The following is a 72,089-nucleotide window of genomic DNA, read 5'->3' on the forward strand; positions in this document are numbered from 1 at the left end:
ATTGGACCCTTTTCTTGCCCCCCCCCCCCCCCCCCCCCAATGCAGTTTTGCTCTCCACCTGCTCTGGGACATACAATAAATAGCAGCTGGACTCAAAATCAGTTTACTGAATCAGATCAGGCAGTGATTGCAATTGGTTGCCAGAGGTTACAGTGTATCATTACCGCTCACTGACTGGTTGCTAGAGGTTACAGCACACACTACGGCTCACTGATTAGTTGCTAGAGGTTACAGCACATCATCTCTGCTTGTTGATTGGGTGCTAGAGATTACTGTGGATATGTCCTCAGGGGGGCATGATATACATATCAATGCCGCCGGCCACTATTTACATATGAATGCCAGAAATTTACATGTAAACACAGAGTCTGCAGGTGAGTCATCTGTACACAACAATAGGGCAGAGCTGGGCAGCATTACTGGCAGCACTTCACACTGAGATATTGGGACACAGCACGGGACTAAAACCTCAAGGGACGGGGGAATTTAAACCAGGATAGTTGGCAAGTATGAGGCAGCTGCTTTGGGCCCCATGACAATGACAGGGCCCTGGGCAGCTGCCCCTTTTGCCCTGCCTTAAAAACGGCCCTGGGTTGTGTAGATGGCTTTGTTACTAGAATGAAATGCAAACTAGATTGTGTGTAAGGAGAGGACACTGAGCAGCTGTTTTCACATCTGAACACTGGAGCACTAGTGTGGGACACAAGAACACCATTTTTATTAGGGGGCCACACAGGTGCTCCAGTGTATACTATAGGGGGGGCTACATCTGTGAAGCTTTTACCAAACAGGTAAAGTATTGCATGTTGACAAAGGACACTAAAAAAGCTACATCTTGGAACTCTGCTAAAATAGACAATTGTACCCCACTTCCAAGCAATGTTTCATCTTTAGAGTTCTGCCATCAAATATCTGTGTGCTAAGTATACCATTTTTGTTTTACATAGGGGAGAAAAGACTCAGAGGACACCCCTCATCCGAGGAGACCAGAGCCCCCCCCTGGAAGAAGGGGAAATCCCCCCAACACAAGCTGAGCAGGAGGAAGAAGACGTGGTGGAACTAGTCACCACAACAGGTGAGTGTCTGCGACCACAGGCTCAGATAAGAGATGGATGGCGGCATTTTTTTAAGACCTAATTTTTTTGGGTTTCCTCTCTTTTTAGGTGATCGTGAGGTTGTGGATGAAGATCCTTTCACATCCAAAAGTGCCCAGATCCTGATCGGGGAGATCATGGGGTGTAATTTACAATTGGAAAACATCAAGCAAAACATCAATGATGTTATTCCAAAATATAAAAACATCATTGATGTTTTGGGGCGAGTTTAAAGCCCTACAAATCATTTTCTTCTTTTGTCTGCTACAATGTGCGAAATGTTTTTGTGATTTTTCCCAAAGCCAAATTTGGAAGATGCACACCAATTTACGAATATCAACATGTGCTATCTGCCATCACGGGAGATCAATGGACGCGTTTTGGGGTGCAACCCCTTCCTCAATAATAAAGTAGCGGTGAGGAAGGGCTTTCTCCCCCAAAACACGTCCCTTGATCCCCCGTGATGGCAGATAGCACATGTTGACATTCGTAAATTGGTGTGCATCTTCCAAATTTGGCTTTTCCAGTAGTGATTTCCCCCCATCTGAACGCTACTGTATATCAAACACAGTTCCTAAATACTCATGTCTGATATTGCCTTCAAGTTCTACCAAATGTGAACTTTGTAAGATCAAGATTTGTGTCTTTCTTGTGGGTTTTACACAGGCCTGTTTTCGATAAAATGCACATTTTGATTTTGGATAATGACACCACAAAAATTGTTATACAACAAACATGTTGGTTTGTCAGAAAAACCTTTGGTAAATGCACATGTGATTGTGCAGGTATTAAAAAGATTGTTCATCAAGAATGTGTGGATTATTGTCTCAACGCTACAACACTTTTGGGGTGATGTAATTGTTGTTTTATGAGAAAATGGGGGTAATTTCCTAAGGGAAAATCCACTTTGCACTACAAGTGCAGTTTCAGTGCAGTTGCAAGTGCACTTGTAGTGAAAAGTGTCTTTGCATTTAGTAAATAACAGCCAACAGTGCTTTGTATAAGGTTACACAATCACGACATTTTCTGCACTCCACACATTTCTGTCAGGGTCAGCTCAAACAAACACAAGCAGTAAATGTCCACAAAGAAGAGCCTGGGAAGAGATGCCTGTCGAGAACTTCAAGTCCTGCAGGCTTCTCCCTGTGGCCAAATACCGCAAGGTAGCGACCAACCTCTGCTCCGGAGTGATGGCTTGCCTCATGCAGGTATCCTGCCTGCTGATATAGGGGGTCAGCGAAGCCAACAAACGGTGAAACACGGGGTCCGTCATTCGGAGAAAGTTCCTGAAATCATCAGGATTATTCTCACGGATCTCACGGAGCAAAGGCATATGACAGAACTGGTCACGCTGAAGCAACCAATTCTTGGTCCATGAACTCCTCCCCACCCTGTTCATGGACTGGACTTGTGTCAAGGTCAGGACCCCAACACCAAGCCCCCACACAGCACGAACTCTACGAGGAGTACGCATACGAAACATGGCTAGAAAACGGTCGGCTGCTTAGAACGAAGTAACAGAACGCACTGAAGAACAGCAAGGCCTGTGAAGAGCGACCTGAAAAACAGCAACGAGCGGGCAAGATCACACAGAAAACTCTGATACGAACTGACTGCACGCACTGAAGAGCAGATACAAACCCACAAGCACAAACTGAACGGCAGAAAATGATCTGAAAGCCACGAGTCTGAAAAAGCGCGAATCGTCTCTCACCAAACTTTTACTAACACGAGATTAGCAAAAGGAGCCCAAAGGGTGCCGCGCTTGGTTCTGAACCGGCCTTTTCTAGTCTCGTCGTACGTGGTGTACGTCACCGCGTTGTTGGCGATCGGAAATTCCGACAACTTTGTGCGACTGTGTGTAGGCAAAACAAGTTTGAGCCAACATCCGTCGGAAAAAATCCATGGATTTTGTTGTCGGAATGTCCGAACAAAGTTCGACCGTGTGTATGGGGCATTACAGGTTTTCTTCTAAAATTTCCCTGTCTTTGTCTCCATCTATCTTCCCATCAACTCTTACCAGTTTCCCTGTCCCTGCTGAAGAAAAGCATCCCCACAACATAATGCTGCCACCACCATGTTTCACGGTGGGAATGGTGTGTTCAGGGTGATGTGCAGTGTTAGTTTTTCCCCCACACATAGCTTTTTGTTTTTAGGCAAAAAAGTTACATGTCAGTCTCATCTGACCGGAGCACCTTCTTCCACATGTTTGCTGTGTCCTCCACATGGCTTCTCACAAACTACAAACAGGACTTCTTATGGCTTTTTTTCACCAATGGCTTTCTTCTTGTCACTCTTCCATAAAGACCAGATTTGTGGAGAGCACAACTAAGGCCCCTTTTGCACGGGCGGACCGTATGTCCGTTTTTCATCTATCCGTTTTCGGATGAAAAACGGACATACGTGTATCCCTATGGGATAGCGGATGTCAGCGGATGAACATGACATCAGTCTCCACTATGCTCTGTTTCTGATGACGGAGGAAAACTCTATTTTTTTCATCCGTCTGCGGATCGGATGAAAACGGACAGACGGTCTGTTTCCATCCGATCCTCCCCATAGAGGAAAGTGGAGATCTGACCAGTCCATTTCTGCACAGTGTGCAGAGACGGACTAGTCATCCACCGGATCAGCGGAGATCAACAGAGTGATCCATGCTGAGCAAGCAGATGTCCAAAAATGGATCCTCCCGGGATCCGCACATGTGAAAGGGGCCTAATAGTTGTCCTGTGGACAGATTCTCCCACCTGAGCTGTGGATCTCTGCAGCTCCTCCAGAGTTACCATGGACCTCTTGGCTCTTCTCTGATGAATGCTCTCCTTGCCCGGCCGGTCAGTTTAGGTGGACGGCCATGTCTTGGTAGGTTTGCAGTTGTGCCATACTCTTTTCATTTTCCGATGATGGATTGAACAGAGCTCCGTGAGATGTTCAAAGCTTGGGAGATTTTTTTATAATCTAACCCTGCTTTAAACTTCTCCACAACTTTATCCCTGACCTGTCTGATGTGTTCCTTGGCCTTCATGATGCTGTTTGTTCACTAAGGTTCTCTAACAAACCTCTGAGGGCTTCACAGAACAGCTATATTTATACTGAGATTAAATTACTCTCAGGTGGACCTTTCTTACAAAATAGGTGACTTCTGAAGGCAATTGGTTCCACTAGATTTTAGTTAGGGGTATCAGAGTAAAGGGGGCTTAATACAAATGCCCCCTGCCACACCTTTTAGATATTTATTTGTAAAAAAATGTTGAAAAACATTTATAATTTTCCTTCCACTTCACAATTATGTGACAAAATGACAAAATGTGGAAAACTTCAAGGGGTATGAATACGTTTTCAAGGCACTGTATATAGAATTATTGGTTTTTAGCATAGTTCTGGTTTTATTAAGAAATATTATATTATTTGGTCATTTAGCACTATTGAAATGATTATACCGAAAATACAGAGAGAAGGGCATTCATGGCAGGATCACCAGGAATCCTTTCAATGTGAGTGGCACATTTTAAAGTTTTTGGAAATTATATTTGGAATAAAATGAACATGTTAGAGCATATATGAAAGTTTATCACCTGGGTTAATAGCCACATTAACCACTTCCCGCCCGGCCTATAGCAGAATGACGGCCGGGGCGGTGGTTCCGTTACCCTGAGTGGATGTCATATGATGTCTTTCAGGATACCAGCCGGGGGGGGGGGGGTGCGCAGCACAGAGATCGGTGGTGTGGCATGTCAGTCTGACACACCGCAACACCGATCTCAGAAAAGAGCCTCTGACGGATCAGCTGTGATCCAATCGTGATCAGCCGTGTCCAATCACAGCTGATCACGATGTAAACAGAAAAAGCCGTGTATCAGCTTTTCCTCACTCGTGTCTGACAGACGCGACTAGAGAAGAGCCGATCAGTGGCTCTCCTGACATGGGGGTCTGCGCTGATTGATTATCAGTGCAGCCCCCCCCCCCATGCAGATGCCTACACTGGACCACCAGGGATGCCAGTCAGTGCCCAGACAGATGCCAATCAGTGCCCAGACAGATGTCAGTCAGTGCCCAGACAGATGTCAGTCAGTGCCCAGACAGATTTCAATCAGTGCCCATCAGCAATGCCTGCTGGTGACATCTGTCAGTGTCCATTAGTACCACCGTTTAGTGTCCATCAGTGCCACCTATCAGTGCCCATCAGTGCCACCCATCAGTGCAGCCTTTTAGTGCCCATCAGTGTTGCCTATCAGTGCCCATCTTTGCCACCTATGAGTGCCCATCTGTGCCGCCTATCAATGCCCATCAGCGCTGCCCATCAGTGCCCTTCGGTGCTGCCTATCAGTGCCCATCAGTGCCACCTCATTGATGCCACCTCATTGGTGCCGCCTAATCAGTGCCCATCAGCAATGCCTGCCAGTGCCACCTATCAGTGTCCATCAGTACAGCCTTTTAGTGCCTATCAGTGTTGCCTATCAGTGCCCATCTGTGCCACCTCATTGGTGCCACCACATCGGTGCCGCCTTATCAGTGCCCGTCAGTGTAACCTCATCAGCAACGGTCAGTGAAGGAGAAAACTTACTTATTTAGAAAATTTGATAACAGAAACAAAGAAAAACTTTTTTTTTTTTTTTTTAAATCAGTCTTTTTTTATTTGTTTAGCAAAAAACAAAAAAAACCTGCAGAGGTGATCAAATACCACCAAAAGAAAGTTGTGTTTGTGGGAACAAAATTATAAAAATTCAGTTTGGGTACAGTGTAGCACGACCGCGCAATTGTCATTTTAAAGAGTGAAAGCTGAAAATTGTCGTGGGCAGGAAGGGGGGGGGGGTGATTGCCCAGTACTGAAGTGGTTAAAATATATCAATTGATCACAAGCATGTCTGTATTTCTATATTGCACGCTTGTCACAGTTGGGTATAAAGTGATCTGCATCCTTTTGGACAATATCATGTAATCCAGTAGATCTAATCTAGAAATAGTTTTGTTTTTCTGAGAAAATGTTGGAGGACTGAAGAGAGAAAATATGGGTTGTGCCCTACAGCAGCTACAGAAGATCTCAGGCTGGGGACCGGTTTTTCCACTTATCACTTCACAAGTCAGGGTTGCTATTTTTGCAGGTCAGAAGAAAATCTAGAGAAGAAAAAAAGACCTTTATGAACCTTATCGGGGGGATTCGGAGAGGTGCACACAGGTAAGCTGAAGCGGGAGGGTATTGTGGTCGGGATCTCATAATGGATTGTAGGTACAAACTGATGATATTCATGTCATTGTTGATGAAGATCCAGAAGACTGGAGAGCCCAGATCAGAGAAGCAGAGAAGCAGCGTATTCTTATTCTGATGAGATAATAGCTGGAATATGTAGAGGGGAAGGCAAACCAACAGTAATGCCGCGTACACACAAGCGGAATGTCCGACAGAAAAAGTGAGACGGAAGCTTTTCTATTCCGATCGTGTGTAGGCCTCATCTGACTTTTTTTTCGAAAATTCTGACGGACCTAGAAATGGAACATGTTCTAAATATTTCCGACGGAACCAATTCCTATCGAGAAAACCGCTGGTCTGTATGCTGTTCCGACAGACCAAAAACGACGCTCTGAAGCAAGTACGAGACGGAAGCTTTTTGCTACTGGCTATTGAATATCCTTTTTCTAGTCCTGACGTACGTGTTGTATGTCACCGTCAGACTTTGGTGTGGCCGTGTGTATGCAAGACCGCTTGACTGGAATTCCGTCTTCGAAACCTTCAGAGTTTATTCCGACGGCAAAACTGGTCATGTGTACGCGGCATAAGACTACACTTTCTATAAAACAAGAACCTACCATCCCCCTCCCCTCTTACCCGTATAGCTGGGTTATTCCCTAAAAGCACACTCACAATCCTGGAGATCCAGACACCATAGGGATCTGCCTCTTCGCCGCAGCACACCGGTCTTATGCCGCCATCTTCCTCTGACGTTACCAGGGGTGGCAGCTGTCATTTCCGAGTCATGTGCCGTAGAGTACTCGGAGCTACCTGGGATTTAAACAATTGGGCCTAGACCCCCAAAACAGTATTTCTACCCCCCCCCCCAGAAAAAAAGTACAATTCTGTTAGAGGAGGGGGGTTGCTAGTAAGGGTAAGGGTGCCCTTTAACGTAGATTTAAACCATATCCGAAGGGCATTTCATTTGCTCTGTGTATCATCAAAAAATACATGTAGACACTCCCCATCTTCATGTACATTGGCGATGGCTTCATGGCATTTCTCTGGGTGGGCTTCATTATGACAATAGGGGACTTTGCAATGTGTACCATTTGCAAATAGGGACAGAGGCAGCTGGTGCTCAATATTTTGGGAGAAAGGGGGTGGCAAATCAATGCCACCCCCCACAGGAGACGTATGGGAAGGCACGACCCCCCCCACAGGAGACGGGCAGGAAGACGCGCCCCCCCCCCTTGGGAGAGGGACGGGAAGGTGCCCCCCTCGGGAGACAGATGGGAAGGTGCGACCCCCCCCCCCACAGGAGACGGACAGCAAGACGCACCCTTCCCCTTGGGAGATGGACGGGAAGACGCGACCCCCCCCTTGGGAGACGGACGGAAAGGCACGACCCCCTCCGGGAGACAGACGGGAAGGCGCGACCCCCTCCGGGAGACAGACAGGAATGCGCGACCCCCCAAGGGAGACGGATGGGAAGGCCCGACCCCCCGTGGGAGAAGGACAGGAAGGCGCGCTCCCCGAGAGATGAAAAGGAAGGCACGACCCCCCCGAGAGGCAGACAGGAAGGCGCAACCACCCCCCCTAGGAGATGGACAGGAAGGCGCACCCCCCGGGAGATGGACGGGAAGGCACAACCTCCCCAGGAGATGGACAGGAAGGCGCGCCCCCCCAGGAGACGGACGGGAAGGCCCGACCTCCGCTGGAGAAGGACAGGAAGGCGCGTTCCCCGAGAGATGAAAAGGAAGGCGCGACCCCCCCGGGAGACGGACAGGAAGGCGCACTCCCCCGGGAGATGGCCGGGAAGGCACGACCCCCCCCAGGAGATGGACAGGAAGGAGCGCCCCCCGGGAGACGGACAGGAAGGCACGACCCCCCCACGGGAGATGGACGGGAAGGCACAATCCCGCATTCGGGAGACGGACTGGAAGGTGGCGGACGATCAGTGGCCTCCTTACCTTAGGAGGCAGGTGGCAAGGGTCCGAGGCAGGGCTGCCGTTCATCACTCCGGGGGCCGTTGCGTCTCTTCCTGGCTGAACAGGAAATGGGTCCTAAGACTCCCTAACCAATCAGGTCTCAGGACCCGCATCCTGATTGGCCAGGAGGAGAATCAGGAAGACAATTGTGTATATTAATTTGCTATTGTCACACAACTGGGTGGGCTCACGGCGCAGTTCTCTGCACCCCAAGCCCACCCTTTTTTCAAGCCAATTGGAGCCTCAGGCTCTAATCATGTGCTTCAAAAAAAAAAAAAAAAATTTAATGCGCCCAAAACCGAGATTAGGGACCGGTGTCATGGATTGCGGGGGGGGGGGGGGCGCTCCGTATCGATGGGCCACCACTGCAGAGATGCATGTGCTTGTATAATCATTTGCAACCTTAAAGTAGATGTAAACCCAATCACTACGCTCTCAAGATGCTGTATATTATTAAAGTGGTTGTAAACCCCGGTACACCACTTGTACCCGCAGGCTTGCCTGTAGGTACTGTAAATGTCTCCTAAACCTGCACAGTTTAGGAGATATTTTACCATATACCCTTGCACCAACGTCATTGGCACATGCACACTAAAGAACCGTTCCGCTTGTGCTGTTTCTTTAGCAGCTGTGCCGTGACCAGCGGCTCCCGCGTGCATGCTTGTGAAGTGACATCATCGTGGCTCCGGCCATAAGCCTCCGATCCCGCGAACCTGGAAATAACTGCGGGAAACATGTCGCCGGTCACAGCGCTGTGCGGGGGGCCGCTGCAACAGCTTTGATCTAAGGTATTTCAAAATGAGCTAGTATGCGATGCACACTAGCTCATTATGCCTTTTGTCTTACAGGATTTGTTTTCTTAGTTTTTTTTTGGGTTTGTAGAACCATTTTAACCACTTCAGCCCCGGACCATTTGGCTGGCCAAAGAGCACTTTTTGCGATTCGGCACTGCGTGGCTTTAACTGACTATTGCGCAGTCGTGCGACGTGGCTCCCAAACAAAATTGGCTTCTTTTTTTCCCCACAAATAGAGCTTTCTTTTGGTGGTATTTGATCACCTCTGCGGTTTTATTTTTTGCGCTATAAACAAAAAAATAGCAACAATTTTGAAAAAAAAAAGCATTATTTTTTACTTTTTGCTATAATAAATATCCCCCCAAAAATATATAATTTTTTTTTTATTTCCTCAGTTTAGGCCAATACGTATTCTTCTACATATTTTTGGTAAAAAAAATCGCAATAAGCCTTTATTGATTGGTTTGCGCAAAAGATATAGCGCCTACAAAATAGGGGATAGATTTATGGCATTTTTATTAATAATTATTTTTACTAGTAATGGCGGCAATCTGCGATTTTTATCGCTGATCATTTGGACACATTTGGCGCTATTTTGGGACCATTCACATTCCTGCAGTGATCAGTGCGATTAAAAATGCATTGATTACTGTGTAAATGTGACTGGCAGTGAAGAGGTTAACCAGGAGGGGGCGCTGCAGGGGTTAAGTGTGTCCTAGGGAGTGATTCTAACTGTGGGGGAGGAGGGGCTGTGTGTGACACGTCACTGATCACCGCTCCTGATTACAGGGATCTGAGATCAGTGTCCTGTCACTAGGCAGAAGGGGGAAATGCTTGTTTATATCAGCATTTCCCCGTTCTTCCTCTCCGTGAGACGATCGCGGGTATCCCCGCAGACATCAAGTCCCCGGGACCCGTGATCACACTCTCGGAGCTCGCAGAAGGGTTGTGCGCACGCCACCGTCGGCGCGCACGCGACCACATGCCGTAAAATTTAAGGGGACGTACCTGTACACCCATTTGCCTGTCCGTGCCATTGTGCCGATGTATATGTACATGCGGCGGCCGACAAGTGGTTAAAAAGTAATTTTCAAGCTTTTAAAATCTACAGCTTTCATTACAATAATTTAAATAAACTGCGCTCGGCGTCTAACAGAAAATGAGTCTGCAGCTCCCACCATATCCGAATACAAGATAAATACAAATACAAAAAACATAAAATGGTGCGCTGTCCCTTTAAATCTTCAGAGTGCTACACCTACCACAATTCTCACTCAACCGGCTCAAACATGTGCAGAAACAACGAGCTATTGTGCCAATATATCATCATTTTTTAAAAAAATCATAACTTTCTATGTGGTAAGCAGTAATGTTAGTGCTTTATTCACCACTACATGTAAACTAAAAAAAAAAAAAAAACACTCATAAATTTCATAAATCACCTAAAGTGCTGTAGTGCATAAAATAAGGTGAAAACATTCCACACTTATACTGATCTCCAAAAATAGTGCAAACGTATATAAAAGTCCATAAACGATAAAAGTTTAACCACTTCAGCTCCGGAAGGTTTTATCCCCTTCCTGCCTGGGCCATTTTTTTGCGATTCGGCACTGCGTCACTTTAATTGACAATTGGGCGGACGTGCGACGCTGTACCCAAGCAAAATTGACGTCCTTTTTTTCACACAACTACAGATTTATTTTGATGATATTTGATCACCTCTGCGGTTTTTATTTTTTGCACTATAAACAAAAAAAGAGCGACATTTCTGAAAAAAAAAAAAAAAAAAATATATATATATATATATATATATATATATATATATATATATATATATATTTTTTTTTTTTTTTTTTTACTTTCTGCTATAAAATGCATCCAATAAAAAAAATGTAAAACGTTTCTTCATCAATTTAGCTCAATGTGCATTCTACTACATATCTTTTGGTAAAAAAAAATCCCAATAAGCGTATACTGATTGGTTTGCGCAAAACTTATATCTACAAACTATGGGATAAATTTATTATTTTTGTCATTGTTTTTTCTGGTAATGGCGGTGATCAGCGATTTTTAGCGGGACTGCGACATTGCGGCGGACAGATCGGACACTAAGTGACACTTTTTGGGGACCAGCTACACCAATACAGTGATCAGTGCTAAAAAAAAAAATGCACTGTCACTGTATAAATGACACTGGTAGGGAAGGGATTAACACCAGGGGCAATCAAAGGGTTAAATGTGCTCTTCAAGGGGTGCTTTCTAACTGTAGGGGGGAGGTGCTGTGACTGGAGGAAAACAGAGATCCGTGTTCCCGCTTAGCAGAAACACAAGATCTCCATCTTCCTCCCTCACCGAACAACGGTCTGCCTTGTTCAACGGTCTGCTTCTCCTATGAACGATCGGCGGGTCCCGGCAGTCATCACGGCCACCAGACACGCTGATTGGCTCCAGCTGTGTCCAAACATAGTGGGAGTAGGTTAATAAATGATATTATTCCTGCGCTACCATGTACAAAACTGTGATGTTAGTAACGGAAAAGCAGCTTGCACCGAATAGGGTCCAGCCTGACCCCACAAAGAGAGATGAAATAGGTAGGGGTGGTGCTGCGCTAATCCTAATGCTCTCCACACTTACTAAGTATGGGTAAATAATGGTAATCAGTGGCTTAGGTATAAACACTCATGTCAGTGGAAAAAGGAGCCTACTGATCACACGGTGGCTGTAGGGCCTAGCGTGCTGTGTGGGATTGAACGTGAATATGTGAGAATAAACAGAAGTGTCTAATCACTCTAAAATCATAAGTATATAAATAATAACCCAAAAATTAGTGGAATCAAAAGAGGTCTCCAACGCATAAAGCAAACAAGAAAAATGGTGTATACAAAGTTACGCTGAGTGTCCGTGGAGATCTACAGTTGCTGCAAAAAGATATCTTATACCTACAGTGGGTACTTAAAAACATTACATCAAAATATTCAAATACATCAAACAGTGACTTATATGACAGCACCAACTGTATTACAATTAAAGAAAGTGACTTGTGCAATCTAAACACCTCTAATATTGTTTCAAACGTGCCATAAAATAAAAAAGGATGAAAATACAATGATGATAGGAACAAAAATTAATTCGAAGTGAACGTGCAATGTTATAATGAATGTCCATAGGGATCCATATAGGATATATTGTAGTATTCAATGCCAACATAAAGTGCAAAAACACAGGTTTGAAGGCTTCTCAAAGAAAGTGACTTGTGCAACAATAAAGTGTTCAAAAAATCCAAACAGTGATCTGTGCAATCTCAAGCAGCTTCAGATGCTTTAAAACATGCCAAACGGTGAGGAGATACAGACTGGATTGTATCACATAATAATAAGCTGAGGAAGAGATGTGAAGTGTATACAGGTGCTTTCCATGCAGATGCTCCTACACTGTAAGGTAATGGCCCCTTACCTCATTATCCTGAGGTTACAGCATATAATAAATCAGGCACCGCTGGTGTCTCCTGTGGGGGTGGCTCCTGCGCACAGCGCTGTCTCTCACTTAGCCTCAGATCATCCACATATATAGTAACCGAAGGGAAACAAGGATGCCGTATAGTGTAGTAATTTTATCCACAAAGCTTTATTATTAATAAAAGAATCGGTACTCACACAGAAAAAAAACGGGATTATGCAGTGTATCCACTATCGCACATTGCTGACAGTGGATGGTGTGCCTATCCCTACGCGTGGCGTCACGGCTCACATGGCTTCATCAGGGGATGCCACGCGTAGGGATAGGCACACCTTCCACTGTCAGCAGTGTACCGTCATTTTACTATACGATGGTCGGGAAGTGGTTAAAGTGACGGCATCTCATTTCTGCACTCTGGTTCTGGGGCGCCGTCACATGACGGCGCCCCAGAACTGCCGCTCTCGCTCGCCCAGGGCATTGATCCCGGTTGCGTCGTGTTCCTCAGACACAACGGGACCCCGATCTCGGTAGAGAGATGATGATGCAGCCTTTTACCCATGTGATCGGCTGTGTCACATGTAAACAAGGAAGTGCCCTTTGTCCACTCTCCTTGGCTCACATTGACAGAGTGTGAGGAGAGGAGAATTGATCAGCGGCATCTCCTCACAGGGGAGACCTGTGCAAGTAATCAGGGCACTAATCATCAGAGCTCTGATTACAGTACAACACCAGCAGTGCCCAATAGTGACACCAACCAGTGCCCATTAGTGATGCCAGTCAGTGCTGCCTATGAGTGCCACCCATCAGTATTCATCAGTGCCGCCTATCAGTGCTCATCAGTGCTGCATATCAGTGCTCATCAGTGTGGCATATTAGTTTCTCCTCATCAGTGCCACCTAATCAGTGCCGCCTCATCAGTGCCCATAAGTGCCACCGCGTCATTGGCTGACAGCTGATCACGTGGTAAGGGGTCGGGATCGGCCCCTTTCTCCGATCTGTGATCATTCGAGTGTCACAGAGCACGGCACGTACCCCACAGGGGGCACGCAGGCAGCTCATGCACGGGAGGACGTCTATTGACACCCTCCAGGCAACTAAGGCCTGCAGTAAAGCTGGCATTTGGCTATAGCGCAGGCAGGAGGAGGTTAACCACTTGCCAAATAGCCGCCGTCATTATACTGCGGCCGGTCTGCGCAATCCCGCAAGCCGTCGTAGCTATACATGGGCTCGCGGGATCTGATAGCAGGCGTGCATGTGTTGCTGGAGGTGCGTGCATGCTCCGCTGCACTGCGGGGGTGCCAATGCTCGTGGCCGGAGGCAGAACAGGGATGTGTGTGTGTAAACACACACACACATCCCTGTTCTGTTCTGAGAGGAGAGACAGATTGTGAGTCCCTAATAGCTAGGAACCACGATCTGTCACGTCCTCTAGGTCAGTCCCCTCCCCCTACAGTTAGAAACACACAGAGAGGGAACACAGTTAACCCCTTGATCGCCCCCCTAGTGTTAACCCCTTCACTGCCAGTGACATTTTTACAGTAATCAAAACATTTTTATAGCACTGATCGCTGTATTGATGCCAATGGTCCCAAAAATGTGTCAAAAGTGTCCGATGTGTCCGCCATAATGTCACAGTCCCGATAAAAATCGCAGATCGCCGCCATCACTAGTAAAAAAGAAAAATAATAAAAACGCCATAAAACTATCCCCTATTTTGTAGATGCTGTAACTTTTGCGCAAACCAATCAATAACTGCTTATTGCAATTTTTATTACCAAAAATATGTAGAAGAATACGTATCAGCCTAAAATGAGAAAAAAAATGTGCTTTTTTTTTTTTTTTTTAATGGGGATATTTATTATAGCAAAAACTACAAAATATGGTGTTTTTTTCAAAATTGGCGCTCCTTTTTTGTTTATAGCGCAGAAAATAAAAACCGCAGAGGCGATCAAATACCAACAAAAGAAAGCTCTATTTGTGGGAAAAAAAAAGGACGTCAATTTTGTTTAGGTACAGCGTCGCACGACCGCGCAATTGTCAGTTAAAGTGACGCAGTGCTGAATCGCAAAAAAATGGCCTGGTCAGGAAGGGGGTAAAACCTTTCGGAGCTGAAGTGGTTAAACCTTTATTGTTTATGGACTTTTATATACGTTTGCACTATTTTTGGAGATCAGTATAAGTGTGGAATATTTGCACCTTATTTTATGCACTACAGCTCTTTAGGTGATTTATGAAATTTATGAGTGTTTTTTTTTTTTTTTTTTTTTTAGTTTACATGTAGTGGTGAATAAAGCACTAACATTACCGCTTAGAAAGTTATAATTTTTTTTTTTTTTTTTAATTAAAATTATTGGCACAATAGCTCGTTGTTTCTGCACATGTTTGAGCCGGTTGAGTGAGAATTGTGGTAGGTGTAGCACTCTGAAGATTTAAAGGGACAGCGCACCATTTTATGTTTTTTGTGTTTGTATTTATCTTGTATTTGGATATGGTGGGAGCTGCAGACTCATTTTCTGTTAGACACCAAGCACAGGTTTTTTGTTAGTTTATTTAAATTATTGTAATGAAAGCTGCAGATTTTAAAAGCTTGAAAATTACTTTTTAAAATGGTTCTATAAACCCTAAAATAAAAAAAATAAAAAAAAAATAAGAAAACAAATCCTGTAAGACAAAGGCATAATGAGCTGGTGTGCTTACCTTAGATCAAAGCTGTTGCAGCGGTCCCCGCACACCGCTGTTTTAAAAATAAAAAATGGGGATATTTAGTATAGCAAAAAGTACAAAATATTGTGTTTTTTTCAAAATTGTCGCACTTTTTTTTGTTTATAGCGCAAAAAATAAAAACCGCAGAGGCGATCAAATACCACCAAAAGAAAGCTCTATTTGTGGGAAAAAAAGGATGTCAATTTTGTTTGGGTGCAACATCGCACGACCGCGCAATTGTCAGTTAAAGCGACGCAGTGCCGAATCGCAAAAAAATGGCCGGTCATTCAGCAGCCAAATCTTCCGGGGCTGAAGTGGTTAACTATACAAAATAACAAAAAAAAAAAAAAAATGACATCTACTGGAGACAGTGAGAAATCACAAACCAACTTTAAATGACACTAGAGCTAAAAATGTTTTTTTACCTTAATGCATTCCCTGCAATAAGGTAAAAAAAAAAATGTATGTACTATTAATAATCCTTTCTTATATAAAGATTATTTGCATTATTCCCATACTGGTGTGCATCTATATATATGGTTAATATTATATGCTGGTTGCAGTATTTCTTCTACCAAGAAATAGTTTGATTTGATTACTGAATAATTTCCCAGGAAGGGAATCCCTTCTGTGTCCTCCCCCTTTCACTGCCCCTGCTGTACATGGCTGATTCTTCTCCCCTCTCCTCCTCCCTACATCATCAAATGCAGGAGAAAGTAGGGGGCGGGGCTAGGCTCCATAGACACAGAGCTCAGGAGCGAGCAAGCACCATGTGCCTCTCTAGCAATCGGCTTGCTATGGGGACACACGAAGAAGAGCAGGAGCCAATGTCACTAGTGGGGGACCCGAGAAGAGGAGGATCGGGGTCGCTCTGTGCAATACCAATTACACAGAGCAGCCTGAAGACCGAGAGCTGAGCAACCAGTGGTCTTTGATCACTCAGTTCTTGGTCTTAGAGCGGGCACGGGACAGATGCAGATGACACACCAGCAACCAGCCAATGGAACTCCATAGCAGATATAACTCACCCTGGAGCTCAGTATATATAGTCTGGTGACGGGCACAGTACCCAGGTCCAATCAAAGTGATGGCGCTCTAGAGCACTGTGATGTGGACAGTTCTAGAGTAAAGGAGACTCCATCACTTACCATGTGATACACCTCCCAATCAGCCACTCCTCTTTATGTTAGTCTACCACATTGTACAGACTTTATCTTGTTTTCCAAGGCTCTGATGAAGAGGGAACCCTTCCAAATGCGTCAGCCTACCCTTCAGCACTTGCCCTTGCATGGGCATGTCTAAGTTTTAATGCATATTTTGTAACCTAGTTTTTATGAACATGTAGTAACTTTTTTGTATTTATCTACTTTGTATAAGAATAAATTGTATCATCTTGATTCAAGCGTTAGATCACGCACCTTCCGCCCCTTTCTTTCACTCGACAGATGCAGCATCCTCTAGGTGAGTATAATTTTTTTTTAAACCCCATACTTCCCATACTTCAAAAATCCACCAGTGGAATTTAAACTCTTTATAGATAACTTTGTCCTCTTTGTGGCCATCGTAGGAAGCACCATAAATATTATATGATGGAGGAACATACAGCTAATATCAGAAGCAGGAAAGTACATTGGTATTTTCTATTCTCTTTACAGAAAGTGTTGAGAACTGTCTTTATTATCTGTCGATGCTGAGGTCCAGGACTTCTGAGGTCTCCTTGGGTTGGACGGGAGATGTGTCAGAAGAAGGCATCGGTAGGGATCTTCTCCAGAGAGCATGCCAGCTGCTATAAATGGTTGATTGATTTCCTTCTGGACTCATCCCTGGTGAGAGATGTCAACTTTTTCTGCATATCAAATAAATCCTTGAATCTCACAAAGGAAATACACCAATGTACATTTGCTATTCTCTACCACACCAAGAACAGAGGAAGAATTAATGTCACTGATGTAACAGATTCTCTGTACGATGAAGAGCTCCAAGCTTTATCAGAGATCTTGGGTGAGAGAACTAAACTTTCTTTAAACTTTTTGTGGTGATTGCTGTACTGAGATTTAAACTAGTCAAAACTTCCTTCTGTAATGTGGTAACCACAGGGAAGCCCAAAGCCATTACTTGACCAGAGCCACCTAAATTTCCTTCTCCACCATACATATTCATGATGTAGCACCCTCCTAGTGTAGAGTAGGCTGCTATGTAAATTGGGTTGATTAATTGGGGCTGCTGAGTGCCTCACAGGCTACTTCTCTGTTGCTTCCCCCTTTCTTCAAGAGAATTCTGAAATTGTAGTGAATATTTGTGGTACTCCACTCAATCCCTGGGGGATGGGAGGGGGTGTACTGTTGGTGGCAAGAGAACCCATACGTAGTCTTAGGCCTGAGCAGCAGGATGCAGAGATCCTGGGTCCAGTCCTGCTGGAAGAGACATCTGTGCATGTGGGTTCAACCCATGGGGCAGAATTCTACAAGAAGCTATTGGAAAGCCGCAGAAGACCCAGCTAGTCTTAGCTTGGGGGGCCTATTCACAAACTTGAGTCCAAGGATCAAGTTGGTTGTGGAGAAGCTCACTGAAGAGAGGCCAGGAGGAAATTGGTGGAAAGGAGTCCAGCTGTCCTATGGTGGTGTGAGTCAACATCTCCCTCACTTGGAAGATCCTGATGGATATTGGCAGGAGGATGATCCTGTGGCTAAGTGCGTAAATGACCCCAGTGCTGGAGGAAAAGTGTGTAGCTTTTAACTCTGGAATGAGTACAGGTCATCGACAGCATAGATATCCTGCGGGACATTGAATTTTGTATTGTGCAGCTAGAAAGTTGAGGAGTCCCCAAGTTATTCAGTTCTACAATTTATTGAGGTTTATCATGCTCCCTCTCCCTATCCAAGTTTATTATCCCAATAAAAACCCCAAAAGAAAGACCCTAGACTGTTCTTTGGAGCCAGTAGAAGAAAATGCTGTGTGCCTGGCTGTGGGTGCTCTAAGTAGGGAAAGAGGACCAAATTCACCAGCGGCTTCTACGGGGATGCTCTACAATTAGATCTGCATTAGGTCATTTGTATGTTTAGCAAAACACATTTCCGTCTTTAATTGAGCTAAGAACAGTGTGGCACAGTTACCCAGACATTATTGAGTTGGGGAGTGACATACAGTAGAGTATATAGTACATAGAGAACAAACATCTTCTGTACAGGTCTGTGAAATGGTATACCGTAATACTAAATGAATGTTCAATAAGGAATTCATCTTCCTACAGGAAGAAAGAATGTGGTTGTGGTGATTGATGATTTGGAGGACACCAGTGAAGTGCAGAAGAATGCGATCCTGAAAGATCAGCCCAGTATCGGTAAATTGGCCCAGGATCTTCTCCTTTTTGGAAATGATGATAAGAGAATGGCAAAAGTATCCGAAACTGGGAAAAGCCATCAACAGCTCAGAGGCATCATCAAAGGTAACCAATTCATCTATGGAATGTTGTTTTCAGAAAAATGTACACTCTAATGTCCCCACCACACACACACAGACAAGCTACGGCCACATGTGTGTGTCATTTATTAAACCTACCAGAATGAACCTGTTTTGTGGTCAGATACAGGCCCCACATACAAGGAAATCCACACAGAATATTAAAGTCGATGTAAACCCTAACTGGATGACATTGAGTTTTCTTTATGCTCTGTGTGGCTTAACAATTGATATTCCTTTTAAATTGCAATACAGTGGAACCTTTGATTATGAGCATAATCCGTTCCAGGAGAATACTTGTAATCGAAAGCACTCCTATATCAAAGTGACTTTCCCCATAGAAGTCAATGGAAACAAAGATATTTTGTTCCGGATTGACTTCTATTGCATGCAATACCGCATGTGGCCAGAGATGGGGGAGGGCGCCGGAGAGCCTCGGAAATACTCGGGGATATACTTTGGGAAATACTCGGAGTATTTCCAAGTGATTCTGAGAATTTCCGAACGGCTCTGAATGGCTCCGAACCGGCGCCCCCGCACCTCTGGCCAAATGCAGTACTGCACAACCCATTAGCTTAAATTCTGCTTGTTTTGCGAGACAACACTCGCAAACTGAGTCATAATTTAAAAAAAAAAGTTGCTCGTCTTTCAAAATGCTCGTTAACCAAGGTTCCACTGTACTTGTTGCATGGTATTGCTCAGGGAGGGTTTCCTGATGGTGACAACCAGTGGCGGGCGCTCCATTAGGGGTACAGAGGCGCTGCTACCCTAATCCATGCACCCGGCCCCTAATCTACATGCAGGGCGCCGGACGCATGGATTTCAATGGGGTTTTTTTTTCTTTAAGCACATGATTAAAGCCTGAGGCTCTAATTGGCTTCAAAAAAAGGTGGGCTCGGGGCACAGAGCACTGCATTCACCCAGTTGTGGGACAATAGGGAATTAATATTCGAATAATTTTGTTTTTCGTATTTTCTATTATAAGTATATTATTAACCATTATTATAGTTTTTATTATTATTTATTAATAATAAATAATAATAAAAACTATAATAATAGTTATAAACTATTGGTATTGGAATTTCCTTTCAAATTTGGCTAACTGTAATGCCGCATACACACGAGCGGAATTTTCGTTGGAAAAAATCTTGGATGTTTTTTCCGACGGAATTCCGCTCAAGCTTGCCTTGCATACACACCGTCACACAAAAGTTCTCTGAACTTTCGACTGTCAAGAATGCAGTGACGTACAACACTACGACAAGCTGAGAAAATGAAGTTCAATACTTCCGAATTGTATCCGAGCATGCGTTGGTTTTTTTGCACGTCGAAATTGCATACAGACGTACGGAATTTGCGTCATGAACTTTGTCCGTTGGAAAAATAGAGAACCTGCTTTCAATCTTTTGCTGGCAGAAATGCTGCCAGCAAAAGTCCGATGGAGCATACACACGGTCGCATTTTCCGACCAAAAGCTCTCATCGGTCTTTTGCTTGCGGCATTTCCGATCGTGTGTACGCGCCATTAGTCAACTAATTTATCTGAAGTTACGAATCATCCAAAATAAAGAATGGCGCATCTAAACAAATGGAACGTAATGAATACGAATGCATCCGAAGTTATGAATTATCGAAATAACGAAAGACGATCATAACGAATGATCCAATAAACAAAAAAAAAATGTTTTCGCAGTGCACATGTCTAACCAGGGCCTTACTATCATAACTGGAACTCAGTGTAGCACTACAGACTCAAAAAAAAAAAAAAAGGGAGATTGATTCACCAGTTCCCTCACCATGGATGGGAAAATGTAGAGAATAATGAAAGACAAAGAGATTAAAGGTTTCTGAATTCTCTGTATTGAATTCCTTTCTTTTTACCTTTTACAGATCACAACAGAAGACTGTGGGTAAGTCACAACAGCGGATGACAACTTTTATCTGTGACATCACAGTGAGGTCATTCTTTGTAATCCACAATCTGACATTAGAATAGTTTCCTGTAGCCCATCACCTGACACTGGGATGGTATTCTCTAACCCATAATGTAGCATTGGGGTGATTTTCTGTAACCCATAACCTGAAATTGGGGCAGTTTTCCATCACCAACCTGACATTGGAGCAGTTTCCTATAACCTAACTGTAATGGAACTGTCCAGCACCCAGCTTAGGTGCTTCTGCCAAGATAAAGCTTCCTCCAGTCTGGACCCAGGAACCAGGTATTATAGCTGAGCACCCAAGGAATAGACGACACTAGCTTAAGTGCAAACTGGAACTCCCTTTATTGAAAATTCACAAAGAATATATAGCACACAAGATCAGGTAGAGCCTGATCACATTACCCTAACAATACAAATTGTAAACTGGAATATAATTAACTACTTGCCACCTGCGCTATAGCCGAAATACGGCTACAGTGCGGGCCTTAATTGCCAGGAGGGCATCCATGAACATCCTCCCAAACAAGCGCTGTCTGCTCGTGCGCACCGCGCTCTGTGATCACTGAGTCTATGAGACTCAGCTGATCACAGATCAGAGTAAGGGGTCGATCCCGGCCCCTTACAACGTCATCAGCTGTCAGCTACTGACGGCTGATCACGTGATGTAAACAGAAGCTCGGTAATTTTTTTCCCTCACGCTGACAGAGATGTTGAGATCTTCTGCCCATTTGCACAGAGGTGAAGATTTAGTGAAAGTCGTTTTTATAGAAGAGAGATATTCCACTTTTTTTTGGTGAGTTGGTGGTCCAAAATTGACTACAGGGGCTCAGGGATAGTCAGGTTGGAAATTGCATATTTATTGACCTATGTAGACAGTTTAGCATATAAGCGGGAGTCTTATATGCTAAGTGGTGGATGAACCGAACACCCCCCGTTTGGTTCGCACCAGAACCTGCGAACGGACCGAAAATTTGCACGGACGTTAGAGCCCCATTGACGTCTATGGGACTCGAACGTTCGAAATCAATAATGCTCATTTTAAAGGCTAATTTGCATGGTATTGTCCTAAAAAGTGATATATATGGAAGTTTGGGACTTTAAATGAGGTTCAAGACATGGTGGAGATACGTATAAAAAAATCACATGTTTATTAACATGGAAAATGTGTAGGTGTACATGCATGGGTCATGGGATAGCACATAATATACATATACACTAATGAACGGTTCTTCTAAGTATAATCCCCACCCTATACTTAGTTCCCCACCACTGCGCCTCGGAGAGTCAACCTAGATATTGACTATCACCGGTTGGTATAGCCTAACTCTAGCTGCCACTTAGTGTGTATAAGATAAACATAAATATTTAAATCTGTGACGTGTCACTGGTGCAATACACCCCACGTGTAGAAATAAACCGTGGCGCTCCCTCCAAAACTAATCCCACCTCTTACAGTGAATTACCTAATCTAGTGAACACCTCTTTACAGGTGTATCCTAAAAAAATAATATAAATAAAAAATAAAAATAAAAATAAAACACCAAAAACAGAGTACATAAAGTGACTAAGTGCCAATACTGCTCTTATAATTTGTATACATCAATCCCTGTGTAGTGACAACACAAAAAAAAGTGTAAACCATCAATGCTAATAACAATCCCTATGTATCACACAATCGCTATGTGACTATAACAAAAACTCTGTGAAAAGTTCACACACATGTACAAAGTGTCTGTGATCGTGATCAAGAAGACATCAAGTGTGCCACAGCAAGTCCTTTTTAATTCCAGGGGTGTAATTATCTTCTATCAAGTCCTTCCACCACACCTGCGTGTTCAGTGAACCCTCTCCCAGTGAAAAGCCACTCACCAGCTCCTCATGCCTCCACTCTCGTATGAGGCTTTTGTTATAGTCACATAGCGATTGTGTGATACATAGGGATTGTTATTAGCATTGATGGTTTACACTTTTTTTTTGTGTTGTCACTACACAGGGATTGATGTATACAAATTATAAGAGCAGTATTGGCACTTAGTCACTTGTACTCTGTTTTTGGTGTTTTATTTTTATTTTATATTTATATTATTTTTTTAGGATACACCTGTAAAGAGGTGTTCACTAGATTAGGTAATTCACTGTAAGAGGTGGGATTAGTTTTGGAGGGAGCGCCACGGTTTATTTCTACACGTGGGGTGTATTGCACCAGTGACACGTCACAGATTTAAATATTTATGTTTATAATATACATATACAACATGGACATAGGCAGCACATGATCGTATCAACTTGGAAAATAATGACAATATGGCAGTGCATATATATAACATGGTACATCAAGGATGCAAGGTAGTGTCAGCTTAAGAACACATGACAGTGATAAGAAGAATTGAGCAATTCCCATGAGTTCCACATACATAAACACAAGTCAAAAATGCGGTACACTGAATATAACATAATATGAGTACATGAAGCACGATTGGTAAGGGGATAGTTGATAAAGTTGATTGCTAGTGGTAGTGTATGTCGGCATCCTGGATTTTCCCGACGCGTTTCGTATTTACACACTCATCAGGGGCGGATGCTCCCGAATATCTATAAAAATGTATATAGAAATTATTAAATCTAATATGAGACTAAATTTTAGATGGAGTGGCAAAGGAGCCCATCCAAAGTACTTACATAAGCAGAGTGGTATACAGTAGGGGTATATTGGGTGTGAGGCCAAAGCAACCAAAGAGATGTCCGTCCCGGAAGCTGGGGTATATGGGGCCGCGTATGGCTGAAATAGGGTGCACAGAGCTTCCTCAGAATGGATAAATCGCTCTATATCACAAGCCATGGTACAAAGGGAGGTAGGTGATGGAAACTGCCATGGAATCTACATAGATAAATAAGAATCTAGTTTAAGTATTTAGGTAGTACTGACTATTTTAGTGATATGGCAACTGCCATTGGTGTTACCTGGTAGCGTGCACGGAGGGATGGAGAGTCCTACTGCCTTGTGATGTGTGCTAGCTGTGAAGTTCGTGGCTGTGTGCAAGCGGCGTGTAAAGTACACGCCGCACAGCCGCACGCTGGCTTCTACCGATGTCACGCCGGCTCAGCACGTGTAGGGAGGGGCCTCTGCCTGGGCGGGATGATACCGCCCCCGGCAGGGGATGACCCTCCCAGCTATGGTAGCTAGGATGGTGGTAGTCGTGCCTCACGCGATGACGCACAAAGTGACGTCAAGCGTGAGGCACGTGGCGCCGATGCGCTGTGGTTGCCTTCCAGGACCCCCGAACCCCCGTCTTGAAGGGCGGGAGGAAGAGGGAAGAGGGAGGCACACAGAGCGCATCGCAGCTTCCGGGATGGGACAGCAAAGGGATGCCTATGGCTTCATGGGAAACCAAATAGCCCTGTAAATAGTGCAATGCCGCATAACTGCTGGACATGGATATTATGTTCCAAGCAGAGTAAGGCCCCAAAGGCAGCGCGTAGCCAAATGGAGCCAAACGACCTCCACCTGAGTGACAGGGGAACACTGCCAGCTCAGTCAAGAAACCGCCATCCCTATATGCAGACAGAAAAGAGGAGGGGGACTGTGTAATGACACAGGTGAGGACTTTAAATGAGGCGCACATAAATTGCGCCTCCATCCCTGGTACAAAGTGATATATACGGAAGTTAAATGAGGTTCAAGACATGGTGGGGATACGTATAAAAAATCACATGTTTATTAACATGGAAAATGTGTAGGTGTACATGCATGGGTCATGGGATAGCACATAATATACATATACAACATGGACATAGGCAGCACATGATCGTATCAACTTGGAAAATCATGACAATATGGCAGTGCATATATATAACATGGTACATCAAGGATGTGAGGTAGTGTCAGCTTAAGAACACATGACAGTGATAAGAATAATTGAGCAATTCCCATGAGTTCCACATACGTAAACACAAGTCAAAAATGCGGTACACTGAATATAACATAATATGAGTACATGAAGCACGATTGGTAAGGGGACAGTTGATAAAGTTGATTGCTAGTGGTAGTGTATGTCGGCATCCTGGATTTTTCCGACGCGTTTCGTATTTACACACTCATCAGGGGTGGATGCTTCCAAATATCTATAAAAATGTATATAGAAATTATTAAATCTAATATGACACGAACATTAATAATTAAAAGTACTAATTTTAAAGGCTTATATGCAAGTTATTGTCCTAAAAAGGGTTTGGGGACCCGGGTCCTGCCCCAGGGGACATTTATCAATGCAAAAAAAACTTTTAAAAACAGCCGTTTTTTTCGGGGAGCAGTGATTTTAATGATGCTTAAAGTAAAAAAAAAAAAAAAAAAAAAAAAAAGAAGAAATATTTCTTTAAATATCCGTACCTGGGGGGTGTCTATAGTATGCCGGTAAAGTGGCATGTGTTTCCCATGTTTAGAACAGTCCCTGCACAAAATTTCATCTTTAAAGGAATAAAAGTCATTTAAAACTGCTTGCGGCATTAATGTAATGTCGGGTCCTGGCAATATGGATGAAAATCAGTGAGACAAACGGCATGGGTACCCCCCAGTCCATTACCAGGCCCTTTGAGTCTTCTATGGATATTAAGGAGAACCCTGCACCCAAATTAAAAAAGGAAAGGTGTGGGGCCACCAGGCTCTATATACTCTGAACAGCAGTATACAGGCGGTGCAAACAAGACAGGGACTGTAGGTTTGTTGTTAAGTAGAATCTGTTTGTAATTTTGAACGGGTACATTTTTAACGTGTTTAGCTCCAGCCAAAAAATCTATTTTAAGCTTTTTGGAAAACATAGGGAAGGGTTATCACCCCTGTGACATTTGTTTTGCTGTCTGTGCTCCTCTTCAGATGATTTCATCACACTTTTTGTCCCAATGACAAATGTTTTTTGAAAATTTGGGGTTTTTATTGAAACAAGGATTGGTGATAAAGCATCAGTGGAAAGGAGAAAAGTTTTTCCCATATTAACTCTTACAGGAGAGAATTTCCCTTCCTAGGGGTAGATTTCCTCTCACTTCCTGTTGTCTCCTTCCGTTTGCAAGTAGGAGTCGTTTGTAAGTTGGATGTTTGAAAGTAGGGGCCTCCCCTATATACTCAGCAGAAATTTGGGCCTTAGGTGTTGTTGTGGCCACAACACTGTAAGACCTCACAGGGCCCTGCTGTGAAATATTAGATCAAGAATTGTAATTACATGCCCCTGTTGAACAGGGCCAGAAAAATTGGGCCTTTGGTGGTGGTGGTGGTGCTGGTGCCACAACACTGTAAGTCCTCACAGATACTCTTGGTGGGCGCAGAAACGGGACCTGCAGTGAAATATTAGATCAAGAATTCTAATTACATGTCCCTGTTGAACAGGGGCAGAAAAATTGGGCCTTAGGCACTGGTGCTGGTGCCACAACACTGCAACCCCTCACAGATACTCTAGTTGGAGCGCAGGAACTAGCCCTGCTGCAAAGAATTGCATCAAAAATTGTAATTACATGCCCCTGTTAAACAGGGGCTGAAAAATTGGGCCTTAGACACTGGTGCCACAACACTGCAACCCCTCACAGATACTCTAGTTGGAATGCAGGAACTAGCCCTGCTGCAAAGAATTGCATCAAAAATTGTAATTACATGCCCCTGTTGAACAGGGGCTGAAAACTCAGGCCTTAGATACTGGTGCTGGTGCCACAACACTGCAACCCCTCACAGATACTCTAGTTGGAGCGCAGGAACTAGCCCTGCTGCAAAGAATTGCATCAAAAATTGTAATTACATGCCCCTGTTAAGCAGGGGCTGAAAACTCAGGCCTTAGATACTGGTGCTGGTGCCACAACACTGCAACCCCTCACAGATACTCTAGTTGGAGCGCAGGAACTAGCCCTGCTGCAAAGAATTGCATCAAAAATTGTAATTACATGCCCCTGTTAAACAGGGGCTGAAAAATTGGGCCTTAGGCACTGGTGGCGGGACTGGCGGCGCCCAGAACCAAAAATGTTCTTACAAGCTATCATCATGATCATTGAGGAGGAAAAGGATAATTACTCAGTATAATAGGATAGTCACTCAGCATCAACATAGGCAGTCTTTGAAGGGATCTGACATTTCAAAAAAATGTATTCGGTTACATCAGCATCAGGTGCTTGGTAGCTGGTGGTGATCCAAGACTGATTCATTTTTATGAAGGTCAGTCGATGGACTGAGTCGGTGGACAGACGCACCCTGTGATCAGTTACAAAGTCTCCAGCAGCACTGAATGTGCATTCCGAAAGAACGCTGGATTCAGAACAGGCCAGTAGCTCAATTGCATACTGTGCAAGCTCTGGCCAGTGATCCATCCTCAAGACCCAGTAACCCAGAGGATTTTCGGTGGGAAAGGTGTCCAAGTCAGATCTTGCCCCTAGGTATTCCTGCACCATGTAAAACGACGCTGGCGATGGTTGCTGGAACCGATCATACCTTGGGTCTGCGGACTAAAAAATTGTCTGAACGCATCGGTCAGACGGCCACCTTCTCCACCGCTCCTTCTTTGACTGACCGAAGCCTCAGCAACACGATGTCCAGAGACAGGAGTTTGTAACCTCCCAGTCTCTGGGAACGCGTTGCAGAGACCTTTCTGCAAGGCCTCCCGAAGATGTTTCATCCTCTGCTCCCTCTGCGACGGCAAGATAAGGTCCGCAACCTTACTCTTGTAACGTGGATCAAGGAGGGTTGCCAGCCAGTATTGTTCCTTCTCCTTGATACAACGAATACGAGGATCCGCAGGCTTTGCAGGATCAGGGAGGCCATGCAGCGTAGGTTTGCTGAGGCATTCGGTCCGGAGTCCTCTGGGTCACTAAGGACGACATGATCCGCAGCCACCTCCTCCCAGCCACGTACAAGTCCATGTGTTTCTTAGGACTGTAAATGATCCCTTAAAGACTCCTGCAGATGCTGAGTGCCAGGCTCCACCTCCATACTGACACAATCCTCTTCCTCCTCGTCCTCTTCCTGTGTGATCGGCGGGCACGCAGGAACACTGTCTGGATAAAGATGGCCTTGAGAGCTAAGGAACTCCTCCTCTTCCTGCCTCTGTTCTGCCTCAAGTGCCCTGTCCATTATTCCATGCAGCGTGTGCCCCAACAGGTGGACAAGGGGGACAGTGTCACTGATGCATGCACTGTCACTGCTCACCATCCTCATGGCCTCCTCAAATGGTGACAGGACAGTGCATGCATCCCTGATCATGGCCCACTGGCGTGGGGAAAAAAAAAACAAGCTCCCTTGACCCTGTCCTGGTGCCATAGTCGCACAGGTACTCATTGATGGCCCTCTGCTACATGTGCAGCCACTGCAGCATGGCCAACGTTGAGTTCCACCTGGTGGGCATGTCACAGATTAGGCGGTTCTTGGGCAGGTTAAATTCCTTTTGGAGGTCAGCCAGCCGAGCACTGTCATTATATGACTGGTGGAAATGCACACAGACTTTCCTGGCCTGCCTCAGGACATCCTGTAAGCCCGGGTACCTGCCCAAGGACGTGAGCCAAACAGGGCACATGGGTCATTTGTCCCTGTCGGAGGGCGGAGAGGAGGTTGGTGCCATTGTCGCAAACCACCATTCCTGCCTTAAGTTGGCGTGGTGTCAACCACCTCTGAACCTGCCCCTGCAGAGCTGACAGAACCTCTGCCCCAGTGTGGCTCCTGTCCCCCAAGCACACCAGCTCAAGCACCGCATGGCATCTTTTGGCCTGCATACTTGCGTAGCCCCTTGAATGCCTATGGAGCACCGCTGGTTCAGAGGACAAAGCACAGGAAGAGGCAATGGAGGAAGAAGAAGAGGAGGGGGTGGAGGAGAGAGGTGTGTCAGAATCATTAGTAGTGGTATTTTGGAGGCGTGGAGGAGGAACAACCTCCAACACTACTGCACCTTGTCCTGCATCCTTCCCAGCTGCCAGCAGAGTCACCCAATGCGCCGTGAAATGTAGGTCACATCCCTGTCCATGCCTGCTGGACCACGAGTCAGCAGTAATATGCACCTTACCGCTAGGGATGAGCCGAACACCCCCCCTGTTCGGTTTGCACCAGAACTTGCGAACAGGCAAAAAATTTGTTCGAACACGAGTTAAAGTCTATAGGACACGAACATAAATAATCAAAAGTGCTAATTTTAAAGGCTTATATGCAAGTTATTGTCATAGGGGACAAGGATCAATGCAAAAAAAAGGACGTCTTTTCGGGAGCAGTGATTTTAATAATTCTTAAAGTGAAACAATAAAAGTGTAATATCCCTTTAAATTTCGTACCTGGGGGGTGTCTATAGTATGCCTGTAAAGGGGCACATGTTTCCCGTGTTTAGAACAGCAAAATGACATTTCAAAGGATAAAAAGTCATTTAAAACTACTCTCGGCTATTAATGAATTGCCAGTCTGACAATACACATAAAAGTTCATTGATAAAAACGGCATGGGAATTCCCCACAGGGGAACCCCGAACCAAAATTAAAAAAAAAAAAAAAAATGACGTGGGGGTCCCCCTAAATTTCATACCAGGCCCTTCAGGTCTGGTATGGATATTAAGGGGAACCCCGGCCAAAATTAAAAAAAGGAAAATGGCGTGGGGTCCCCCCTTAAAATCCATACCAGACCCTTCAGGTCTGGTATGGATTTTAAGGGGAACCCCGCGCCAAAATAAAAAAAAACGGCGTAGGGTCCCCCCAAAAATACATACCATACCTTTATCTGAGCATGCAACCTGGCAGGCCGCAGGAAAAGAGGGGGGATGAGAGAGCGCCCCCCTCCTGAACCGTACCAGGCCACATGCCCTCAACATTGAGAGGGTGCTTTGGGGTAGCCCCCGAAACACCTTGTCCCCATGTTGATGGGGACAAGGGCCTCATCCCCACAACCCTTGCCCGGGGGTTGTGGGGGTCTGCGGGCGGGGGGGCTTATCGGAATCTGGAAGCCCCCTTTAACAAGGGTACCCCCAGATCCCGGCCCTCCCCCCTGTGTGAACCATTTCACAGAAAAACTGTCAAAAATGTTAAAAATGACAAGAGACAGTTTTTGACAATTCCTTTATTTAAATGCTTCTTCTTTCTTCTATCTTCTATCTTCTTTCTTCTATCTTCCTTCGGTTTCTTCCTCCATCCTCTTCTTCTGGTTCTTCTGGTTCTTCCTCCGGTGTTCTCGTCCGGCATCTCCTCCACGGCGTCTTATCTTCTTCTCCTCGGGCCACTCCGCATCCATGATGGCATGGAGGGAGGCTCCCGCTGTGTGACGCTTCTCCTCTTCTGATGGTTCTTAAATAACCCCTCTGATGCACGGGGACTTGACGGGGACTTCCCTGTGGCATTCCCTGTGATGTTAGAGGGGGGTGGGGTCACCCGTTACGTAACCCCGCCCCTTCTGAGGTCACGGGAATGCCACAGGGAAGTCCCTGTCAAGTCCCTGTGCGTTATTTAAGAACCATCAGAAGAGGAGAACCGCCACACAGCGGGAGACTCCCTCCATGCCATCATGGATGCAGAGTGGCCCGAAAGAAGATGATGACAAGAAGATGAAGAGAAGAAGATGGAGAAAAAGAAGAAAAAGATGGAGAGAAGCCTCACACAGCGGGAGCCTCCCTCCATGCCATCATGGATGCGGAGTGGCCCGAGGAGAAGAAGATAAGAAGACGCCGCAGAGGAGATGCTGGACGAGAACACCGGAGGAAGAACCAGAAGAAGAAGAAAAAGAAGAAGAAGATGGAGGAAGAAACCGAAGGAAGATAGAAGATAGAAGAAAGAAGAAGCATTTAAATAAAGGAATTGTCAAAAACTGTCTCTTGTCATTTTTAACATTTTTGACAGTTTTTTGTGAAATGGTAGGGGTAAGTACCCCCTTACCATTTCACACAGGGGGGAGGGCCGGGATCTGGGGGTCCCCTTGTTAAAGGGGGCTTCCAGATTCTGATAAGCCCCCCGCCCGCAGACCCCCACAACATTTTGGCCGGGGTTCCCCTTAATATCCATACCAGACCTGAAGGGCCTGGTATGGAACTTAGGGGGACCCTCCACGTCTTTTTTTTTTAATTTTGGTTCGGGGTTCCCCTGTGGGGAATTCCCATGCCGTTTTTATCAATGAACTTTTATGTGTATTGTCAGACCGGCAATTCATTAATAGCCGCAAGTAGTTTTAAATTACTTTTTTTCCTTTGAAATGTCATTTTGCTGTCAGACTGTTCTAAACACAGGAAACATGCGTCCCTTTACAGGAATACTATAGACACCCCCCAGGTACAACATTTAAAGGGATATTACACTTTTATTGTTTCACTTTAAGCATTATTACAATCACTGCTCCCGAAAAAACGGCCGTTTAAAACTTTTTTTGCATTGATCCATGTCCCCCGGGGCAGGACCCAGGTCCCCAAACACTTTTTATGACAATACCATGCATATAAGCCTTTAAAATTAGCACTTTTGATTTCTCCCATAGACTTTTAAAGGGTGTTCCGCAGCATTCGAATTCGCCGCTAACACCCCAAATTGTTCGCTGTTTAGCGAACTGGCGAACAGCCGATGTTCGAGTCAAACATGAGTTCAACTCGAACTCGAAGCGCATCCCTACCTACCGCTGACCACCCTATCCAGCGAGGCATGGACATTGCCTTCCACATGCCGGTAGAGACCCGGAATCGGCTTCTGTGAGAAAAAGTGGCGTTTGGGTACCTGCCACTGAGGAACCGCACATTCCACAAACTCACGGAAGGGACAGAGTCTACCAACTGAAAAGGTAGCAGTTGAAGTGCTAGCAATTTTGCCAAGCTAGCATTCAACCGCTGGGCACGTGGATGGCTGGGAGCGAACTTCTTTCGGCGGTGCAGCAGCTGGGGCAGGGAAATTTGCCTGCTACATTCTGACGTTAGGGTACCGAAAGCAAATTGCCCACAAGTACTTGGCTGTGACACACCTAATTCTATACCTTCATTCCTCTCAGTGCAGGTCTCAGAGAGGACTGAAGGTATAGTGGGGTTGGAGATCTCAGCTGATGAGGAGCAAGGAGAGGTCCTCTTTGTTCTTTGGTGTGGGTCTTTTAGATACACTTGCCAACGAACTGCATGGCAGGACAACATATGTCTGGTCAAGCATGTGGTGCCCAAGTGGGAGATGTTTTGGCCACGCGAGATACGCTTGAGACATATGTTGCAAATAGCAGCGGTGCGATCTGATGTACTTGTCTCAAAAAAGGCCCACACCAAAGAACTTTTGGAATAACGCGCAGAGACAGCAGCGCCCAGCACATGTGGAGCTTTGGGGTGTGATGCAGTCAGTGTGCTGCCCTTAGGCTTGCCCCTGGAGGGTATCCTGCCTTGTTGGTGATGTGCCTCCTCCTCCTCCTCCTCTCTCCTATCAGGCACCCACGTTGAGTCAGTGACCTCATCATCCCCTCCCTCCTCATCACTGGAGCAAACCTGGCAGTATGTTGCAGCAGGGGGAGCATGACTGCCAGATTGCTGTCCTTCTTGGGCACCCCCTCTGTCCGTGCTCATGTTACTGCCTTCATCGAGCTCAGTATCATCATCAAAGGCCGCGTTGGCAGCTGCTTTGCCAGACAAAGTACCCTGAGCATGGGTAAGAGAGGATGAGGAGGATGAGGACGGCTTGGTCATCCACTCGACCAAGTCTTCCGCATGTTGCGGCTCAACACGGCCAGCTGCCGGAAAAAAGGCCAAGCTTGTCCCACGGCCAAGTGCTGATGAGGATGTACTGTCTCCACGACCAGCACTGTTGCCTCTAGACACAGAGCCTGTTTGCCCTCTTTTATTGGGTTGTGACTGTCTGCCTCCCCTTGTTGGCCTTCCAGACATACTAATGGCCTGCAGTGAGATGTAGTTGCACTAAGCTGGGATATATATATATCTATATAGATATATAGATATATGTCTATATAGATATATATCTATATACTGATACTGCAGCTAGCAAAATCAACTGCCTGCCTGTAGTATGAGAACACCACCAATCTTCTACAGGTAGCTTTAGATGAACACTGTGCAGAGGTCGCACTACACTAACTTGTAGCTTTAGCTGAACACTGTGAAGAGGACGCACTACACTAACGTTAAAATAATGTAGCTGCCTGTGGTAGTAATAGGATCAAGAAAACACCACCAACCTTCTACAGGTAGCTTTAGCTGAACACTGTGCAGAGGTCGCACTACACTAACTTGTAGCTTTAACTGAACACTGTGAGGAGGACGCACTACACTAACTTGTAGCTTTAGCTGAACACTGTGCACTACACTAACTTGTAGCTTTAGCTGAACACTGTTCAGAGGACTAGAAAGTTAGATTCTAGAAAGTTATAGAAACATATATTTATTTGCTAAACTATTTATTGGGTATTATGTCTACAGTACATTAATGTCATGTCTGTCCTCTTTTTCAGGTCAGAGAATGCAGCAAATACAAATGGCTTATTCTGACCATTTTCTTCATTGCTTTTATTTTCCTGTTAATTGCGTTGGCAGTGCACCTATTTCTTCATTATCCCTACAAGAGATTGCACATAAAAGGCACACATAAACATGCCTGACAACATAGATACTCAACTTCTTGTATCGTGACATAATCCTTCTCCTAGAACAGGCATGTCATACTAAGTTGCAGGCACTTTCTATATATATAGATATAGAGAGAGAGAGAGAGAGAGAAAGATTTTCTGAAGGTGGTGGGTGGGTAGGAACATGCTGGAGCAGCTGGAAGGCTGTCTGATGATGGTGGACACATGGTGGTCATGAACAGCAGTGAACCTGGTTAGACTGATGAAGGTATTGGGCAGTAGGTTACACTGCTCTGCATCTCCCTAAGCCTCTTTCTTGGGCTATCATTGCAAATTTTATTTGTCCACTATTTATTTCATAATCAGATCTGTTAATGTTCGTCCCACAAAGGTGTGTTAGCCTCTGCGGCTCATTCTTGGACTTGAGTTTGACATGCCTGCTCTAGATGAACCCAGTGTCTTCATAAAAACATAAATATATGCTGAAGTTATAAAAAATATATATATTACAAAATAAAATTGTTACAAATGGCCCTCCGTGTGACAACCATCAGCTTCATTTAATGGTCATCCTCCCACCCCACCATACCCCAATCCACATATCATAATTAGCAAGAATCCCTCAGCTGAAAGTGTCTTTTATTGGGGGATCAGCTCACCTCAGTTAAAAAACAGAAAAAGAGCAAGATCATGGTGACAACAGTTGTTACAATGTTTCATGTCAGTGCTGATGCTCTCCTGGAGCATCTTTACAGCCACTTCCTGCCTACATGCAGTCCAGCGGTGACTGCATGACTTTTAGGGCAGGTTTCCTGATGGTGACAACAGAGGACCATATCTGTGTAATGTGTGTTGAAATGGCTACTTATGGTCTCCATCAGAAGCTGGTGTGACAGGGTGACAACACAGAAACATAACTGGACACAGGGACAGTGTGTTGTCACCTTATAACAGGAAGTGCCTAAATATGGCGGAATCATCTAGGATTATTTTACTGAAAGCTGCTATTGTAAAAATAGTGTACATTGTTAGATATTGTAAATTTCATTTGGATGACAAGAAGCTAAAGTGAGGATCTCTGTGGGGTTTAAACTCAGGTCAGGTCTGGATGGCTCTGCAGGTCAGGCCTCTGTCACCTCCCCCTGGTTCTGAAAGTTTCCAGAAACTTCTAGAAGCTAGTGGGTGGAGGTACAGGGGCGGGGATCTGAATATTTATGGGAGTTTGACCAATCCCCAGGTGTGAGGCCTGGCAGGGTGGTTTGTGCCCACAAATATTAAAGAGTTTGGCCAGTGGGGGTTGTTGCTGATTGGAGTATGGAATGCTGAGTTGAGGATCATGAGGCTTGGTGGGGACCCCGGGGCTGGGGGGCTCTGCCTCCAGGCAGGAGCTGAGGAAGGAAGAAAAGAAGCAGTATGACCAGAGGGATCACCACCACCCTTCAGTCTCATCTAGGATTTCAAGTGACAGTGTGAGTACCTCTACCTACCACCCCCAAAGCCAACAGGGTGGGGGAGGCAGCTGGATGCAATATTCAGCTAGACATAAAAGGGACAGTGTCACAACTTACTTTAACCCCCCCCCCTCTCTGGGACTCACTCATAGAAGCCAGGTGCGTTGCAATTTTCTACTAAGGAAACATACATACAGTTGGGAGTTTGCTATTTCTATAAAGGGAACATACAGCTCCTAAAAGCAGATGGGATATTTGCTACTGATCCATTAAGGAATGACATTATTCCGGAAGGAGTGGAATCTGCTGCATGTTGTACATAGAAAAGTTGTCCTCCAAGTCATTGCTGAATCCAGTTTGGACATCCCATAATCCCTTATCCCTGTCCAAGTTTATATTCCCTCAATAAAACATAAAAGTCCAAGGACTAGTTATTGATTGAGAATGCATGCCTTGCGGCTTCACTTCCTGGTTCCCTACTGCGCATGCACGACTCGCGCTACACTATCCCACTGGTCCCTGCTGTCTCCTGGGACCTGTGTGTCTCCCAGAAGACAGCGGGGGTGAGGAGGTGGCAGAGGTGGCATAGATACCCGCGGGTGGCTCGGGTATCTATGCCCGGAAGTGGGAGAAAAATACCTGTATTAGACAGGTATCTGCTCCCCCCGAAAGGTGCCAAATGTGACACCGGAGGGTGGGAGGAACCGGAAAAGTGGAAATTCCATTTTTGGGTGGAACTCCGCTTTAAAGTAAAATTAAAAAAATCTGCAATGGTGTATAAGAGAGGGGGAGGAGACAAGGAAAATGATATAACTTAATAATGAGTTATAGTCTGCTTTAAATACTGTGCAAGTTCTGGCCAGTGGTCTATTCTCATGACCCAGTAACCCAGTGGAATGTCAACTGAATAGCTATCCATCTCTGTTTTTGCCCATAGATAATGGTCCACCATATGATGCCAATGCTGTCGATGGGATGTGGAAGCTGACAGCTCTGGGTGTCGAGGACTAAAAAATTTGTGAAATGCATCACTTAGGCGGCCCCCTTCTCCACCGCTCCTCTCTTGACCAACAGAAGCCTCAAAACTACGTTTTCCACGACACTGTAACCTACCAGAGTTGGGAAAAGCATTCAACAAATTCCTCTTTAAGGTGACCTCAAGAGATTTCATTTTCTGCTCCCTCTGTGGGGACGGGATGAGTTCTGAGACTTTCCCCTTGTAATGGTGGTCAAGGAGGGTTGCTAACAATAGTGATCCTTCTCCTTGATGCCACATATTCTCGGGTCCTTTTGCAGGCTTTAAAGCATGAGGGAGCCCATGCACCGCAAGTTTGTGGAGGCATTAGAAGCAGACTCCTCGGGGTCACTGAGAATTACAGTATCTGGAACTGCCTACCCCCAGCCACATACTACTCCCAAAGTTTTTGGGGATGGAAAACCATCTGTTACTGTGACATATGTCAGTGGAGGCTGGTGAAGTTTTAGGATGGGGGGCATCAAGCACCGCCCTTCCTTTTTGACCCCTCCCATTTGGTGAAATTGGGCGCGGTTTCAGTGAAGTAGTGGGCGTGGCTTAAATGGTGCGGCTCTAAGGGGTGTGCATATGAGATGAACGAGGGATGGAGGGAGAGGGAGGGAGAGAGGGAGGGACAACAGGCCCAGATCCTACACAACAATAGAAATATGTGTATTCTAGAAAGTTTAACAATCAGCACATAAAGATTCTCCAAACACCTGGTGTTAGCACTTCAATCATCCCGGCACCATGGTTGTTATGGTGTCAGGATGATTGAAACGCATTATTTCTATTATTACATTGTAATATAAAATTAAATCATTCAACTCACCATAATGCAGAATCAGGTGGAGCCCTGAGTGTATCACCTGCCTGCCACCAGATGTCATCAGGTGTCCCCAGCGGAGTCCGTCTTTACATCAGGAGTCCCCAGCGGAGTCCGTCCTTTGATCAGGTGCCCCCAGTGACGTCTGTCCTTACATCAGGTGCCCCCAGCGGAATCCATCCTTACATCAGGTCCCATCAGCAGAGTCCCTCCTTACATCAGTGTCCCCAGCGGAGCCCCTCCTTACATATGCGCCCCCATCAGCGGAGTTCCTCCTTACATCTGGGTCCCCAGCGGAGTCCCTCCTTACATCAGTGTCCCCATCAGTGGAGCCCCTCCTTACATCTGTGTCCCCATCAGCGGAGCCCCTCCTTACATCTGTGTCCCCATCAGCGGAGCCCTTCCTTACATCTGCATCCCCAGCGGAGCCCCTCCTTAAATCTGTGTCCCCAGCAGAGCCCCTCCTTACATCTGTGTCCCCAGCAGAGCCCCTCCTTACATCTGTGTCCCCAGCGGAGCCCCATATTTTTTGTAGCTCGCTGGGCGCCAGAAGTGACTTTGTTCTCACACTGAGAACAAAGCAGTGGATCACGCCAATGAAGCGCCGCATCTGCATTGACGTGGCGCTTCCCATAGTGCACTGTGCCCGTTGCCTGAACACAGTGCACTTAAGGACTTTTTTTTTCTTTTTTTTTTTAAAGGGCTCATGTTAAAAAAAAAATTCATTTTTTTTGTGACTGCCTGAGGGGGGGGGGGGGGGGTTTGGTCAGCTGTCGGGCACCCCCTATGGACGGGCCACCAGTGACGTATGTCTTCTGCTGTTTCAATGCCTCCAAAACTGCCAGGATCCTGCTCCTCCTCGTGTGTTTTGTGGCGTGGCAAGAATGGTGTCTACATAAAGTGGGCCTTGAGAGGAAATAAAGTCCTCCTCTTCCTCCCGCTGCTCTGCCTCGGGTGCCCTGTCCATAATGCCACACAGAGTCTGCTCCAGCAAGAACACAATAGGGATTTGTGTCACTGGTGCATGGCACTGCATGCATTGTCACAGCTCACCATCCTTGTGGCCTCCTCAAATGGTGACAGCACAGTGCAAGCATCCTTCATCATCAGCCATTGGCGTGGGGAAAAAAAGCAGAGCCAGCCCAAGCGTGTCGTTGTGCCATACTCACACAAATACTTGTGATTCCCCTCTGCTGCATGTGCAGCTGCTGCAGCATTGCCAAAGTTGAGTTCCACCTGGTGGGCATGTCACAAATCAGGCAGTTTACAGGCAAGTGGAATTCCCACAGAATTTCAGCCAGCCGAGCACTGGCTGTGTATGACCGCCTGAAATGGCTACAGACTCTTCTTTAGCAGATCTTCCAACCCTGGGTACCTATGTAAGATGTAAAAATCTAAAAAGAAAGACTTCTGCGCTACTACCTAAAACTAAGTGAAATAATGAAATGAAATAATAGTGGTGATGTATTCTTAGTGATGCTGCAAAATCAAATAGTGAACACCTTACACTACTAATAAACTAAAAAAGGGCACAATCGTAATGGATTGTGTAAGTGATTCTGCGCAACACAAAATGAAGTAAATGAATAAATGCATAAACTACACACCTGAAAAATGAAATATCAATCCCCTAATGGGGTAGAGCAATATGTGCAGATTAAAAAACATGTAGCAGGTGTATCATAGTGACAAAGGGCTAATCAAAATAAGAATCACTCAATAAAAGCACAAAACATAACATATACTGTGACTGGTGGGTGAACATGCGTTGCTAGGTGATCTGGTGACTGTTCGTGGTAACGGATACCCACTCGGGGCTCCCAGAACTCTCACCTCTATGGCACGATAAAAGTGCCTGTGTGCTTCCAATAGGTCTGTGGTCACTCTGGTGCAGTGATGACAATGGCGTCCTACTCCTTCCGGAGGGAGGGGGGCGTCACTTCCTCCACTTGGTAGGGCCTCTGTTCCACAGTAGGGGTGCCTATATACTTCCAATGGGTCTGTGGTCACTCTCATGCAGTGGTGGTGATGGCGTCCTAATCCTTCTGGGGGAGGGGGCCGTCACTTCCTCCGAATAAACGTAAACAAAAAACGCCAAACAGCGATGGGAACAGCGTTATAGCAATACTCGCTACGTCACTTCCGGTCCGCAATGACGTATTTCCGGATGCGTGCCTACGCGTTGCGTCAAATCACGTGACTTCTTCAGGGCACCCTATGTAAGATGACCTACCTTTGTGTTTCGAAGATCGAGCCATCTTCTTCAGAACCTTAATCCAGAAACAACTAAGCTTGCTGGTCTTTGAAGACACCAAACACATCCCATTAGAGATGAGAATAGGCTTTCAGTCGCAACAAACCTCACTATCAGCAGTGATTCCATTTTTGCATATTCCTAAACTATCGGTAACCAGAATGCACCTGAGAATGCCATACCACAGATAGGTCCCGAAGCATGCTAAAAGACCATCAAAGACCAACAACCACTAGGCTGCTATGCAATACACCAACCACAAAACAAAGAAACAACACGGGCAGGGTGGGTGTGAAGTTTCCTATTCAGTCGTTGAACTCCACTGTCCATGTACTGCTTTCAACCCCTCCCAAGTCACCAAGACCCCACCAGACCATCACGGCACTCCCAATCAGGCAAACTTTAACTTTCCCTAATTTATTTTTTTACACTGTTTTAGGCCTGCCTCCTCTCTTTACACTATCATGTCTGACTTTTGCCTATTTTTTTTTGTTTAAGCTTTACTTATCCATATATTATTTAAAATCTTTTACCTTGATTATAAAACAGTGTCATCTGAGTAGAGTTTCCCTTTGAGTGGAAGTTCTGCAGGTTGGATGAAAGGTGTGGCGTCTTATCTTTAGACACATAGCTCCTTTCACTTTCACTTTGTGTAGAGCCGGTTGAAGCCTCAGAATAGGAAGCAGATTTCCATCAAACAGAGAAGACAACGTGCTCAGAGATATAAAGAGAAGGTAAGTATCGAAATGTGGTGCGGACTACCACCTCCTATCCATGCAATTAAAGGAGTTGTAAAGGTAGAAGGTGCATTCTATGCATTAAGATAAAAAACCTACTGTGAGAAGCAGCCTCCCTCAGCACCCCCTTAATTACCTACCTGAGCGCCTTCTCTCTCCTGCAATGTACAGGATCCCCTCAGCCATCCAGTACACTCCTCCTGATTGGCTGAGACAGAGCAGTGGCTCTATTGGCTCCCGTGGCTGTCAATCAAAGTCAGTTAGCCAATCAGGGGAGAGAGGGTTGGGGCTAGGGCGGGGCTCCTTGTCTGAATAGATACACGGAGTTCTGACCTGGGTGCCCCTTGTAGCAAGCTGCTGGCTGAGGGACACTCAAAGGAGGGAAGGACTAGGAGCAGCAAAGAGGGACCTGAGAAGAGGAGGGTCGGGGCTGTTCTGTGCAAAACCAACTGCAGGTAAGTATAACATATTTGTTATTTAAAAAAAAAAAAAACGCACAAGAGAATTTACATTTACTTTAATGTGTAGAATACAGATGGTGGAAATGTTACAATGTGTCCGTGTGATTGATATGTATAATGCATAGGGAGGAACAACTAGTGAAAGCACCTCCTACTCTAATTGATAGGGGAGGGAGCAAAAGCAGTACCAGGACATTGCTGATATATTATTAATATTACAGGTATTAACCTTATGCAGTTACCAGAATGCAGACATTTTACACGATATACAGTACATGCTTTCACATTTTAGCTGGGGGGGGGGGGGGCAATGCAGGAAGGAGGAAAATGATGGGAGTTCCACCTTTTGCAAACAAAAGTCGTAACTGTAAAAATATTGATCTTATGATCGTTGTGCATTTTTCTACTTGTTTTGCAATTAAAGTGGTTTAAAAAGGCAGAAGTTTTTTTTTTTTTTTTTTATCTTATCCACTTGACCGCCGGAAGATTTACGCCACCCCCTCCCCTCCCTTATGACCAGGCCATTTTTTGAGATTCGGCACTGAGTTAATTTAACTGATAATTGCGTGGTCGTGCGACGTTGTACCCAAATAAAATTGATGCCCTTATTTTCCCCACAAATAGAGCTTTCTTGCTGGTATTTTATCACCTCTGTGGTTTTTATTTTTTGCGCTATAAAAAAAAAAAAAAGCGACAAATTTAAGAAAAAAAAAGAAAAAAAAACAATATATTTTACTTTCTGCTATAAAACATCAAATAAAAAAAATTGGGAAAAAAAAAATATCGAATTTCTTCATAAATTTAGGCCATTATGAATTCTGCTACATCATTTTGGTAAAAAAAAAAAAAAAAAATCCCAGTTATGCCTTGTACACACGATCGCACACTCCGACAACACAATCCATGTTTTTTTTCCCCGACGGATGTTGGCTCAAACTTGTCTTGCATACACACGGTCACACAAATGTTGTCGGAAATTCCGAACGGCAAGAACGCGGTGACGTACAACACGTACGACGAGCTGAGAAAAATGAAGTTCAATAGCCACTGCGGCTCTTCTGCTTGATTCAGAGCATGCGTGGAACTTTATGCGTCGGAATTGTGTACATGCGATCGGAATTTACGAGAACGGATTTTGTTGTCGGAAAATTTGAGATCCAGATCTCAAATTTTGTTTTTCGGAAATTCCGACGGAAAATGTCCGATGGAGCCCACACACGGTCGGAATTTCCGACAACAAGCTCCCATCGCACATTTGTTGTGGGAAATTCCGACCGTGTGTACGCGGCATAAGAGTATATAGCTTGGTTTGTGCAAAAGTTATGGCGTCTACAAAATAGGGGATATATTTATTTATTGTTTCAAATTTTTAATAATAATGGCGACGATCAGCAACTTATAGCGAGACTGCGATATTGTGGCGGACAATTTGGACACTAATTGACACTTTTTGGGAACCAGTGACACTAATACAGTGATCAGTGCTAAAAAATATGTACTGACACTGGCAGGGAAGGGGTTAACATCTAGGGCGGTCAAAGGGTTAAATGTGTGCCCAGCTGGTGTTTTCTTACTGTGCTTGCACTAGGGGGGAAAGCATGGATCAGTGCCCCTGGTTTGCAGGAACACAGAATCCATGCCTTCCCAACTGATATAATGCCGCAACTAAAGGATCAGCAGACCAGCGGACATCAAGTCGGCGGTACCCGCTGATCAGCTCCCAGACCTGGAAGCGTCGGATCACGTACTAGGTACACGATGTGGGGCAGAGCGGCTGCCCTGCTGCAGTATATCTATGGTGGGCGGTCCGCAAGTGGTCAAAATAACGGTCCACCTTTTTGCAAGAAAAAGTAGTAACTGCAAAAAATATTGATCTTATGATCAGTGTGCATTTACTACTTTTTTGCATTATAGTGGTTTTAAAGGTAGAAGGTTTTTTACCTTAAAGTGTTACTAACCCCAGGAGCCTGCAGTCACTATATCTGCTCTCCCCCGGAGCCTGCATTCACTATATCTGCTCTCCCCAGGAGCCTGCAGTCACTATATCTGCTCTCCCCCGGAGCCTGCATTCACTATATCTGCTCTCCCCAGTGCCTGCAGTCACTCTATCTGATCATCTGGTCTCCCGAGGAGCCTGCAGTCACTATATCTGCTCTCCCCAGGAGCCTGCAGTCACTATATCTGATCATCTGATCTCCCCAGGAGCCAGCATTCACTATATCTGGTCTCCCGAGGAGCCTGCATTCACTATATCTGGTCTCCCGAGGAGCCTGCATTCACTATATCTGGTCTCCCGAGGAGCCTGCAGTCACTATATCTGCTCTCCCCAGGAGCCTGCAGTCACTATATCTGATCATCTGATCTCCCCAGGAGCCAGCATTCACTATATCTGGTCTCCCGAGGAGCCTGCATTCACTATATTTGGTCTCCCGAGGAGCCAGCATTCACTATATCTGGTCTCCCGAGGAGCCTGCATTCACTATATTTGGTCTCCCGAGGAGCCAGCATTCACTATATCTGGTCTCCCGAGGAGCCTGCAGTCCCTATATCTGCTCTCCCCAGGAGCCTGCAGTCACTATATCTGATCATCTGATCTCCCCAGGAGCCAGCATTCACTATATCTGGTCTCCCGAGGAGCCTGCATTCACTATATCTGGTCTCCCGAGGAGCCTGCATTCACTATATTTGGTCTCCCGAGGAGCCTGCATTCACTATATCTGGTCTCCCGAGGAGCCTGCATTCACTATATCTGGTCTCCCGAGGAGCCTGCAGTCACTATATCTGCTCTCCCCAGGAGCCTGCAGTCACTATATCTGATCATCTGATCTCCCCAGGAGCCAGCATTCACTATATCTGGTCTCCCGAGGAGCCTGCATTCACTATATTTGGTCTCCCGAGGAGCCAGCATTCACTATATCTGGTCTCCCGAGGAGCCTGCATTCACTATATCTGGTCTCCTGAGGAGCCTGCAGTCACTATATCTGGTCTCCCCAGGAGCCTGCGGTCACTATATCTGGTCTCCCCAGGAGCCTGCGGTCACTATATCTGGTCTCCCGAGTAGCCTGCGGTCACTTTATCTGGTCTCTCCAGGAGCCTGCATTCACTATATCTGGTCTCCTGAGGAGCCTGCATTCACTATATCTGGTCTCCCCAGGAGCCTGCAGTCACTATATCTGGTCTCCTGAGGAGCCTGCATTCACTATATCTGGTCTCCCGAGGAGCCTGCATTCACTATATCTGGTCTCCCCAGGAGCCTGCAGTCACTATATCTGGTCTCCCCAGAAGCCTGCAGTCACTATATCTGGTCTCCCCAGGAGCCTGCATTCACTATATCTGGTCTCCCCAGGAGCCTGCGGTCACTATATCTGGTCTCCCCAGGAGCCTGCAGTCACTATATCTGCTCTCCCCAGGAGCCTGCATTCACTATATCTGATCTCCCCAGGAGCCTGCAGTCACTATATCTGGTCTATCCAGGAGCCTGCAGTTACTATATCTGGTCTCCCCAGGAGTCTGCATTCACTATATCTGCTCTCCCCAGGAGCCTGCATTCACTATATCTGATCTCCCCAGGAGCCTGCATTCACTATATCTGATCTCCCCAGGAGCCTGCAGTCACTATATCTGGTCTATCCAGGAGCCTGCAGTCACTATATCCGGTCTCCCAAGGAGCCTGCATTCACTATATCTGGTCCCCCCAGGAGCCTGCAGTTGCTATATCTGGTCTCCCCAGGACCCTGCATTCACTATATCTGGTCTCCCTCAGTACACAGAACATGTAAATTTGTTTTAGTAAATATAAACTGCTAAATTTAATTTATTCTCTCATCAGCAGTATATAGCAGTCTTGTGACTTCTATCAGTGGCTGGTTAAAGCTTGTAGGAGGACCCCTGACCCTCTTTCTGAACAGTGCTGATTGGCCCTGTGCTGGTCACATGCACTCTCCCAAGAAAAAAAATAAAAAAAAAACTCTCTAGCAATACACCCCAAACTAAGCATGTGCAGAGTGCACCCAGGATTTGAGACAGTGGAAGAAGGGGAGAATCAGAGTGGACAGGATCACACAGCCTTTTTACACAATGCAGAAGACTAACCCCTTAGGTTCCACAGTGAGTAGAAATGAGCCGAACAACCCCCCCGTTCGGTTCGCACCAGAACATGCGAACAGGCAAAAATGTTGTTCGAACACGCGAACGCCGTTAAAGTCTATGGGACACGAACATGAATAAGCAGAAGTGCTAATTTTAAAGGCTTATATGCAAGTTATTGTCATAAAAAGTGTTTGGGGACCTGGGTCCTGCCCCAGGGGACATGGATCAATGCAAAAAAAAGTTTTAAAATTGCCGTTTTTTCAGGAGCAGTGATTTTAATAATGCTTAAAGTGAAACAATAAAAGTGTAATATCCCTTTAAATTTCATACCTGGGGGGTGTCTATAGAATGCCTGTAAAGGGGCGCATGTTTCCTGTGTTTAGAACAGTCTGACAGCAAAATGACATTTCAAAGGAAAAAAAGTCATTTAAAACTACTCGCGGCTATTATTGAATTGCCGGTCCGACAATACACATAAAAGTTCATTGATAAAAACTGCATGGGAATTCCCCACAGGGGAACCCCGAATCAAAATTTGAAAAAACAATGGTGTGGGGGTCCCCCTAAATTCCATACCAGACCCTTCAGGGGAAGGAAGGAAGGAAGAAGACCTGAAGAAGATGGGAAGAAGTAGAATTTAAATAAAGAAATTGTCAAAAACTGTCTCTTGTAATTTTTTTTTGTTTTCAAAGGATTTTTATTGAGGATAGTGAAAAAGAAAACACGTACATAGAAAGTAGCATTAGGAACAATATCCTACAGTGAAGTATGATAACCTTAGGAGGTCCGATCAAGAACGTACATTCACAGTTAAGCCTATGAGCCATATATCACAGTGAAAATAAATTGAATTACATTCAGTACTGGTAGGATATCATAATTTAGCAAAATCATCATAATAAAACCAAAGTGGAGGGGTCCAGAAACAAATCATAAAAGAAAAAGGATAAAAAACTGAGAAAAAGGAAAAAAATGAAGCTTAGTCAAACATAATGTTACATGGTCAGTCTTGAAGCCTGAGAAGGAACCAAGGGTTCCATTTAGCATCAAATATAGGTATGGAATCGTGTAAGGTGTGAAATATTTTCTCAGTTATCCTCATAGAATCTATACGAGAAATGATTTGTGCAAAAGGGATCGAAGAGGATTTCCAGTGAAGAGCTATACCCCAAAGCGTAGCAATACATATTGAGTGAATTAACCTCATCAAGGGTTTGGTGATCTCAGGAATATCTTGAAATAGGATACAATGATGGAAGGTGAGATTAACGGGATTTCCTACTAATTTGTCAATCAATTTTAGTATTTCTTTCCAGGTGGGTTGCAATTTTTCACACTCCCAGAAGGTGTGTATGTATGTGCCTAAATGGGTGCAACCTCTGAAGCAATTGGGAGAGGACTGCGGGTAAATTTTTTGTATACGTGTGGGGGTATAATACCATCTTGTTATGAGTTTAATGGCTGTCTCTTTTGTAGTAAGGGACTTTGAACATTTACATATGTTCAACCATCCCCTATCCCAGTCTATGACATCTTGGTCCAATGCTAGGTCCTGTTCCCATTGAGATCTGTAGTTCAGGGTCGGAGAGTCCTCAACCGACACCAGGGAGCCATGGATCTGTGAGATAAGACCCCTTTGACGGGGAGCAGTACGACACAGATCCTCATATAGTGTCGAGTGGTCTGAGTGGAGGGGGAGGTAATGGTGTTGAAAAAAATGTCTTATCTGAAGGAAATGATAGAATTCCCTATCAGGGATAAGAAAGCGGGATTTAAATGTAGCAAATGAAATAAATTTGGAATCTTCAAGGAAGTCCCCTAAAGTGATCAGGTTATGTTGGATCCACCCTTCAAATAGTTCCGGGTGAGGAAAGGCAGTTGGAAATCTAGGGTCACCAACATAGGAAGCACCCAGGGGGGGCTGAGAGAGGAGATTGTATTTCTTCTTATATGTATTCCAGAGTTTCAGACTGACTGTGACTATTAAGTTTTTGTTAGAGACTTCTGTGAGGAGGGGGCAGGAGGACCACATTAATCCAGGTAGATATAATGGGGCAATAGAGTCCTGCTCGAATTTGACCCATGGGACCTTGGAATCTCTGATGTTCCACTGGGCTTGTTGTGCAAATCTGCAAGCGATATAGTATGGCCAAATACGGGGGACACCTAAGCCTCCCCTCTTAGGAGATCGATAGAGGACTTCCCTGGCAAATCTAGGGGGTTTATCTTGCCAGATAAATTGGGCCTGAAAGGCGAGGAGGTAAGATTTAGAAACTCTAATAGGGAGGGACCGAAAAAGATACAACAATCTGGGAAGTATCACCATTTTAAGGGCTGTGACTCTGCCTAGAAAAGACATATGAAGCTGAGACCATGATTGAAGTGTTTTCTTCAGTTTAGAGATCATGAGGGGGTAATTGTGGTAAAAAAATTCGCTAAAGTCTCCCGCCAGATCAATGCCCAGATATGATAGACAGGTTTCCTTCCATACAAAGTGAAAGGTATTTTTAAATTGTTGCACCTCCGCTGGAGAAAAGCCCAGCGGGAGGGCGATTGATTTCGAGACATTGATCTTAAGGCCGGAGACTCCCGCAAAATATGATAATGTTTGGAGGAGGTTTGGTAGGGAAATGTGTGGATTTGTTAGGAACAGAAGGACGTCGTCTGCGTACATACAGAACTTATAGGAAGAGAGGCCCCTGGTGTAACCTGATATATTTTGGTTGTTAAGAATCGCAATGGCCAGGGGTTCCAGGGCGAGGGCAAAAATTAGAGGGGAAAGTGGACATCCTTGCCGAGTGCCTCTCCCTATGGAGAAGAATTCGGAACTACAGCCCGGGATTTTAATTTGAGTTTTAGGGTTTACATAAAGGGCACGAAACCCCTGTAGAAATTCCTCCCGAAATCCCATACGTTGTAGAAGCGTATTTAAATAGCTCCAGGAGACGCTATCGAACGCCTTGTGTATGTCCAGACTGAGTAAAAAGAGTTTACGGGAATTTAAGTTGGAGTCCTGGATGGTGTTAGAGGCTAATCTAATGTTATCTGTTATAAATCTGTGGGGGATGAATCCTGACTGGAAAGGTGAGATAAGAGAGGAGATAATAGATGCCAACCTGTCCGCTAGGATTCTGCTGAAGATTTTCACATCATTATTCATGACTGAAATTGGCCTATAATTTTGGGGGAGTAAGTGATTTTTGTTAGGTTTGGGGATCAGGGACATATTTGCCAGCAACATCTCCTCTGGAAAGTTACCTCCTTGTAGAATCCAATTAATAATTGGACTAGGCCGGGGAGAGTAAAGTGGCAAATTTTTTGTAGTAAATGGCTGAAAAGCCATCAGGGCCCGGGGCAGAGCCTGTCTTAAGGGATTTAATGACATTGAGAACCTCCGAGGTGGTGATAGGGGCATTGAGCTTCTCAACTTGTGAAGTTGAGAGAGTGGGGATATGAATGTCCTGGAACCATGTGTCGTCTGCAGGGGTAGGAGAGTTTGGGTTCGGAGATAGGAGGGAGGAATAGAATTGTTCAAATATTTGAAGTACTTCCTTGGGATGGGAGGTGGGTAGACCCGTATTTGAGGAGAGTTTATATACATGTGTGGGGCGGAATGACTGATTTAGCTTTCTTGCAAATAAAGTGGAGGTGGCGTTGTTGTGTAATAAAATTTTGGCTTTGCACCAATGGAGGTCTAATTCAAGGCGCTTTTGGTCTATTAATTTTCTAGTTGAATCTAGGCCTAACAAATTAGTGTTTTTGTATATGCAGTCTAGATCAGTGGTAAGAGTCAATATTTTTTGTCTGTGACTCTTATTGTGGGAAGATGCTATGCTGATTAGTTTACCTCTTATGACTGCTTTATGGGTTGTCCATAAAAAGGAGGGAGGGGTGTCGGGAAGGGCATTTAGGGAGAAGTATTCCTCTATCGATTTAGCTGTCTCGGATTCGACCACGACTTCCGACAGCAATGCTTCGTTCAGTCTCCATATGTATGGTGTTGGGGCCAACCCTATAAATTCAGTAGTAAAAGACGTCACGTGATGGTCTGACCAAACACAGGGGTGGATCGTAGCCTTGGTGGAGTTTGCCAATATAATGGGGGTGCTATATATGTAATCCAACCTGGGTAACTATTGTGGGGGTGAGAGTAAAAAGTGAATTCCTTGAGCCCCATATTGTGCGTTCTCCAGGTGTCCACCAGCTGGTGATCCAAAAGGCCTTGAGTAAGAGACCTGGGGAACGCTTTGGAGATCTTGGTGGAGGAGGATCTGTCAAGAGTAGGGTTAGCTACTAAGTTGAAATCTCCTCCTATTATGATATGAGGAGAGTTCAAGGAGGTCAATTTATCAAAGAAGGATTTGAAAAAGGAAGCAGGTGCATCATTGGGGGCGTATGCACTGGCAATTGTTATTTCTCTATTATGTAACACACCCTTGATAATCATAAATCTGCTATCCTTGTCTTTGAAACATTGTTTAACCTCTATAGGTAGAGAAGCATGCAAAAAAATGGCGGCACCCCTGCTTTTGGATGAGTAAAGGGAGTAAAACGATTGGGGGAAATTTCTATGGAAGAATTTAGGGTGCGAGGAATGGGAAAAATGTGTCTCCTGTAACAGGAGAATCTTAGCACCAAGGTGCCCATACATGTCAAAGGCCTTACGTCTCTTTATAGGGGAATTGAATCCCTTCACGTTATGTGAGATACACGTAATAACCATTTTTCGTTATTTGATTCCTATCAGGTGTGAGAAGGTTCAGAATAAACCATCCTAGGGGGTGAAAGTGTATTCTCAAGCTAAGATACAACACATCCAGCAGGGGTACCCCCATAGTCCCACCCAACAAATTGTAAACACTGAAAACATGTACAAGAAGGTGAAAATATACAACGGTAGGCTTGGTAGTTTCATAAAAGTACCAAATGCTGGAAAAAAATTTCAGGCTGTGAACTGGCTGACCAGCTAGAAAGGAAAAGCTATCAACACTTAAAAACCAAAAAAGCAAAAAAAAACAACAGCAAAGAAAACAAAAAAAGGACATGGAGGACCACATCCAAACCGGGTCAGGTAAAGTAAAGGTAAAAAGAACTTTACCTGACACAAAATACAGTAACTCGCGAGACAGCTAGGTCTCGATCCCAGCAATTCTGTAAAAATAAACCTCTTTCTTGCTGGGAGGGGTGCACATAGCACAGCTCCAAGGGACAGCCGCACTTAAAAAATGCAGAGCGGAGTAGGTGCAGGGTGACTTTACAATAGTGGGAGTCGGCAGTTTTTCAGCGTGGTGGAATGACGAGGTCCTCTTCAATATCATATCGAATTCTCCTTCTATCTCTCCTGGGTGGTGGTGTTTGCCAGATGGGAGCCTGGCGGGGCGTAGAGGGGGGGCGTCGGATTGCAGATGCATCTAAGAGACCAAGTTTTACCAGAATCTCTTGACCCTCATGCAGGGTGGTGGCAGAGAAGGTGGTGCCATTATGTGGGACCTGTAATTTGAATGGAAATCCCCATCTGTAGCGAATATGTGCAGATTGAAGTGCAGTGGTGATTTCCTTCAGATTTCTTCTTCTGTCCAGGGTTGTTAGATCTGGATAAGATGATCATCAAGTGTTATCTGTGGCTTGTTCCGGGCAGCTCTTAGGATTTCCTCCTTGATGAGAAAGTCCTTCATGCAGAGGACGATATTCCTGGGGGGTTTATCATCAGGAGGTTTCGGGCGCAGTGCCCTGTGGATACGGTCACGTTTAAAAGCTGCAGAATCCCGTTCTGGAAGAAGTGATTTAAACAGTCTGATCACGATCGGGATTAAATTGGTTTCGGTCTCGGGGATGCCTCTCAGACGCAAATTATTGCGCCTATTTCTATTGTCGAGATCTTCGACTTGTGTTTGAATAGCTGTCAGAGCCAAGGTCAGGGATTCATGTTCACGACTGAGGTCATTGTACGCCAGGGCCAGCTCGTTGTGTTTCGTTTCAAGGAGCTCAGTACATGAGCCTAAGGCCGCGATTTCCTGTGACAAAGTGTGAAATGTCTTATGCAGCTCTGTTTGAAATTTTGTGGCCAATCTGGTGTACATGGCCTCCAGGCAGACATCCAAATCCGCCTTAGAGAGAGCGGTATGGTACTCACCCACCGTGTTTGCGGAAGGAGAGGGATTCGATCGAGGCGGAGAGGCTGGAACGGGAGATTCTCCCTTCCCGGCGGCGCCATCTTGAGGCATGCTGAGCCGATCCCTCGTGCGAAGGAGATAGTGGGTCAGGGTGTTTTGAGAGGGTCCTCTGGATTTCCTTCTCCTCGAAGGCATGCACCGAGCGTTGGTGGCTTGAGGGGTGCTAAAATAAAGACTTAAATCGCTGTTAATGGCCCTCCGTAAGCTGTTATAGTCCCGAGTGGAGCGGAGCTACAGTCTCAAGCATCCATCTTCCTCAACGCCGCACATGCGCCCCGTCTCTTGTAATTTTTAACATTTTTGACACTTTTTTTGTGAAATGGTATGGGTACTTTTGTACCCCATTACCATTTCACACAGGGGGGTCGGGATCTGGGGGTCCCCTTGTTAAATGGGGCTTCCAGATTCCGCAAAGCCCCCTGCCCGCAGACCCCCATAACCACCGTCCAACGGTTGTGGGGAAGAGGCCCTAGTCCTAATCAACATGGGGACAAGGTTCTTTGGGGGCTACCTCAAAGCACCCTCCCAATGTTCAGGGCATGTGGCCTGGTACGGTTCAGAAGGGGGGGCACTCTCTCGTCCCCCCCCTTTTCCTGCGCCCTGCCAGGTTGCATGCTCGGATAAGGGTCTGGTTTGGATTTTTGGGGGGACCCCGTGCCATTTTTAAAAAAATTTTGGCACGGGGTTCCCCTTAAAATCCATGCCAGACCTGAAGGGTCTGGTATGGATTTTGAGGGGGACCCCCACGCCATTTTTTAAAAAAATTTTGGCGCGGGGTTCCCTTTAATATCCATACCAGACTTGAAGGGCCTGGTATGGAATCTAGGGGGACCCCCACGCCATTTTTTTTTTAAATTTTGGTTCAGGGTTCCCCTGTGGAGAAATCCCATGCCGTTTTTATCAATAAACTTTTATGTGTATTGTCGGACCGACAATTCATTACTAGCCATGAGTAGGGATGAGCCGAACACCCCCCGGTTCGGTTCGCACCAGAACCCGCGAACGGACCGAAAGTTCGCACGAACGTTAGAACCCCATTGACGTCTATGGGACTCGAACGTTCGAAATCAAAAGTGCTCATTTTAAAGGCTAATTTGCATGGTATTGTCCTAAACAGGGTTTGGGGACCCGGGTCCTACCCCAGGGGACATGTATCAATGCAAAAAAAACTTTTAAAAACGGCCGTTTTTTCGGGAGCAGTGATTTTAATGATGCTTAAAGTAAAAAAAAAAAAGTGAAATATTCCTTTAAATATCGTACCTGGGGGGTGTCTATAGTATGCCTGTAAAGTGACGCGTGTTTCCCGTGTTTAGAACAGTCCCTGCACCAAATGTCATTTTTAAAGGAAAAAATCTCATTTAAAACTGCTTGCGGGTTTAATGTCATGTCGGGTCATGGCAATATGGATGAAAATCAGTGAGACAAACGGCATGGGTACCCCCCAGTCCATTACCAGGCCCTTTGGGTCTTGTATGGATATTAAGGGGAACCCCGCACCCAAATTAAAATAAGGAAAGGTGTGGGGCCACCAGGCCCTATATACTCTGAACCAGTGTTACCAACCTTCCGAGGCAAAATTTACTGGCAGGATACCAAAAATTTACAAACGGCACCAATTTTTTACTGGCACTGCAAAAAAGTACCTATAATTACAGCTTTCAGTGCTAAACAGTGCAAATATGAATATTTAAACTATAAACATATATCTAGTGCTATTAGCAATGTGTTTAAGTTTAACAAAAGTAAAAAACATATTTCTGCATTGACACGAAGGTCAGGTTACTATAACCCGGCCAGCACAGAGTTCCCCCTTACATCAGAGTCTGCAGGATTCCCTCTTGCAGTGAAATGAAACTCTTATGTAAAGGGAAATGCTGCAAATCATGATCTAAGGTGGAACTCTGATGTAGAGGGGGGCTCTGGTGACCAGAGACCACCTTATATCAGAGTCCACTTTGTTCTCTTTACATCAGAGTTCCCAATTACATCAGGATCCTCAGATTGAGTTCCTTGTTGCACTGTAAGGGGGAATCCTGCAGACTCTGATGTAAAGGGGAACGCCAGGAACTCTGATGTGGGGCGCACTCTGGTGACAAGAGACCACCTTCCGTACAGTGAATACACTAAGGTAAGGGGGTTTACTAATATAGGGGGGAAACCTTTATATCGGTGCCCCCTTACATCAGTGACTCCCCCTCAGATTGGCCTGGCGGCGCTGTCACTGACCTCCTCTCAGGTGCACCGTGCAGGGCTCAGTCAAATGGCTCCAGCTTGGTGGCTCTGGGTTTTATTCTACAAGAGACGGTCAGAGACTGCGGACATGCTACAGGAGACGGTCAGAGACTGCGGACATGCTACAGGAGACGGTCAGAGACTGCGGACATGCTACAGGAGACTGTCAGAGACTGCGGACATGCTACAGGAGACGGTCAGAGACTGCGGACATGCTACAGGAGACGGTCATAGGCTGCGGACATGGTACAGAAGACGGTCATAGGCTGCGGACATGCTACAGGAGACGGTCATAGGCTGCGGACATGCTACAGGAGACGGTCATAGGCTGCGGACATGGTACAGAAGACGGTCATAGGCTGCGGACATGGTACAGAAGACAGTCATAGGCTGCGGACATGGTACAGAAGACGGTCATAGGCTGCGGACATGGTACAGGAGACGGTCATAGGCTGCGGATATGCTACAGGAGACGGTCATAGGCTGCGGACATGGTACAGAAGACGGTCATAGGCTGCGGACATGGTACAGAAGACGGTCATAGGCTGCGGACATGGTACAGGAGACGGTCATAGGCTGCGGACATGCTACAGGAGACGGTCATAGGCTGCGGACATGGTACAGAAGACGGTCATAGGCTGCGGACATGGTACAGAAGACGGTCATAGGCTGCGGACATGGTACAGGAGACGGTCATAGGCTGCGGACATGCTACAGGAGACGGTCATAGGCTGCGGACATGCTACAGGAGACCAAATGTGCTCACTACTTACTCAGATAAAAAAAAAAATATATAAATAAACACCTCAAGACCATCAAGCAGATTACATAATTATATTATCACCATACAGTACAAACACAATATACAGCAGCACTTTTTCATCAGAAAATACCAGCCAAATCATATTGCTGCTGCTGCTGCTGCCTCCCCTCTCCTGGCATGCTTGGATTTGTAGTGCCACTGTGCCACAGACACATGAGTTGCTAACTCTGGGGAGGACTGAGGTGGCTGTGCCTGTACTGGTGGTGAGCACTGCAGGTAATAGGAGATTGGGGAGAAAACGTCCTCCCTTTAGAAGAAAAGCAGATCTGACACACAAAAAAACCATCTGCACAGTGCACACAAGCCTGCTACAGAAGCCTGCAACACAGCCCATCCTCTGCCCCCCTCCTCCTGCCCATTAACACAAGTAAAGACACAACTGCAATTAGCTAATTGCTAGGCTAGATAAGCTTACCCCCTGCTAGGCTGAAGTCCGTCCGGGCGGGCGCTTCACTGCAGGCTCGCTCACTCCACTCCTCTCCTCCCTCACCTCCCAGCATCTCCCAGAATCAAATAAGGCGCGCTGTCGGAGGAAGGGGGAGGGTACAAGACAAGTAGCAGCAGTCACAGGGATGATCGGAGACTCTCGGCAATGCTTCGGGATGCTTCGGGACTGCACATGCGCATGCTCATTTTTACGGGCATTAAATTTTCTTTACGGGTTTTCACTGACATGAAAAAATAGCCCCGTTTTTACGGGCTGCCCGTAAAAACACGGGCGGTTGGCAACACTGCTCTGAACAGCAGTATACAGGCGGTGCAAACAAGACAGGGACTGTAGGTTTGTTGTTAAGTAGAATCTGTTTGTAATTTTGAACATTTTTAACGTGTTTAGCTCCAGCCAAAAAATCTTTTCTAAGCTTTTTGGAAAACATAGGGAAGGGTTATCACCCCTGTGACATTTGTTTTGCTGTCTTTCCTCCTCTTCAGAAGATTTCACCTCACTTTTTTGTCCCAATGAAAAATGTTTTTTGAAAATTTGGGTTTTTTTGTGGAACAAGGATTGGAAAGCATCAGTGGAAAGGAGAAATTGTTTTCCCATATTAACTCTTACAGGAGAGAATTTCCCTTCCTAGGGGTAGATTTCATCTCACTTCCTGTTGTCTTATTCCGTTTGCAAGTAGGAGTCATTTATAAGTTAGATGTTTGAAAGTAGGGTCCTGCCCTATATACTCAGCAGAAATTTGGGCCTTAGGTGTTGCTGTGGCCACAACACTGTAAGCCCTCACAGGGCCCTGCTGTGAAATATTAGATCAAGAATTGTAATTACATGCCCCTGTTGAACAGGAGCTGAAAAATTAGGCCTTAGGCACTGGTGCTGGTGCCACAACACTGCAACCCCTCACAGACACTCTAGTTGGAACGCAGGAACGAGCCCTGCTGCAAAGTATTGCTTCAAAAATTGTAATTACACGCCCCTGTTAGACAGGGGCAGAAAAATTGGGCCTTAGGCACTGGTGCTGGTGCCACAACACTGCAACCCCTCACAGACACTCTAGTTGGAACGCAGGAATGAGCCCTGCTGCAAAGTACTGCATCAAAAATTGTAATTACACGCCCCTGTTAGACAGGGGCAGAAAAATTGGGCCTTAGGCACTGGTGCTGGTGCCACAACACTGCAACCCCTCACAGACACTCTAGTTGGAATGCAGGAACGAGCCCTGCTGCAAAGTATTACATCAAAAATTGTAATTACACGCCCCTGTTAAACAGGGGAAGAAAAAATTGGGCCTTAGGCACTGGTGCTGGTGCCACAACACTGTAACCCCTCACAGACACTCTAGTTGGAACGCAGGAACGAGCCCTGCTGCAAAGTATTGCATCAAAAATTGTAATTACACGCCCCTGTTAGACAGGGGCAGAAAAATTGGGCCTTAGGCACTGGTGCTGGTGCCACAACACTGCAACCCCTCACAGACACTCTAGTTGGAATGCAGGAACGAGCCCTGCTGCAAAGTATTACATCAAAAATTGTAATTACACGCCCCTGTTAAACAGGGGCTGAAAAATTGTGCCTTAGGCACTGGTGGTGGCGCCCAGAACCAAAAATGTTCTTACAAGCTATCAGCGTGATGATTGAGGAGGAAGAGGATAATTACTCAGGGATAGTCACTCAGCATCAGCATAGGCAGTCTTTGAAGGGATCTGAGATTTCAAAAAAAATTATTCGGTTACATCAGCATCAGGTGCTTGGTAGCTGGTGGTGATCCAAGACTCATTCATTTTTATGAAGGTCAGCCAATCGACCGAGTCGGTGGACAGACGCACCCTGTGATCGGTTACCACGCCTCCAGCAGCACTGAATGTGCGTTCCGAAAGAACGCTGGATGCAGGACAGGCCAGTAGCTCAATTGCATACTGTGCAAACTCTGGCCAGTGATCCATCCTCAAGACCCAGTAACCCAGAGGATTTTCGGTGGGAAAGGTGTCCAAGTCTGATCTTGCCCCTAGGTATTCCTGCACCATGTAAAACAGACGCTCGCGATGGTTGCTGGAACCGATCATACCTTGGGGCTGCGGACCAAAAAATTGTCTGAACGCATCGGTCAGACGGCCACCTTCTCCACCGCTCCTTCTTTGACTGACCGAAGCCTCAGCAACACGTTGTCCAGAAACAGGAGTTTGTAACCTCCCAGTCTCTGGGAACGCGTTGCACAGACCTTTCTGCAAGGCCTCCCGAAGATGTTTCATCCTCTGCTCCCTCTGCGATGGCAAGATAAGGTCCGCAACCTTACCCTTGTAACGTGGATCAAGGAGGGTTGCCAGCCAGTATTGGTCCTTCTCCTTGATACCACGAATACGAGGATCCTTACGCAGGCTTTGCAGGATCAGGGAGGCCATGCAGCGTAGGTTTGCTGAGGCATTCGGTCCGGAGTCCTTTGGGTCACTAAGGACAACAACGTCCGCAGCCACCTCCTCCCAGCCACGTACAAGTCCATGTGTTCCTTGGGACTGATCCCTTAAAGACTGCTGCTGATGCTGAGTGCCAGGCTCCACCTCCATACTGACACAATCTTCCTCCTCCTCCTCCTCCTCCTCGTCCTCTTCCTGTGTGATCGGCGGGCACGCAGGAACACTGTCTGGATAAAGGGGGTCTTGAGAGCTAAGGAAGTCCTCCTCTTCCTGCCTCTGTTCTGCCTCAAGTGCCCTGTCCATTATTCCACGCAGCGTGTGCTCCAACAGGTGGACAAGGGGGACAGTGTCACTGATGCATGCACTGTCAGTGCTCACCATCCTCGTGGCCTCCTCGAATGGTGACAGGACAGTGCATGCATCCCTGATCATGGCCCACTGGCGTGGGGAAAAAAAACCAAGCTCCCCTGACCCTGTCCTGGTGCCATAGTCGCACAGGTACTCATTGATGGCCCTCTGCTGCGTGTGCAGCCGCTGCAGCATGGCCAACGTTGAGTTCCACCTGGTGGGCATGTCACAGATTAGGCGGTTCTTGGGCAGGTTAAACTCCTTTTGGAGGTCCGTCAGCCGAGCACTGGCATTATATGACCGGCGGAAATGCACACAGACTTTCCTGGCCTGCCTCAGGACATCCTGTAAGCCCGGGTACCTGCCCAAGAACCGCTGCACCACCAAGTTAAGGACGTGAGCCAAACAGGGCACATGGGTCATTTGTCCCTGTCGGAGGGCAGAGAGGAGGTTGGTGCCATTGTCGCAAACCACCATTCCTGCCTTAAGTTGGCGTGGCGTCAACCACCTCTGAACCTGCCCCTGCAGAGCTGACAGAACCTCTGCCCCAGTGTGGCTCCTGTCCCCCAAGCACACCAGCTCAAGCACCGCATGGCATCTTTTGGCCTGCGTACTTGCGTAGCCCCTTGAACGCCTACGGAGCACCGCTGGTTCCGAGGAAGAGGCCATGGAGGAAGAAGAAGAGGAGGGGGTGGAGGAGAGAGGTGTGTCACAATCAGCATTTTGGAGGCGTGGTGGCGGAACAACCTCCAACACTACTGCACCTTGTCCTGCATCCTTCCCAGCTGCCAGCAGAGTCACCCAATGCGCCGTGAAACTTAGGTAACGTCCCTGTCCATGCCTGCTGGACCATGAGTCAGCGGTAATATGCACCTTACCGCTGACCGCCCTGTCCAGCGAGGCATGGACATTGCCTTCCACATGCCGGTAGAGAGCCGGAATCGCCTTCCGTGAGAAAAAGTGGCGTTTGGGTACCTGCCACTGAGGAACCGCACATTCCACAAACTCACGGAAGGGGGCAGAGTCTACCAACTGAAAAGGCAGCAGTTGAAGTGCTAGCAATTTTGCCAAGCTAGCATTCAACCGCTGGGCATGTGGATGGCTGGGAGCAAACTTCTTTCGGCGGTGCAGCAGCTGGGGCAGGGAAATTTGCCTGGTACAATCTGACGTCGGTGTACCAAAAGCAGATTGCCCACAAGTACTTGGCTGTGACACACCTAATTCTACACCTTCATTCCTCTCACTGCAGGTCTCAGAGAGGACTGAAGGTCTAGTGGGGTTGGAAATCTCAGCTGATGAGGAGCAAGGAGAGATCCTCTTTGTTCTTTGGTGTGGGTCTTTTAGATACACTTGCCAACGAACTGCATGGCAGGTCAACATATGTCTGGTCAAGCATGTGGTACCCAAGCGGGAGATGTTTTGGCCACGCGAGATACGCTTGAGACATATGTTGCAAATAGCAGCGGTGCGATCTCATGCACTCGTCTCAAAAAAGGCCCACACCAAAGAACTTTTTGAATAACGCGCAGAGACTGCAGCGCCCTGCACATGTGGAGCTTTGGGGTGTGATGCAGTCAATGTGCTGCCCTTAGGCTGGCCCCTGGAGGGCATCCTGCCTCGTTGGTGATGTGCCGCCTCCTCCTCCTCCTCCTCCTCCTCCTCTCTCCTATCAGGCACCCACGTTGAGTCAGTGACCTCATCATCCCCTCCCTCCTCATCACTGGAGCAAACCTGGCAGTATGCTGCAGCAGGGGGAGCATGACTGCCAGATTGCTGTCCTTCTTGGGCACCCCCTCTGTCCGTGCTCATGTTACTGCCTTCATCGAGCTCAGTATCATCATCAGAGCCTTCCAAACGCTGGGCATCCTCCTGGAGCATGTACCCAACACTGTGGTCAAACAGTTCGAGGGAATCCTCATGAGGACATGGTGGAGCTAGGGAAGGAGTCACTGATGACATTGAGCTGAGGGAAGAGGCCGCTGCTTTGCCAGACAAAGCACCCTGGGCATGGGTGAGAGAGGATGAGGAGGATGAGGACGGCTTGGTCATCCACTCGACCAAGTCTTCCGCATGTTGCGGCTCAACACGGCCAGCTGCCGAAAAAAAGGCCAAGCGTGTCCCATGGCCACGTGCTGATGAGGATGCACCGTCTCCACGACCAGCACTAGACACAGAGCCTGCTTGCCCTCTCTTATTGGCTTGTGACTGTCTGCCTCTCCTTCTTGGCCTTCCAGACATACTAATGGCCTGTAGCTGCACTAAGCTGGGATAGAACACCTGTAATTTTCTTCAGGTAGCTTTATATACTGTAACCAGACAAGCCTGCCTGTCAGTAGGAAGATAACAGGAACGGATCTAGCTGAACACTGTGAGCAGGACGCACTGTACTAAATGTAAATAGTCTAGCTGCCTGACCGTGGTACTAATAGGATCAAATAGAACACCTGTAATTTTCTTCAGGTAGCTTTATATACTGTAACCAGACAAGCCTGCCTGTCAGTAGGAAGATAACAGGAACGGATCTAGCTGAACACTGTGAGCAGGACGCACTGCACTAAATGTAAATAGTCTAGAAGATAACAGGAACGGATCTAGCTGAACACTGTGAGCAGGACGCACTGCACTAAATGTAAATAGTCTAGAAGATAACAGGAACGGATCTAGCTGAACACTGTGAGCTGGACGCACTGCACTAAATGTAAATAGCAGGAACGGATCTAGCTGAACACTGTGAGCAGGACGCACTGCACTAAATGTAAATAGCAGGAACGGATCTAGCTGAACACTGTGAGCAGGACGCACTGCACTAAATGTAAATAACAGGAACGGATCTAGCTGAACACTGTGAGCAGGACGCACTGCACTAAATGTAAATAACAGGAACGGATCTAGCTGAACACTGTGAGCAGGACGCACTGCACTAAATGTAAATAGTCTAGAAGATAACAGGAACGGATCTAGCTGAACACTGTGAGCAGGACGCACTGCACTAAATGTAAATAGTCTAGATAGAAGATAACAGGAACGGATCTAGCTAAACTTAATACAGTGTATATATATATATGCAACACCTGGGATGCATATATATACACAATACACTGTAAGTGCAGCTAACTGACTGACTGTTCTGCCTAATCTATCTAACTCAAATCAAATGACACTGTCTCTCTCTCTATCTCTCAGCACACCGGAACACACACTACACAGGGCCGCCGTGCAGGCGGCCTTATATAGTGTGGGGTGTGTACTAAATCCCCTGAGCCATAATTGGCCAAAGCCACCCTGGCTTTGGCCAATTACAGCTCTCTCTACTGACGGCGCTGTGATTGGCCAAGCATGCGGGTCATAGTGCATGCTTGGCCAATCATCAGCCAGCAATGCACTGCGATGCCGCAGTGAATTATGGGCCGTGACACGCCACACGAATTTGGCGCGAACGGCCCATATCGTTCGCAATTCGACGGACGGTCGAACAGCCGATGTTCGAGTCGAACATGGGTTCGACTCGAACACGAAGCTCATCCCTAGCCATGAGTAGGGATGAGCTGAACACCCCCAGATTCGGTTCGCACCAGAACCTGTGAACGGACCAAAAATTTGCACGAACGTTAGAACCCCATTGACGTCTATGGGACTCGAACGTTCGAAATCAAAAGTGCTCATTTTAAAGGCTAATTTGCATGGTACTGTCCTAAAAAGGGTTTGGGGACCCGGGTCCTACCCCAGGGGACATGTATCAATGCAAAAAAAACTTTTAAAAACGGCCGTTTTTTCGGGAGCAGTGATTTTAATGATGCTTAAAGTAAAAAAAAAAAAAAAAGTGAAATATTCCTTTAAATATCGTACCTGGGGGTGTCTATAGTATGCCTGTAAAGTGGCGCATGTTTCCCGTTCTTAGAACAGTCCCTGGACAAAATGACATTTTTAAAGGAAAAAAAGTCATTTTAAACTGCTTGCGGGTTTAATGTAATGTCGGGTCCTGGCAATATGGATGAAAATCAGTGAGACAAACAGCATGGGTACCCCCCAGTCCATTACGCACCCAAATTAAAAAAGGAAAAGTGTGGGGCCCCCAGGCCCTATATACTCTGAACAGCAGTATACAGGCAGTGCAAACAAGACAGGGACTGTAGGTTTGTTGTTAAGTAGAATCTGTTTGTAATTTTGAACTGGTACATTTTTAACGTGTTTAGCTCCAGCCAAAAAATCTATTTTAAGCTTTTTGGAAAACATAGGGAAGGGTTATCACCCCTGTGACATTTGTTTTGCTGTCTGTGCTCCTCTTCAGAAGATTTCACCTCACTTTTTGTCCCAATGACAAATGTTTTTTGAAAATTTGGGGTTTTTAGTGAAACAAGGATTGGTGATAAAGCATCAGTGGAAAGGAAAAAAGTTTTTCTCATATTAACTCTTACAGAGAGAATTTCCCTTACTACTGGTAGATTTCATCTCACTTCCTGTTGTCTCCTTCTGTTTGCAAGTAAGGGTCGTTTGTAAGTTGGATGTTTAAAAGTAGGGGCCTGCCCTATATACTCTGCAGAAATTTGGGCCTTAGGTGTTGTTGTGGCCACAACACTGTAAGCCCTCACAGGGCCCTGCTGTGGGGCAGAAAAATTGGGCCTTTGGTGGTGGTGCTGGTGCCACAACACTGTAAGTCCTCACAGTTACTCTTGGTGGGCGCAGAAACGGGCCCTGCTGTGAAATATTAGATCAAGAATTCTAATTACATGTCCCTGTTGAACAGGGGCTGAAAAATTGGGCCTTAGTCACTGGTGCTGGTGCCACAACACTGCAACCCCTCGCAGATACTCTAGTTGGAGCGCAGCAACGAGCCCTGCTGCAAAGTATTGCATCAAAAATTGTAATTATACGTCCCTTTTAAACAGGGGCTGAAAAATAGGGCCTTAGGCACTGGTGGCCGCGCCCAGAACCAAAAATGTTCTTACAAGCTATCAGCATGATCATCGAGGAGGAAAAGGATAATTACTCAGCATAAAAGAATAGTTACTCAGCATCAGCATAGGCAGTCTTTGAAGGGATCTGACATTTAAAAAAAAAATATTCGGTTACATCAGCATCAGGTGCTTGGTAGCTGGTGGTGATCCAAGTCTCATTCATTTTTATGAAGGTCAGTCGATCGACCGAGTCGGTGGACAGACGCACCCTGTGATTGGTTACAAAGCCTCCAGCAGCACTGAATGTGCATTCCGAAAGAACGCTGGATGCAGGACAGGCCAGTAGCTCAATTGCATACTGTGCAAGCTCTGGCCAGTGATCCATCCTCAAGACCCAGTAACCCAGAGGATTTTCGGTGGGAAAGGTGTCCAAGTCTGATCTTGCCCCTAGGTATTCCTGCACCATGTAAAACAGACGCTGGCGATGGTTGCTGGAACCGATCATACCTTGGGGCTGCGGACTAAAAAATTGTCTGAACGCATCGGTCAGACGGCCACCTTCTCCACCGCTCCTTCTTTGACTGACCGAAGCCTCAGCAACATGTTGTCCAGGAACAGGAGTTTGTAACCTCCCAGTCTCTGCAATCCCCTGATGCCGTGGATCTCCAGTGGGCCTCAGTATCTCAGCAGGGTATAAGAGAAAGACCAACCATAGCATAATACCGCTTAAACATGATTTATTAAGAAACAGTATTGCACTTACATTTGAATGAAGATAAAAATCGCGCTATAAAACAGAGCCGGCCGGCTGCAATAGAAACCCCATCCTCCTAGTACAACAGCCTAGTTCAGTTCCAACGGCGGGGGAGTTCCCTAGTGCGTGAGATTTCAAGATTAGAAAGGTCATGGATCCATAGGGTGAAAACGTATGTGCCGCATGGGTTGAATGTTGATATTAATGCCTTTATTGACAATTCCTAGCAGTTTTATATGTAAACCTGATCTGAGTCACGTGAGTGAGTCTATTTAGTCTATTGTTAGTGGGGTTTACAGTTTAATACTCAATTTGTATGGCTTGGCATATTGGATAGGAAGGGGAATTGATTATACCATTTCTAGGCATGCATCGTTTGGAGAGTTAGTCATATATCATCACTATAAATCTAGTGAGATATTTAATTTTTATATTTTTATTTATTTTAGAATTTTTTTAATTAAAATACATTTTTGTTATTTAATTAAATCAATTTGGTGGGCCACACAATTATTAATATAATTTATAATCTATATTTATTTTTATAATTTTTTAATTGGTTAGTCTTGATGCTACAATTGGCTTTCCATCATACTAATGCATCTATATTGTCACTTTTGGTCATTTTAGCCTCACGTAATTAAATATATCATCCTTTCACCTATTTAGTAAAGGAATAATCAGACATTCCCAATACAATTTGTATTGTGAATATCCAGTCATTCCTTCCTATACAATATAAATTAATTATATCACAGTTTACTTAAAATTCTATTCACACTAACATCAATTTCACCTTTCTATATATTCACCATGGTTTAGTGGGTTTATGTAGACCTTCTTTTGTTAATCTTTGCTATACACGTTATTATCTTTAGTTAGATGTTGCTTTCGAACACATCAGTTATTCTAGCTGATGAGTTGCCCACACCTAAGATGGCGTTTTGTGACTCTATCCACGGGACTCAGAACAAGGTCTGGTGTGTATTTATTAGGTGGTGGTTCAGTACGCACCCATTCCCCATTGATAACGTCAACCTGTGATGAAACGCGTCTGGAGGAGGATACGTGCTAACGTCACCAGGCTGTTGTACTAGGAGGACGAGGTTTCTATTGCAGCCGGCCCTGTTTTATAGTGTGATTTTTATCTTCATTCAAATGAAAGTGCAATACTGTTTAATAAAACATGTTTAAGCGGTATTATGCTATGATTGGTCTTTCTCTTATACCCTGCTGAGATACTGAGGCCCACTGGAGATTCACGGCATCAGGGGATTGGAGTATACAGACAATCTATCTAGGTATATCTGTCCGGACGTTTCTTTCACTCAAGTGAAGGCCTTGGCTGGGCTATAGCCATCTGCTTGCTTTTGCTTGCCATCTGGTAAGCGAGTTTTCTATTAGGTGGTGGCACTTAATTGTGGATCAAGCTCACCTGGGTGTTCTGTTTTGAATTTGTTTGAACTGCATTTATTATCTTGACAGTTACAAGCCATTGTTGGTGTGCACCTTTATACAGCGCAGCTTCTCCTTTCCATTCCATTTTTGTGTATCTTGCAAATAAGCTGCTGCTCTTTGGACTTTGGTTTTTATAATACTTCTTTATAATTTCTAAATCAATATTGTCACATAGATCTAGCGTGTTTTTTCCTTTTTATCTGCCTCAGGACATCCTGTAAGCCCGGGTACCTGCCCAAAAACCGCTGCACCACTAAGTTAAGGACGTGACCCAAACAGGGCACATGGGTCATTTTTCCCTGTCGGAGGGTGGAGAGGAGGTTGGTGCCATTGTCGCAAGCCACCATTCCTGCCTTAAGTTGGCGTGGCGTCAACCACCTCTGAACCTGCCCCTGCAGAACCTCTGCCCCAGTGTGGCTCCTGTCCCCCAAGCACACCAGCTCAAGCACCACATGGCATCTTTTGGTCTGCGTACTTGCGTAGCCCCTTGAACGCCTACGGAGCACCACTGGTTGCGAGGACAAAGCACAGGAAGAGGCCATGAAGGAAGAAGAAGAGGAGGGGGTGGAGTAGAGAGGTGTGTCAGAATCACTAGTAGTGGCATTTTGGAGGCGTGGTGGCGGAACAACATCCAACACTATTGCACCTTGTCCTGCATCCTTCCCAGCTGCCAGAAGAGTCACCCAATGCGCCGTGAAACTTAGGTAACGTCCCTGTCCATGCCTGCTGGACCATGAGTCAGCGGTAATATGCACCTTACCGCTGACCGCCCTGTCCAGCGAGGCCAAGACATTGCCTTCCACATGCCGGTAGAGAGCCAGAATCGCCTTCCGTGAGAAAAAGTGGCATTTGGGAACCTGCCACTGAGGAACCGCACATTCCACAAACTCACAGGAGGGGGCAGAGTCTACCAACTGAAAAGGTAGCAGTTGAAGTTCTAGCAATTTTGCCAAGCTAGCATTCAACCGCTGGGCATGTGGATGGCTGGGAGCGTACTTTTTGCGGTGAAGCAGCTTGGGCAGGGAAATTTGCCTGGTACAATCTGATGACGGTGTACCGATAGCAGTTTGCCCGCAAGTACTTGGCTGTGACACACCTAATTCTACACCTTCATTCCTCTCAGTGGAGGTCTCAGAGAGGACTGAAGGTATAGTGGGGTTGGAGATCCCAGATGATGAGGAGTAAGGAGAGGTCCTCTTTGTTTTTTGGTGTGGGTCTTTTAGGTACGCCAACGAACTGCATGGCAGGTCACCATATGTCTGGTCAAGTATGTGGTGCCCAAGCGGGAGATGTTTTGGCCACGCGAGATACGCTTGAGACATATGTTGCAAATAGCAGCGGTGCGATCTGATGCACTCATCTCAAAAAAGGCCCACACCAAAGAACTTTTGGAATAATGCGCAGAGACAACAGCGCCCTGCACATGCGGAGCTCTGAGGTGTGATCCTCCTCCTCGCAGCAGGATGAATTCTAAAGTGTTTCGGGCAATATTATCTGCTCATATTCAGCAAAACACTACAGAACTCATTGGACGGCGCTTCACAGTGCAGATGGACAATAACCCGAAGCATACTGCGAAAGCAACCAAAGAGTTTTTAAGGGAAAGAAGTGGAATGTTATGCAATGGCCAAGTTAATCACCTGACCTGAATCCAATTGAGCATGCATTTCACTTGCTGAAGACAAAACTGAAGGGGAAATGCCCCAAGAACAAGCAGGAACTGAAGACAGTTGCAGTAGAGGCCTGGCAGAGCATCACCAGGGATGAAACCCAGCGTCTGGTGATGTCTATGCGTTCCAGACATCAGGCTGTAATTGACTGCAAAGGATTTGCAACCAAGTATTAAAAAGTGAAAGTTTGATGGATAATTGTTAATCTGTCCCATTACTTTTGGTCCCTTAAAAAGTGGGAGGCACATATACAAACTGTTGTAATTCCTACACCGTTCACCTGATTTGGATGTAAATACACTCAAATTAAAAAGTCTGCAGTTAAAGCACATCTTGTTTGTTTCATTTCGAATTGTGTCAATGTCCCAATATTTATGGACCTGACTGTATATATACATACACACACACACACACACACAACACCTGGGATGCATATATATACACAATACACTGTAAGTGCAGCTAACTGACTGACTGTCCTGCCTAATCTATCTAACTTAAATCAAATGACACTGTCTCTCTGTCTCTCAACGCCGGAACACACACTACACAGGGCCGACGTGCAGGCGGCCTTATATTGTGTGGGGCGTGTACTAAACCCCCTGAGCCATAATTGGCCAAAGCCACCCTGGCTTTGGCCAATTACAGCTCTCTGTACAGACGGCGCTGTGATTGGCCAAGCTATTGGTCATAGTGCATGCTTGGCCAATCATCAGCCAGCAATGCACTGCAATGTCACAGTGAATTATGGGTCGTGACGCGCCACTCGAATTTGGCGTGAACGGCCCATATCGTTCGCAATTCGGCGAACGGTCGAACAGACGATGTTCGAGTCGAACATGGGTTCGACTCGAACACGAAGCTCATCCCTAGCCGCGAGTAGTTTTAAATGACTTTTTTTCCTTTGAAATGTCATTTTGCTGTCAGACTGTTCTAAACACGGGAAACATGCGCCCCTTTACAGGCATACTATAGACACTAGGGTTGTCCCGATACCACTTTTTTAGGACCGAGTACAAGTACCGATACTTTTTTTCAAGTACTCGCCGATACCGATTACCGATACTTTTTTTTTAATGTCACGTGACAGTGTTTTTTTTTTTCATTTTTTTTTTTTTTTTTAACAGTGCTTGCTTTTTTTTTTTGGGGGGGGGGGGGGGGGAGGGGGTGAACGTTGTATGTGTGTGTTATTTTTTTTTTTTTTTACAATAATATTTCTTTTATTCTTTATTGTTTTTGTTTTTTTTTTTAATCAGCCCTTTTGGGGGGCTTTGGTGAGATATCAGGGGTCTTAACAGACCTCTGATATCTCCCCCTTGAGACAGAGAAAGAGACAGAGGATAGAGATTCCCCAGTCCCTTTCTCTGCAGCGTCAGCTGCACTGACAATGAATGGAGAGAAGACCGCAGCTACGATGTGTCATAAACTGACACATCGTAATCACAGGAGATTACAATGTTTCAGTTATGTGAATGGACAGAGTCAGCTGACTCTATCCATACACAAAGGAAGGAGGAGGGGGAGGACGGAGGAACTGAGGGGGAGAACGGACGGGACAGATAAGAGCAGAACGGAGGGGACAGATAAGAGCAGAACGGAGGGGACAGCTGAGAGGGACAGATAAGAGCAGAACGAGGGGGACAGCTGAGAGGGACAGAGGAAAGGAGGGGGCATGGAGGAGGATGCAGTGACAGTCAGCTGTGAGCGATCACCGCTGTGTCACTAAAGCTGGTGAAAGCCGCTGGGGGAGAATCTTGTAACTCCCCCACTCGCCGATCACAGCTGACAGTTCAGGTATCGGGGGAGGCATCGGGAGCATTTGCCCGAGTACAAGTACTTGGGCAAATGCTCGGTATCGGTGCCGATACTGATACTAGTATCGGTATCGGGACAACCCTAATAGACACCCCCCAGGTACGAAATTTAAAGGAATATTACATTTTTATTGTTTCACTTTAAGCATTATTAAAATCACTGCTCTCGAAAAAAATGGACGTTTTTAAAACTTTTTTTTGCATTGATCCATGTCCCCTGGGGCAGGACCCAGGTCCCCAAACACTTTTTTGACAATACCATGCATATAAGCCTTTAAAATTAGCACTTTTGATTTCTCCCATAGACTTTTAAAGGGTGTTCCGCGGCTTTCGAATTTGCCACGAACACCTCAAATTGTTCGCTGTTCGTGCGAACTGGCAAATAGCCGATGTTCGAGTCGAACATGAGTTTGACTCGAACTCAAAGCTCATCCCTAACAGTGAGTATAACAAGCATGCTTTACTACATATACAGACTGATTTTACTGGGTTAAGTAACACTTTGACGACATGCTGACCAGCTGCCGCTGTACTGCGGCAGAATGGCACGGCTGGGCGAAACGAACGTAACGTCGCTTCGGCCTCAGGCCACTAGGGGGCGTGCTCCCCCGGAGGCACGCGTGCACGCCCCCTGCTCGCCCCCCCGAGCCAACGTGAGTGCCCGGCAGTCTCGATCACTGCCGGGCTCCCGCGATCGCCGCTGAGACACAGAGAACTCAGAACTGTGTGTGTAAAACAAACAGTTTCCGGTTCTCTGAGGGGAGAACAGACAGATCGTCTGTTCATACAGAGTATGAACAGCGATCTCTTATCTTCCCTGCACAGTCCCCTCCCCCCTTCAGTTAGAACACAAACTAGGACACACTTAACCCCTTCACTGCCAGTGACATTATTACAGTAATCAATGCATTTTTAATCGCACTGATCCCTGTATTAATGCCAATGGTCCGAAAAAGGTGTCAAAATTGTCCGACGTGTCTACCATAATGTCGCAATCATGATAAAAATTGCAGATCGCCTCCATTACTAGTAAAAAAAAAAAAATAATAAAAATGCCATAAAATGATCCTCTATTTTGTAGACGCTATAACTTTTGCACAAACCAATCAATATACACTTATTGCGATTTTTTTACCAAAAATATGTAGAAGAATATATATCGGCCTAAACTGAGGAAAAAAAAAATGTTTATATATTTTTGGGGGATATTTATTAAAGCAAACAGTAAAAAAAATTTTTTTTTTTCAAAATTGTCGCTCTTTTTTGTTTATAGCGCAAAAAAAAAAAAAAAAAAAAAGACGCAGAGGTGATCAAATACCACCAAAAGAAAGCTCTATTTGTGGGAAAAAAAGGACGTCAATTTTGTTTGGTTGCAGCGTCTCACGACCGCGCAATTGTCAGTTAAAGCGACGCAGTGCCGAATCGCAAAAAGTGCTCTGGTCGGGAAAGGGGTAAAATCTTCTGGGGCTGAAGCGGTTAATGCATTTTCTGCATTATTTACATAAATATTTTGTACATAATACAAAATAAACGCCCAGTAGTGATCAAATGCCACCAAAAAAAGCTGTATTTGTGTGAAAAGAAATATATAAATTTGTTTTTGGTACAGTGTTGCATGACCGCGCAATTAAAGTAGCACCGTGCAGAACAGCGGCAAATGCTCTGGTCATGAAGGGCGCAAAACCTTCCGGAGTGCAAGTGGTTTAATAGGATTACAATGAATACCCCGGTAGCGGACTTCTGACACCCTGACTGGGTATCTCCACCTGAGTGCTGCTTCCTTGCCGCTGGAACAAGTAATTATAGCTGAGAATTTGCACCAAACAACTAGAGGACACTAGCTTAGGTGCAAACAGACATTGAAAATTCACACAGAATTTATACCACACAAAATCAGATACAAGCTTGATAACGTTATCCTAAACAATGCCACCCCAGACAGCCCAGTGCCTAAATAACAGTACATGGAATAGAGACACCCAAACAGTATACTATCAGTCATTAGGGGTGATCCTGAGGTCATTCCAGGGCACCATTTAATAGCTCCAAGGCCCAAGGTGGTACAGTCCAAAAAGCTATGTCATCCAAGTTCAGGGGCCAGAGTGGCAGCTGGTAAAGGGTACCCAGGAGCAGTCACTATTGTAAACGGGGGAGAGTTCCACAACCGGGGCTATTAATTATCGGTAAGATGATGTGGCGCAAACCCAAGGGAACAGTCCTTCAAAAAATGGGACTTATAACAGGTGGATGTCCCAAGAGGGAGGGTTTCTTAGTCCTGGGTCTGTAATCAGTGGGAAGGAGGTCCCTCCAGAAGCCCAAGTCACGGTGGTTCCCGTGACACCCCCTCCCCCCCTGAATCAAACCTGAGAAGATTTGTCCATCTGTACTGGGGGCTAGTGCCTGAATACAGTATTAACATTCATCAATTACTTAATGTTTGACTTCATGGTTAAAAAAAAAAAAAAAACACTGTATGTAAGCTGGCTGCTACCATGTAATTCCAAAGGTTCCTTTATTTGCCATTATTGGGGTTGATGCTGATCATTGTGTTTCAGGATGTTTCTTTGGAGACAATTAGACATATTTGAAATAAGGAGTGTGGTGGGAATCTTCTCCAGAGATGACAGCAGATACTATCAATGGTTAAGTCAGTCTTTGGAAAGTTCTTCAGCAGTGAAATCTGTGAATCATTGTTATATATCTAACAACTTTCCAGCCTTCCAAGAGGAGGTCAGAAATTGCACATTTGCCATTTTGTACCACACCAGAAAACGTGGAAGACTGAATCTTACCAACGTCACAGACTCTTTATATGACAAGGAACTACAGCATCTCCATGACAAGCTAGGTGAGATAAAACTTAAAATCTAAAACTAATCTAAAAATCATGTGTATGCGTCTGATTACCTGATATTTTAGGTTTAGACAAACTCTATGATCAATATTATGTGGACACCTGAACATCAAGCTTAACTTTGTTACCAAAGTATGTGGACCCTTTCCGGTGGGAGAGGCGCTGAGGGCACCCCAGCCAAACTCCTGGTCTCCTCACACCCCCCTGTGGCTGAACCCTAACCTATCACAGTTTTATACAATCCCGGATCCACAGGCCTGGGCCAAATATAAAATATTGACCCTTGAACATGTAATCACCAGTGGGGAGCTCATTCCCATTCATGTATTGCGTGCCAAATTTAATGTACCTGCAAGGGCCCACTTTCGGTATCTTCAAGTTGCTCATGCCTATAGGTGTCAGTTCTTAGGCCAACCAATTGTATTGGAATATTCAGAACTCGAATCCACCCTTCGGGTGAAGGATCTCGAGAAACCCACGTCTCAGATCTATGGGTCTCTGCTGTTCCCGAATTGTCCTCCCTCCGCAGGAAATGGGTGGGGGACATACCGGAGATGGATGAAGATGACTGGAGGAAGATTTGGGATTTTCCATTCTCCCCTCTGGTCTCAGCCAGGGACAAACTGGTCCAATACAAAATCGTACCCAGAGTTCATTACACGCCCCACAGGCTGCACCAGATGTCGCCGGCATATTCTCGGGCATGCTGGCGCTGCTCCTACCAGCCGGGGGACTTCTTTTACATTTTCTGGGCTTGCCCAGCATTTGTACAGTATTGGAAAGAATCACTAGGGTCACTAAGATTAGTATCCCGTATGATCCTAAACATTGTCTACTGAGACTAGTGGACCAAATGCCAATACTCAGAGCTAGGAAAATACTAATATCTCCGTTATTATACTACGCACGTAAAGCCATCACGATGACCTGGAAACAGTCATCTCCCCCCTCTGTTGAATTCTGGAAGAGCCTAGTGAATGCCAGTCTCCCCCTCTACTCAGGCAGGGGTTGCCCCCAAAAATTTGAAAAGGTGTGGACCTGTTGGTGATGATACCACGGCAACTGATACAGTAACCAATTCCTAAATTAACATTATGGTTATAATATGTTAGCAAATTGACCCAATATCTCTTGTTCAAATATCCTGTCAGTTCAATGCAGAGCATGGATTTTCCTGAATTAAACCTCTCCCCCTTTGGGCTATAGTTAAGTAAGTTTGTTTATGTTGAATGATGTGCCCTGGTGCGGTCTGTAGCCGCATCAGAGAATATGTCCCTTCGAGGGCAATGTTTGGCCCCTGTGTGGGTACTTTTTGTATGACAATATAAAACTTAATAAAAAGATTTTGCAAAAAAAAAAAAAAGTATGTGGACCCTTTCCAAATGGTTTACCATACAAAGACGCTGTTGATAATTGTGCTCTTCCAACCTTGTGGTAACAGTTTAGGGGTCGACCTTTACTTCCAGCATGACTGTGCCCTTGTGTACAAAGCCAGCTCCATAAAGACATGTTTTGACCAGTTTGGTGTGAGGGAACTTTAGTGTGCTGCACAGAGCCCACACCTCAACCCTACTGAACATCTTTGGGATGCGTTCAAACCCTGATTTTAAAAACAGGTCTTCTCATCCAGCACAAATTAGCACAGACACTGCAAAATCCAGTATAAAGCCTTCCTAGAAGACTGCAGACTGTTGTAGCAGGAAAGATGGGGGGGGGGGGGGGCAGTTTGGAATGGGGTGCCAAACATATCATATACTGTAGGTGTGATGGTCAGTTGTCCACACACTTTTAGCTATATAGGTTATGTATTCCAACTGTGTATTTAGCTTGTGGGAGGGGTCAACTGACACATGCACATGGGGTAACATCTTGCCCAAAGGCACGAAATCAAACATTAAGGCAGTCCCGACTCAGAGATGAGCCACTTGTGTGCAGTGATAGTGTACAAAGTTCCTCCATAAGATGTTCTGTCCTAAGTACTACACCCTTGTACTGATGTATGTTTTTTGCATTTGGAGTGACATGCAAAGCCCTTGCCCACTCCACCATTCCAATGTACCTCCGCTACATCACTCCCAGTAACAGAATGAAACCCCTGCCGGACACATAACGCGGGTCTCATACGTGTCCTAAGTCTCTCCTTCCTGTACCTAGTGATCAGGCCTTAGATCTGTCATGGAACGTCCCTCACTCCACTTGAGTGCTTCCGTCAGTATACCACTTCCTCCCAGTCTGGATACAGATATCAGATATTCC

The 72,089-nt window shown here is 45.7% G+C and overlaps 1 protein-coding gene across 2 annotated transcripts; it reads left to right on the plus strand.

Annotated features, from left to right (window-relative positions):
* Positions 1 to 6,125: 6,125 nt before the first annotated feature.
* LOC141148163 (uncharacterized) lies at positions 6,126 to 33,659 on the plus strand. Of its 2 annotated transcripts, none has more exons than XM_073635346.1 (5): positions 6,126 to 6,267; positions 16,858 to 17,203; positions 18,453 to 18,647; positions 20,551 to 20,570; positions 33,013 to 33,659. In XM_073635346.1, exons 2-5 carry the CDS (start codon positions 16,936 to 16,938, stop codon positions 33,157 to 33,159), a joined length of 630 nt encoding a protein of 209 aa, XP_073491447.1. In that variant the 5' UTR covers positions 6,126 to 6,267; positions 16,858 to 16,935; the 3' UTR covers positions 33,160 to 33,659. The 2 variants fall into 2 exon arrangements, with proteins under 2 accessions (XP_073491447.1, XP_073491448.1); XM_073635347.1 differs by lacking the exon at positions 6,126 to 6,267 and adding an exon at positions 16,613 to 16,663.
* The last annotated feature ends 38,430 nt before the right edge of the window (positions 33,660 to 72,089 follow it).

This window comes from Aquarana catesbeiana, linkage group LG06, assembly GCF_042186555.1.
Source record: "Aquarana catesbeiana isolate 2022-GZ linkage group LG06, ASM4218655v1, whole genome shotgun sequence".
In the NCBI taxonomy this organism is placed as follows: Eukaryota; Metazoa; Chordata; class Amphibia; order Anura; family Ranidae; genus Aquarana; species Aquarana catesbeiana.

What these genes read in the sequence shown, in the direction of transcription:
- LOC141148163 (XM_073635346.1), top strand. Translation starts at nt 16,936, where the DNA reads ATGTGTCAGAAGAAGGCATCGGTAGGGATCTTCTCCAGAGAGCATGCC. An exon ending in AGCTTTATCAGAGATCTTGG is followed by an intron (nt 17,204 to 18,452) that starts GTGAGAGAACTA and finishes ATCTTCCTACAG; the next exon opens with GAAGAAAGAATGTGGTTGTG. An exon ending in GCTCAGAGGCATCATCAAAG is followed by an intron (nt 18,648 to 20,550) that starts GTAACCAATTCA and finishes TACCTTTTACAG; the next exon opens with ATCACAACAGAAGACTGTGG.